The sequence below is a fragment of the Sorex fumeus genome, unplaced genomic scaffold (genome assembly GCF_029834395.1).
Source record: "Sorex fumeus unplaced genomic scaffold, SorFum_2.1 ptg000043l, whole genome shotgun sequence".
Lineage (NCBI taxonomy): Eukaryota > Metazoa > Chordata > Mammalia > Eulipotyphla > Soricidae > Sorex > Sorex fumeus.
The window spans coordinates 29,787,103-29,857,738 of NW_026606100.1; the positions used below are offsets into that span (position 1 = coordinate 29,787,103).

At 49.7% G+C, this 70,636-nt stretch overlaps 2 protein-coding genes across 2 annotated transcripts; one reads left to right on the top strand and one right to left on the bottom strand.

The window, feature by feature from the left end:
* Positions 1-7,189: 7,189 nt before the first annotated feature.
* Positions 7,190-13,088, bottom strand: NDUFB8 (NADH:ubiquinone oxidoreductase subunit B8). The gene is made up of 5 exons (XM_056120668.1): positions 12,930-13,088; positions 12,563-12,689; positions 10,859-10,958; positions 10,288-10,443; positions 7,190-7,375 (listed from the first exon to the last, which is right to left on the bottom strand). Exons 1-5 carry the CDS (start codon positions 13,012-13,014, stop codon positions 7,283-7,285), a joined length of 561 nt encoding a protein of 186 aa, XP_055976643.1. The 5' UTR covers positions 13,015-13,088; the 3' UTR covers positions 7,190-7,282.
* Positions 13,089-17,363: 4,275 nt separating this feature from the next.
* Positions 17,364-29,632, top strand: HIF1AN (hypoxia inducible factor 1 subunit alpha inhibitor). Its single transcript, XM_056120616.1, has 8 exons — positions 17,364-17,566; positions 17,781-18,031; positions 23,036-23,184; positions 26,506-26,651; positions 27,580-27,686; positions 28,110-28,173; positions 28,407-28,517; positions 29,308-29,632. The coding sequence occupies exons 1-8, from the start codon at positions 17,390-17,392 to the stop codon at positions 29,350-29,352; spliced, it is 1,050 nt and encodes a 349-aa protein (XP_055976591.1). The 5' UTR covers positions 17,364-17,389; the 3' UTR covers positions 29,353-29,632.
* The last annotated feature ends 41,004 nt before the right edge of the window (positions 29,633-70,636 follow it).

Sequence of the window (70,636 nt, forward strand, 5' to 3'; positions counted from 1 at the left end):
GATCTTCATTTGCTCTTTTCCAACTCTGGCCCACAGCACTCTATTTGAGGACAGCCCCATCTCTCACCTGAATTTACGGCAATGAGCTTCCAACTGGTTTCTCTCCTTGTACTCACACCACTACCCAAGTCATTACATAACAGCAGGAGCTCTAAAACAAGAAAAGGATCATGGCCATTTTATTTGCTTAAAATATTTTAGTAGGGTTGGGGGGAAGAGCTCATGGAAGAGCGCACATCCCAGCACTTGTGAGGCCTTTACTTCTGTGCTGCAGCCAGCCACCGGGTGTGGCCTCTATACAAAAGTATTCCGTGTCTTCTGCATCCTCAGGATAAAATTCAAATTCATTGTTATGGCCTTGTTAAAAGGCGGCAGCCAACCACTTTAATTAATCTCTTGCTCCTTTCCCCCTATTCACTCTATTCCAGCTGACGTCAGTCCTTGCTCATTACCCATTTTCTCTCACATTTATTTATTTATTTATTTATTAGTGAAACACCATGAGGTTATAGACTTACAAATTTTTGTGTTTGGGTTTCAGTTATACAATGATCAAGTACCCATCCCTCCACCAGTGCCCATCTCTCACTTTCTTTTACAAATGGTTTTCTATTCTTACTTCCACTCTCAGCAGAAGGGACTTCTTCTCACCTCCTTAGAGGTGAGCCATCCCACCCAAGGTCTGTTTTCTTCTCAGGACTGCATAATTCTATGTATTTACATTTCATCTTTGGTCTCTTCCACTGACATGCAAATTCTACAAGAACTAGAAACCATGTCTGGTTTGGTCATCTACTACTAATGGCAGAAAAACTACTGGTACACAGTAAGTGATCATTAATATCTGTTGAATGCACACAGAAATTATTTTAAGTATTTATTTCTTGCATAGGGGTTGGTGGTGCTGCTCAGGAGACCAGGCAGTGTAGAGATGGGGATCAAACATGGTTCCAGGAGCCTGAAAGATAGTACAGCATGTAGGACATTTACCTGACATGCAATGAACACAGATTTGATTCCCAGAATTCTATGTGGTCCCCCAAGAACACCAGGAGTAATCCCTGAGGGCAGAGCTGGGAGTAAGCCCTGAGCACTGCTCCAAGACAAAAAACAAACAATGCTCTAGTCCTTTAAGCTCTCTACCCTGCCTGCAGTTGTTCTAATTGTATCCCACCCAATTCTAACATCTACTGAAGGGCCTGTTACAACAGGTCAGCAAAAAAGTCGTTGGAGGGTCTGAGAGATGGTACAAGGGTTAAAGGGCTTGCCTTGCATGCACCCCACCCAGGAGTGACCCCGAGCACAGAGCCAAGGGTTGCCTCTGGGTCCCCATAGGTGCAGTCCAAAAGCCAACAAGGAAAGAGAAAAAAAGCCCTAGACTGGTGGGAGGAAGCCTGGGACCCACTTGGGTCCTGTGGAGCAAGTCCCAGTCAGGTCAGCCTCATCCAACAAAAATGGGAGATGCCGCTATTCCTTCATCCTGAAGGTACTTTGCAGCGGGCAGAGCTTGTAAGCTTGCCGATACCGCCAAGAACTCCGCGGGCCCCCACCCCGCCCCCTTCACCCACCACCCCTAGGAGACCAGCTACAGAGATCGCTCTGGGCAAGCGGCTGTCACACGCTGCGGTTACCAGTGCCACCTGCTGGCCAAGGTCGCCCTCACGTTTCTTGGGGGGAAAAAAATAAAAACTCCAAAAACCCTTCAATCACAAAAAAGTAAGGGATGAGCCGCGCGCGCGCCGGGCGCTGGGCAGCGTGCGGACGCGCTTCTGTCCCGCTGTCCCCGGGCTGCTGAACGACAACCCAGTGCGACTCTCCCCGCTGTCTTCTTGGCATGAAAAGTGACCGAGCCGAGACCCGAGCCCGGGAAGTGCACCAAGGGTTTCTCCATCCCCGACAGTGTGCCAACTGGCGGGTGGGGGGCGGCTCCGACACGGCCGGTGGCGCGTGGGGTGCGACGGGGCCGCGCCTTGTCCCCTTACCCGAAGCGCCGCGCGGGGGGCCTCCTCGGCCCGCAGCACGCGGCTCCTCGGGGCGGCTCCCGGGCCCGGGAGGGAGGTCGCCGGGAGAGGGAGGGAGGTCGCGGGGCCGTGGAGCGCGCAGCACCGCTGAGTCCTCGCACGGGCGGAGAGTAGGGGGAGTGATCCCCTTCGAGGGTGGGCGTCGTGGGGGCGTCCGAGAGAAACACGGGTCCCTGGAGCGGGCCACCAGTGGGGTGGGGAGAGCAGCGGCACCCTGAGAGCCCGGCGCCGGCTCAGGGGTCCCGGGCTGCAGCCGGGGCGCAGCGGCCGGCCTGCGCGGGGCCCAGGTCAAGCGGGGTCAGACGCCTCCAAGGGCTTGCGGGCTCCCGGGAGCGCCTGTGGACGGCGGCCGCGGAGGGTCAAAAGTAGCCGCGCCGGACCCCGCGACCCACCGCCGCCGACCTCCCTCCCAGCCCCGGACGTCTCTAACCCGCGGGCCGCCGCGGGTCGAGAAAATACGAATTCGTTATGGACTTAACCAAGCGGAGACGTCCTGGTCCGAGCTCCAGGGGCTCTCGGTGGAATCCACTCATTTGAAGAGGTTAAATAATAACAACAACAACAAAACCCATTGCTGCAGAGCTGTGAGCGGTGACTCCGCAGCGCACCTCCGATTGCGGGTTGAGCTAATCAAGGGCTGTCCAGTGTGACGAGGGCAGCGCTCCTTTAGACCCGGGCTGCCTGCGAGGGTCCCGAGACCGTGACGTTTCAGTCCTGGGAGCTGCAATAAAAATACGGGACCCCCATCTCCTAGTTTCGTAGCACCCACCAGGAGATGAATGGGAGGCTGCACAAAATCCGGATTCAACTCGGCAAGCGGTTATAGGGAAGGAGGCAGTGTCAATTGTGGGCAGGGAAGCTGGAAGACTGCATTTTGATCTGTTTGCTTTGGCTTGCTCTTTGGGTCACACCGGCCATGCTCAAGGGTTACTCCTGGCTTTAGTACTCAGGAATCACTCCGGGCAGTGCTCAGGGGAACCACAGACGATGCCGGAGACAGAAGCCAGGTGGCTGCTTACAAGGCAAATGCCCTACCTGCTGGATTATGGCTCAGACCCAAGACTGCATTTTGAGGCGAACAGTATAAATCCTTTTGGAGAGGACAGAACTGCAGGCAGGAGTTACAATGAAGAGTTCCTAGAACCACCCAAGCACCACATTATTAGAATTTAGATTAATATCGTGGCAATGACCATAAGGGGAGCCTGGCAGACCCCCGTGACTCATAAAGGAGTTAAAGATTGCTATGGCTTTAGAGCTTGTGAGACTAGGAATGCAATAAATGCTATTAGCAGATCCAGGAAACTGGAGGAACTGGGGGATAGAGGTGAAAGGCCTTTATTGGGATGGGAGTGGTAGTACTCTAGTAGGTAGAGTGCTTCCCTTACATACAAAAAAACCCTGGTTCACTCCATATGGTCCCCTGAGTCTGCCAGGAGTGATCTCTGAGCACAGAGCCAAGAAAAAGCCCTGAGCAATGCAGGATGTGGCCCCAAAACAACAAACAAATTTTTTTTTAAATATTTGCTCTTTGGATCACATTCGGTAATGCACAGGGGTTACTCCTGGCTCTGCACTCAGGAATTACTCCTGGCAGTGCTCAGGGGACCGTATGGGATGCTGGGAATCAAACCCCGGTCGGCAACCTGCAAGGCAAATGCCCTACCCGCTGTGCTATCACTCCAGCCCCTCCCCCATTTTTTTTTTTAAGGATACACACACACTAGCAGAATTATGGCACTTATAAATAAATAAAAATGTTCTTTAGGTGGCCCAAGTTCTTAGACCTAAGTTGAGTCCAAACTTTGATCTAGCAGGAATTCTACTGTCTCCCTGATTGATATGGGAGATGCTGTGACTCCCCGCCCTATGTTCAGGTTTTCTTACCACCAGAAAGGTCGATGAGGGGGCGGGGAGAGACAGAGAGTGCTCAGGCCCAGGGATGTAGTTCAGCAGTTGAGCACTTGCCTTAAGGGTGGGGGGCCCTGAGTTTGCACCCCAACCCAGTGGGAGATGGGAGGATTAGGCTTGCAAACAAATCTTAGGCTATTCCCCGGATTAGGGAATGAGGCTGAAGGGTCACTACTGTGTGCTTTGAAATGTCCACCAAAGGCACAGTCAGTTTCAGACACTCTTCTCTCAACTCACACAGCTCAGAAATTCTTTTCACCTTGTTTTGTGACTGCCAGTGTCGTCCTCTTCTAGGTAACTACTTGAAGGCAATTATTTTGTCTTGCTCAACTTTATATCCTCAGGGCCTATCAGTGTCTGATATATATTAGGCACACAGATGTTTGTTAAATGATTATCAAGAGCTGCGCTTCTCAACCGGGGCCATATGGCCCCCTGAAGGCCCCCAGGAACTCCAAGGGGACCACAGGTGAAAATCGTGCAAATGGGGGCCAATGGCTCGAGAGCAGGAGGCCAGCTGATAGGACAGGGGACCACAGAAAAAAAACAAGGTCAGAAGGGGGGCCTCGAGAGATAGTACAGGAGATAGGGTGCTTGCTTGCAGGCAGCTAACCCAAGTCCAATCTGCCGCTCTCCATCTGGGGCCCTCAGCCCCACCAGGAGTGAGCCCTAAGCACAGAGTTAGGAGTAAATCCTGAGCACCACCGAGTGTGGTTCCCAAACCAAAACAATAAAACAAGGTTGGAAGGGGCTCAGGGTAGGACGGTTGAGAAACATTGGTCTAGAAGACAGAGGATGGAGGCAGATAAAGACCTAGCTGGGAGGGTGCTGGATAGTATAGTGGTAGGGTATTTGCCTTGCATGCAGCTGACCTGGGTTCTATCCCTGGCATCCCATATGGTCCCCATGGTCCCCATGAGAAGTGATATCTGACTGCAGAGCCAGGAGAAGGTCCTGAGCATCACTGCATGCCCCCCCCCCCCCACAAAACAACAACAACAACAACAAAAAAACAAATCTGGGAAATCAGAGAGCTCAATGAGCTGAGCACAAGCCCACAGGAGGTGCAGGGTTGCCATTCCTGGCACTGCAGTCCTTGGTTACTCCTTGGTTACTTGCACATGTAGCCCCAAAATAAAGCGTGTGGTGACCCCCAAAGTAGGTATTGTCATAGAAACACCCACTCTCTGGTCTAATTGTCTAGACACCTGGTAAGAGTCCATGTCTAACTCAAATGGGCTTACTTTTTTACTTCTCTCATGAACTTTTTTTAAATGCTGAACATGTTTCTATGTATTTTTTTTTCCTTTATGGAACACCAGGGATAGAACCTATGTTTTATGAGACAAGTTTTCAGGCAATGTGATTATCATTTAAGAAATTGTCCGCAGATGATGTGTGAGACAGAGGTTGGGTAAGAGTTACTTAAGGATGCTAGGGTCAAGAAATAAAAGAGCAGGTAAGATCCTCCAGAGGCCACTGGACAGTCAGGTTTGGGCCCTCAATGACGAGACACGTGGGGCCTCACGGGATGGGGATGGAGCTGGCCCTTTCCTCCCCATCCCAACAAGACCCCAAGTTGCTGCCTATGAATGGCCTTTCTGGCTTCTGATCAAGCTGCTTAACAGCCACGATCCCTGAGACTCAGGAACAAATCTCGGAACCCAGCCAAGTTTTGGCAGAAATCCCTCCAGATTTGTTAAAATATCAGAATTTCAAAATCGCGTGGCCACTACTGCAGCCATGCAACAGCATGTTATTCTTAACCAGCAATAGAAAACAAATTGTCTACTGTTGTCTTTTCAGTAGATCTGAGTGTTGGGGTAAAATTCCAAATAATAATGGTGGATCTGATGTCAAAATATTGAATGTGATCAAAGTAGAGAGTAATGTAGAAATCATCTAACCCACAGATAGGGGGAGGGTATGGGGTGGGGGTATACTGGGGTTGTTGGGGGTGGAGAATGGGCACTGGTGAAGGTATGGGTGTTTCATTATATGACCGAGACTTAAACCTGAAAGTTCTGTAATTGCTCTCATGGTAATTCAATAAATAAAATTATAAAAAATGAAAAAAAAAAAGGTGGAGTTCCTGCCCAATTCAATCAGCTAATCAGTGGCTGAATAAATAGCAGTACTCCTACATTAAAAAAAAAAAAAAGGCAGGTAAGGCAAGTGTCTTACATGTGGTAACCTGGTTTGGTCCTTTCCACCCTCAATCACGTATATGTCCCCTGAGCACTGCCAGGGATCACTCTGGTTCCCAGCTAGATGTTTTGCATTCAGAATAGCCTCTGAATACTGCAGGGTTGGGCCACACCCCGTGGTGGTCTGGCGTTACTCCTAGCTCTGTGCTCAGATATCATTCCTGGCAGTGCAGGGGATTGAATCTGACTCACATGCAAGGCAAGCACCCTACAACTGTTATTGCTCCACTCCCCCACCCCCAATTTTTTATTGTTTTGGGCCACACTCAGCTGTACTCAGGGCTTACTCCTAGCTCTGCACTCAGGAATCACTCCTGGTGGTGCTCAGGGGACCACACGGGGTGCTGAAATCCAACCAGACTGAATCACATGCAAAGCAAAAGCCTTACCCACTATACTATCACTCTGGCCCAAAGCAGTCTTATAAAACATAAAAGATATATTAAGGGGCTGAAGAAATAGTTTAGCAGTTTGGAGCACATGATGCAGGAAGCCCAGGTTTGATCCCTGGCACATGGCCGCCAAACAAGATGATGACACATTGAGAGACCCTCAAAAATAGGATTTTCCTTTTTATAAAGCTATTACAGGAATTTGGACGAGCCATTAAGGTAGCAAAAGCTATACATTGGTTCAGTAACTCCTTGAACTGCCCTGATTTCTAAACACAGTTGCTGTCATCTAAGATCTAAGCACTGAGACTCACAGGCTGCCTTGGATTAAGCAGGGCTGTCACAGGGAACTTCTCTTTCCTCTTGCATCACATAAGAGGACAACTGGTTTGTAAACCCAAAAAGATTTCTGTGAGAAATACGTTGTGTTACGACTTGCAACATCAGGAACCTCTCCTCATTCTTTCATCCGCCCCACCAAAAGGAAAAAGCCCCCCTCCGTGGGCTGCACACACGGTGGACTTGACCCCCACCAATCCCAGCAGTCCAGCAGTCTCCAGTGGGAAGTGTGTGTGTGGGGGAGCCCAGGAAACAGGAGCAAAGGCGTAAGATGGGGTTCTTCAGCGCAGCGGCTGCTGCTGGGGAAATGAGGCAAAGAGACCGTAACACTAGGTTTTATTAGGGTTTTCAGTGAGATGGAACCTTGAGGAATGAGGAGTGAGGGCGGGGCCGTGGAGCCCCTGAAGCCGCCTCAAATCTCATAATGAACCACCGGCTCGGGCGTTTTAGTGGGATCGCCGCCTCGTTCCAGGTACAGGTTATTGTAAGGATACTGCTTCGGCCCCTAAGGGACAAAATAAAGAGAGAGAGAGAGTCAGCAAGAACCACTGCTTCACAGCTAACAATCACCCTCTGCTCGGTTAACTAACGGTCACATATGGCAGCCTCTGGTCAGACCCACCCAGGCTAGAGCAGAAGGAAAAGCACTTGTCTTCCTGGCTCAGTGCAGGGCAGAGAGAAAAACCTAGATTGTTAAGAGAATTGTGACAGAGCGGGGGGCAGAGAGCGAGAAAGAAAGGAAGAGAGAGCGCGAGCAAGAGCAACCCTCCCCCCCCCCCATGAGAGGGGAGGGGAAGAGAAGTGGAGGAAGGGACAGAGAAAGGAAGGAAGGAGGAGGGGAGAGGGGCAAGAGCGATCGCACAAGCTTTCTAAATGAGACGATGCATCCATCCATCCTACTCTCTCTCGGGGTCGAGACAGACTCAATCTCCTTTAAGTCACTCAGCCTCTAATGGTTCCACCACTAAAGTGGCCTAGCAAATGAGGCGTGCAGGAGCAGCAGTGGGGGAAAGCACAGAGGAGACACGGCTGGGACGTGCTCTAGGAGCTGCTGGCTTTACCAACAAACAGCTGTCAGAGAACACCGCTCAAGGGGAGGAGAGAAGGGTGATGTGCTTACAGAACTGAAAAATGGAAGAGCCACACTGTGTTTCTTGCTCTCCTGAAGTGAAGTTAGTGCTCACACCAGCCGACGTGCACGCCACAGCCTGGGGCCCCTGGGGCTTGGCAGGAGGCTTGTCGGCAGCTCGTGCCAGTGCACACAGACAGCCCGGCTACCATCAGGACACTGATTAGCTCTGCAGAGGTAGCACTGGGCAGCTAACTGCAACCAGCAGCCTCCCTGCATCCCCGGCCTTTCCTTACTGCAGGTGAGGCCCCTCCTCCCCAGAAAAACATGTGGATTCCAGGGCTGGAGCACAGGCTTTGCAGGTAGGAGCCCCAGGTTCTACCCCCAGGACACGGTCACCTGAGAACCCCTGGACGTGAACCCTGAGCACTCAGCCAGGAGTAGACCCCTCCCTCCCTTCCTCAGCAAAACAAATAGAAACACAACCAAAAAAACCCTCTAATTGCTCCCAGAACCTCACCATGGAGCTGAATTAGCAGTACCAGGAGTGGAGCCCACCAGGAATCTGAATTCTTGGCAGCTCTCCAGGCAACCAATGCACTAGGATCCAGGAACTTTGTGTTTTGGGGGTTTTGAGCCATACCTGGCAATGCTCAGGGGGTACTCCTAGACACAGATTTTCCTGGACAGGGGTTGGCAAGGTAGTACAGCAGGTAGGGCTCTTGCCTTGGACGCGGTCAACCCGGGCTTGATCCCTGGCATCCCATATGGTCCCCTGAGTACCACCAGAAGTAATTCCTGAGCACAGAGCCAGGTGTAACCCCCGAGAATCACCAGGTGTGGCCCCAAACAAAAATAAATAAATATAAATAAATAATTTCTCTTCATAGGGCTTGGCAGTGCTCTGGGACCCTGGATTGGCCACATGCAAGGCAAATGCCTTAAACCCTGCATTACCTTTCTGACCCTTGTTTATTTTTTGTTTGTTTGCTTTCTTGCTTTTTGGGGGTCACACCTGGCGACGACAGGGGATACTCCTGGCTCTGCACTCAGAAATTACCCCTGGCAGTGCTCAGGGGATGATATGGGATGCTGGGAATCGAACCCGGGTCAGCCGCGTGCCAGGCAAACGCCCTACCTGCTGTGCTATTGCTCCAGCCCCCTTGTTTATTTTTTGGCTCATGAGCCACGCTGGGTAGTGCTCAGGAATCAAATCTAAGGGCTCTCTTGCATGTACTCCAATCCTCTGAGCTAGCTCCCTGCCTCAGAGAACGAATTCATATGCCCATCACTTCAACAAATTCTCTCTCCTTTTCCTTTAGTCTTTTCTCTTGTCCTAAATGTACTCTCCAAGTTTCCCCCACCATTCTATGTATTTTTAGCATCTAGTATAACCTGTCTCCTTAATAACGTGTCTCACCCTTTACACGTTTGCTACACATGTATTTTCACAAAAACTGTGCCAAGCTCCAACATATCTGCTCAAATGTGGCTCAGTGTGCCTGGCAGGCCCAAGGCCCTCCATTTGATCCCTGGTACATCACGTCCCTGACACCTTGTAGGGCCCCTAGAAAAAATTTAAAATAATCATACAGGAGGCCTTGATTGGACCTCTGCCATCATGTTTTCTCCTGAATACCACCAGGAATAAGCATAGAGCCAGGAACAGCCTTGGAGCACCACCAAGTGTGGCCTCAAGAGATTAAACCAAAAACATAAAAACAATCCCCCCAAAATCATTTTTTTTGAAAGGGGCACACCTAACGGTGCTCAGGGATCACCTCTGGAAACTCAGGGGACCAACCACATGGCGTGCTGTGTTTCCATACCAGGTCTGCAGCATACAAGGCAAGAGCTGTACTATGCTCCAGTCCCAGGTCAAAAAGTTTTTAATTAAATGGGGCAAAAGAGATAGGATAACAGGGAGGGCTCTTGCTTTACATGCGGCAGACCCAAGTTCAATTTCTGGCACCCTATATGATCCCCTGAGTCCTGCCAGGAATAATCCCTGATCACTGTTGGGTAGAGCCCCCAAACCAAAAATAAATAATAAAACTTTTTTTAAAAAAACATCACTTGCCAAAACACACTAACATCCAAACGGAATTGAAAACTGAGCTGCCTTCCACATTTTTATTCCTCAACTGGTCCTGAACTGTTTCTTTTCATTCAGGCTGATGGAAGGTGCAAGCACGGTGCAATGCTCTGCTACTTGTGCCACACCAGTGAGGTCTTACCAGGGAGCCAAGCTTGGAACGGGCTGGCCGGCTTCCTAACCCGGGGACTTCATTCCCTCAAGAAACGGGGTACAGCAAAGGTACAGAGGAGAGCATTTCTCAGATACTCACCACAGGCTGGTAGGTGGGGTAGACTTCGCCCACCCAGAACATGAACACCATGAAAGCCACGAAGCCGAAGAGATGCTTACACATGACATCCCAAGAAAGAACCGTGGGGGACGTGTCCACACGGTTCCTGAGATACATGTCTACGTCCCAGTGGATCTGAGGCAGAAAAGCAGACAATGGTCACACATCAGCGAAAGGCAGGCAGTCCAGAGTGTCTGACAAGGTGTGACAAAGGCCTTCTGCTGGCGTGGGCAATACTCTGAGAGTGTGAGATACTGGGGCCCACAGGGTTTTCTCAGTTCTGCTGCTCTGATGGAACGCCCAACCATGGACGCTCACAACTTTCCTAACAGGGGCTCAATGAATCCCAGTCCCAGCCCAGGTACTAGGGATGGGATCATTGATCCCAGATGACGATGGGATCATTGATCCCAGATGACCATGGGATCAACCGGTCTTGTTTCCATGTGCAAAAAAATTAGAATACTCAGAGAGGTGCCACTGGAGACAGAATCTCCAGGAAGATGGAAGGAAGAAGGAATGAAGATCAAGTAAGACGTGGTTCTCTCACCGGTTCTCCCCAGTTCATCCTCAGGTCTGTGTGGTCCCATTCATACCACGGATCCCTCTCGTGCAGCGAGCGGTCAGGAAGCTTCGGGTAGTCCCCATACCTGAGACAGCAAGGATTTCTGGGAAGGGGCTCCGAGCAGCCTCAAAACAATTTACACGCCTTATCCTAGATGAGAACCGAGTGAAAGCTAACTGCCTCACTGCACGGCAAAGGGAAGGACTTTCCAATCAAGATCTCAGGTTCTGATCACTAGGCACTGAACTACTGAAACCCAAATTCTAATTAAAAGTCCATGTCAAAAACTTTAAAACATTTTATTAATTCTTACCTTCAAGATTCACACCAATGCTATATTGTTGGACCTAGAGGGAAATTTAGTATCTGATCTGATTCCCTCAAAAGAAAAAAGCAACAACAAACTTTTCTGTCTGAACCCCAAGTCCCCCAGCTAACTGGAATAGACCCAAAAAGGGTACTGATTAGAGGCTAAAGTAATAGTATAAACAGGGAGGGTGCTTGTCTTGCACACAGTCCGACCGGGTTCGGTCCCTGGCATCCCATATGGTCCCCTGTGTGGGTGATCCCTGAGGGCAGAGCCAGGAGGAAGCCCTCCACGGGGGTGGCCTAAAACCCAAAATCCAAACCAAAAAAGGAAACAGATGAGAGACGGATTCCCTTCTCAGCAGCTGCGCTCCTCCAGCAAACCACTGGAGCACCACCTGGGACAGTCCTTACTAACCTGTGTCGTTCGCCCCCCCCAACCCCACATTCAACTGACACAGACTGCTGCCATGCCTGCGCCTGTCCAACGCCAAATAACAGACACGAGAAAATGAGGACAAGCAGGCATACATCAGAGAAAATGACTAGAAAAGAAGAATAGGAGCTGCTGCAACCGCAATTGAAAGAGTGATGTTAAGGCACGGAATGAGGGGGACTGCTGATGACCCTGGGCCATTAAATCCGGTGATGCAGGCTGGAGCAATAGCACAACCAGTAGGGCGTTTGCCTTGCACGCGGCCAACCCGGGTTCGATTCCCAGCATCTCACCTGGTCCCCCGAGCACCGCCAGGAGTAATTCCTGAGTGCATGAGCCAGGAGTAACCCCTGTGCATCGCCGGGTGTGATCCCCCCCCCCAACAAAGCAAAACAAACAAATAAATCCGGGGACACTGTGTGTCTATGGGGAGGGGGAAAGAGAGTAACAGCCACTATAGAGGAGTCGTTGAATCTGCACACGCGTTGCTCTGATCTCCCCGGCCCCCACTAGCAAAGTTTTCTGGTTTTGCTTTGCACGGACGTAAGCGCACGCAGGGAGGGCGCTCCATCTCCCGCAGGCTTCTCCTGACAGGAGTCCAGCTTCCAGCGCGGTCACGTGCCGGGACGACAGCACCTGCGCCCGGCAGATGCTCCATCTAAATGAAACCCCGCGCTCAGGATGGAGCCAAGGAAGGATCCTGCCATTCGGGGGTCCTCCGGGGAGCGATTAAAACCTCGGCTTTCTCATTCGAGGAAAACAGCCCGAGCCAAGGAGAAAATTGAAGTCCGCTCGGCTGCAGCTGCTGCTCGCGCCCCCTCCTCCGAGAAAAGCTCCCGCCCGGCCCCCCCCCACCCCCGGGGTCAAGACAAAGTTCAGGGCCCGGCCAAGGTACGCAAGCCAGGCGTCACCCATCACCACCTGGGCAAAAGCCGCTCCCCGCTCACCCCATGCCGTCGTCCGGGTACGGCTCGTAGTCTTCCACCCGCATATTGTACTTCTTGGCAGCGGCGGCCCGTTCCTCGGGGGTCCTGGGGTAGGGCCCCGGGAGCATGTCCTTAGTCATGTGGAAGGCTGCAGCGGGGAAGGGGGCAGGGGGTCAGACGCGAGTCCTGCCGCCCCCCTCGGTGTCGAGCTGCAACGACCACGGAGGCTCGGGTGGGAGACCCGGCGAGACCCCCCCACCCCCCGCGGTGACTACACTAACCCCACCTCCGCAGGGCCGCCGCGGTGCGCACCATCCCCACCCACTCCCGGCACGCCGAGCTCCGGACAACCCCTGCCCACACTCAGGCCGCGCCCGCCCTCGCCGACCTGTCCGTGCCCCCGCCGGCACCACGCTCCGGACTGCCCTTTGCAGCCATCGGACTCCCAGGGCCCCGGCCATGGCCGCCGCCATCTTCACCTTCGCTCCGGTTCCCCCTGCACATGCGCAGAGGGCCCGTTACGGCGGCTGAGCAGGGCCAAACGCGCCGGGTGGGGTTGGGGGTGGCGGGGAATTGAAGGGAAAAATGAAAGCCCTAAGGGCTCAGCAAAGGCCGAGTTTGAGTGGTGTTGGGAGGCTGAAGAGCGAGGGAGTGGACTGGGAGGGGGCCAAACAGAAAGGGGGAAGGAAACCCGAGAGGGCATTGATTTGGTGTTTCAGAGTGTTCCTTTTTCTCTCTGAACTCAGACGCATCTCAGGCTAATGGGGACTCAGAACCCGAGTATCTCAAGTGGACAGCTCCCCACCTCCCCCAGGAACAGAACAAATAAAATGAAATGTCAGTCTCTTTAACTGGCCTTTGCCTTTTTACCACTCCTTCACCGACTTTTTCTCCTGGCACCCTCCCCACCCTCACTCCCCACGCCTGGCAATGACGGTTCTTCAAATCCAGCTGTTGGCTTTGCTCTCTTGTTCTTCAAGTTGGTTAACTTCTTTCTCTTAGTTCACTTACTAGTGCAAACGTACGAATCGGCTCCAAATTGGCTTCTCATGTCAATCCATGTTTCCACTTAAGTCACTCAACCCAACAGTTTTCAAACCAATCCCACCATCAGTGGCAGCTCTCTGGAGGCATCCTAAGAAGCCTCCGGTTTGCTAGGATTGGGGTAAATAGATTGTAAGTGGAATCAACCGTAATTAATAAACACTAGATTAACAGAAAAACAGAGAGCATTATTAAGCTTATATATAAATTAAGCTTGCACTTTATTTATACACCTGGATGTGCACATTCCTATACGCTGATTTCCTAAAGCTTTTGGAGTGTTCGCTGTTTTGAAGCAGAGTGTACTATTAAAAACAGTCTCATTTATATATCTCAAAGCAGTAAAAATGAAATTCTATATATTATATAATTTTTTGGGAGGACTACTTCATAGCAACTTGCCCTCATATAACAATTTTTTGGCATGAGCTTTTGAAAGATTTAATACCTTTATTTTATTTTATTTTATTTTGGGGTTTGGGGACACACCTAGCAATGTTCAAGTCTTACTTCTGGCTCTGCACTCAGGGAGCACTCCTGGTGGGCTCAGGGGACATATACAGTGCAGGGATGTAACCCAAGTTGACTTTGTGCAAGGCAAGCACCTTACCCAATGTGTTATTGCTCCAGGCCTGTATTTAATACCTTTTATTTATTTATTTAAATTTTTATTTATTTTTTGCTTTTTGAGTCACACCTGGCAATGCATAGGGATTACTCCTGGCTCTGCGCTCAGGAATCACCTCTGGCAGTGCTCACGGGACCATATGGGATGCTGGGAATCGAACCCGGGTTGGCTGCGTGCAAGGCAAATGCCCTACCCGCTGTGCTATCGCTCCAACCCCTGTATTTAATACCTTTTAAAAATGTACTTAGGGGCTGGAGCGATAGCACAGCGGTAAGGGTGTTTGCCTTGCACGCAGCCAAGATGGCCAATACAGGTTCGATTCCCAGCATCCCATATGGTCCCCTGAGTGCCGCCAGGAGTGATTCCTGAGTGCATGAGCCAGGAGTAACCCCTAAGCATCGCCGGGTGTGACCCAAAAAGCAAAAAAAAAGTACTTGGCAGGCTTCATCAGTGGCTTCTTTGATCCTGGAAATTTATGTGTGGAATGGTTTTTATTCCTAATCAACTCTACTTGCTACAGACTTTGAGGGGAGTGTGCTGGGAATCAAACCAGGGCTCCTATGTGCAAGACATGTGCTCTACCACTGAACTACATGTCCTGTACGTCACTGTCCTCCCATTTTTCATCGATTTGCTCGAGCGGGCACCAGTAACATCTCCACTGTGAGACTTGTTGTTACTGTTTTTAGCATATCAAATACGCCAATGGGAGCTTGCCAGGCTCTGCCGTGCCAGTGGGATACTCTTGGGAGCTTGCCAGGCTCTCCGAGAGGGACGGAGGAATCAAACCCGGGTTGGCCACCCTGGCAAACACCCTACCCACTGTGCTGGACCAAATTTAAATTTTAAATTCATTCTTATGTCAGTTATTGTAATTTGTGCTTTTCAATAAATTTTTCTTTTTTAATCTAAGTCATCTAATTTGGAGGAATACAGTTATTCATAGTATCCCTTTATCTTCTTCCTTTTTTATTTTTTGGGTCACTCCCGGCCATGCACAGGGGCTACTACTGGCTCATGCACTCAGGAATTAATCCTGGCAGTGCTCGGGGGAACATATGGGAATCTGGGAATCGAACCTGGGTTGGCTGCATGCAAGACAAACAACCTACCTGCTGTGCTCCAGACCTTATCTTCATTATTTTTGAAAGTCCTAATTCATGTTCTTAATTCTTGAGCTTGGTAATTGAAATATTAATTTATTTTTAATTCCAAAAATATAGACCAGTATATTCTTGTTTTTTATTTTTTTTTATTGAATCACTGTGAGATACACAGTTATAAAGTTGTTCATGATTGGGTTTCAGTCATACAATGTTCTAATACCCTTTCCTTCACCAGTGTACATTTTCCACCATCAATGTCCCCAGTTTCCCTCCGGCCACCGCCCCCCCTCTCCAATTTGCCTTTACAGTTTACAGCAGGCACTTTCTCTCTCTCTCTCTCTCACTCACTTTCTCTCTCTTTCTCTCCTTACTTTTGGGCATTATGGTTTGCAATCCAGTACTAAGAGGTTATCAGGTATATCCCTTTACCTACTTTTAGCACTTAGCTCTTGTCCGAAGTGACCATTTCCGAATATTGTTGTCATAGTGGTCCCTTTTCTAACTTAATTGCCTCCCCCAACACACATCTGTGGCAAGCTTCCAATCGACAACTGTATTCTTGTAAAAATTCAAACACTGCAGATAAATCTGACTCCTTGATTGCCACCCTAATTTACCTTGATTACCTTGATTGCTCAGAAGTAACCTAACTATCATTTCGGTGCAGCATACTCTGTAGCATAACATGTAACCCACATAGTTAAATACAGCATCAATTAATTGCTTCATATTTCTCACAACTCAGGAGACCAGGCACAAGTTATCAGGGCTTCAGCTCACTGTCACAGGTTGAAATCAAGGTTGCTACTGTGAGTTTATATGAGGTTGTTGTGCATGTTTATATAACCCAGTATTTATTGTAGAATTCAGTTCTTTGTTGTTACTGTTGTTTTTGTAGGATTTTTGGACCATGTCAGCTGTGCTCAGGGGTAACTCCTGTGTGTGTGGGTGGGTGGGTGGAGGGGAGATTGTCAGAAGAGCATATAGTAGTGGTGCTGGGGATTGAACCCAGATTGGATGTGTGCAAGACAAGCACCTTACCCACCATATGATTTCTCTGGCCAGGATCTAGACTTAAAGCAAATCTTTAGAATGGTTAGATTAGGCCCACCCGAGATAAAATTTTCCCTTTTGATTAACGGATTGGGCCAGAGAAATAGTACAGGGGTTAAGACACTTGCCTAACACGAAGTCAACTGAAGTTCAGTCCTTGGCATTGTATAAGCTCCTCTGAGCACTGCCAGGGGTGACTCCTGAGCACAGAACCAGGAGTAAGCCCTGAGCACCTCCAGGTGTGGCTCCAAGCCAAACCGAAAGAAAACGTAAGATGATCAGGAACAGCCCAAATATAATATTAGTGCTATTAGTCCTATGGCAAAAAAAATCAAATAGAAGAGATGATGATACAGGCAGAAAAATAAAATGATGCTTTAAAAAAGGGGATGGGCTGAGAGTAGAGAGAGATTAAGATGCTCATGTAGTGTGAGGTGAGCCTGACTGCAACCCCTGCACTTGTCCCCAGAGCTGGGAGTTACCACCAGCACCATTAGGTAGTGGGACCCTTCTGGAGAAAAAGGCAAAGAAAACAGTGTTAATTTGAAAAGAATACTGTCTTTTGCTTCCAGGGCAATCTTTACTCAGCTTGCGCCCTTGGGATAATAGGTTTTCCTTGTGGCTTCACTTCCCTCCTTCTGCATGAAGGTAAAGCTTAGCGTCCCCCGCAACTTGCCTTCTCTGTCTCTTATATAGGCCCAAGCACAGTTCTTCTATTTTGTGAGTGAGTTAACCAGGGGCGATGATCAGGGGACGCATCAGCCAGGTAAAGATGCTCCTCCCTGGAAGAACTTCCAGCCCCAGGTCTTCAGAGGCGGAACGTAGGGTGTAGAACCGTAGGCCACCTTTAGGAGGCGCTCCCACAAGCCCGGCCTCCGCGTCGCTGGAATTCTCTTTCTCTCGAAGCTCATCTCTATGGTTTCCGTTGTCTGTGTGGCTTTCTTTTTCTTTTTTTTTTTCCTTAACCCGGAACAGGCGGCGCTTCCGGTTCCGGCGGGGCCGTCCCTGGAGGCGGAGATGGCGGCGACAGCGGCTGAGGCGGAGGCCTCGGGCTCCGGAGAATCGCGGGAAGAGGCGGACGCCCCCAGCCCCGCTTGGGATGAGTCTCAGCTGCGCAGTTACAGCTTCCCGACCCGGCCTATCCCGCGGCTGAGCCAGGGCGACCCCCGGGCGGAGGAGCTGATCGAGAATGAGGTAGGGGGCGGGGCCGGGGAGGGGGAGGGGACCTGGCCCGGGGGGTGGGGGAGAGGTCAAAGGTGGCGAGAGGGTGGCGCCGGGGCGGAGCGGGGGTGGGGGGTGGGTGTGTCTGGCGGGGGCTCGGGGGCGCGGGCGCGGTGGGGGGCGCCTCCTCGGGGCCGCCGTGGCCGTGGCCCGCGCTCACCCGCTGCTCGTGTTTTGCGCGCGGCAGGAACCCGTGGTGCTGACCGACACGAACCTGGTGTACCCCGCGCTCAAGTGGGACCTCGACTACCTGCAGGAGAACATCGGGAACGGAGACTTCTCCGTGTACAGCGCCAGCACGCACAAGTTCCTGTACTACGACGAGAAGAAGATGGCCAACTTCCAGAACTTCAAGCCCCGCTCCAACCGGGAGGAGATGAAGTTCCACGAGTTCGTGGAGAAGCTGCAGGAGATCCAGCGGCGAGGCGGGGAGGAGAGGTAGGGGCCCCCTCCCTCCCGCCGTGGGTGGTCTCTTGGTGGGCGGCCCGGCTCCCGTTGGCCCCGTGGTGGGTGGCGAAGGGGGATGGGGGCGCTTTCTCGAGTGGCGGGAGGAGGGGCCGTGGGGCCGCGCGTGGAGGGGCGCCGGGGTCCCGCGCGCACGTGTGTGTTTGTGGTCCCCGGGGATGCGAGGGGGCCTTCGTTTCACCGAAACGGATCGGTGAAAGCTGAGGAAGCTGGAGGGATATGGGGAGCCTGTTGGGAATGGAAAGTCGGGACTCTTTTAACAGCAGCGCCTTCATTTCGGAGCGCGGGCTGCCAGGGGTTCTGTTTTTTGTTTTGTTTTTTAAAGAGTCGGCCATAAAAGTTTTTATGAATAGCAAGTTGCACCCTGGGGTGCTCAGGAGACCATGCAGTTCTAGGCCCTCCTTTGTGCGAAGCATGTGCTCCTCTCGTTTAAAACCCTCTGGCCCAGATATCAGGGCTTCTACTTCATATTTTTTGACTTTTTATTTTGGGCACGATATATATATATATGTATATATATTTTTTTCGTTTTTCTTAAATGCTAGAGGGGGTCAAACATAACTGTCTTTGGAATTAACCTTGAGATTGCGGGAAAACATTAAACAGGCTAGAGACAGTTCAGTGCTAACTTGTCTATTTGTTGTGATTTGGGGGAAAGGACAGGAGTTTTAAAGGAAGGTCAGAGTAGATGGGGGGAGGGTGCTACACAGGTGATAGTGAACAGGGCTTGAAAAAGATTCCTCCTCTGCTGTTTTATTTGTTTTGGTCTCACTGGCTGTGCTCAGGGCCTCCTCCTGGCTCTGCACTCAGGGATCACTCCTGGTGGGGCTCTGGGACCATATGGCGGGGAGGGGGTGGTGGTGTTGGGATTGAACGCCTGTGGGCCCTGTGCAAAGCAGACGCCCTGCCCTTTCTACCCTTCCTCTCTGCCTTTGTCCCTGTTTATAAGAAGAGCCTCTTAATAGATCCAGTATAGCACTGAGTCCTGCACCCTCGTATCACCTCTGGGAGTTGCTTTCTTCAACTCAAATTTGGTGCCCTGCTTGAGGAAACTTCTAGTCTCCTGTCTCTCTTTCTGACTCCTTAGGGCAGTGTATGATTGAACGAAAGAACTTGATATTTGTCTCTTTCTTTTTTTCATTTTGTTTTATTTTGGGGCCACTCCCAGCAGTGCCCAGGGCTTACTCCTGACTCAGCACTCAGAGATCAATACTGGTGGTGCTCAGGGGACTATATGTGATGCCAGGGATCAAATTGGGGGTGGCCATGAACAAAGCAAGCTCCTTAACTCCCTTGTACTTTTTTTTCCTGACAGCAGTACTTACCATGATAGTACTTGGACCAAAAGATTTGAATTGGATTCATCCGTTTTGTTTGTGCTTTGGACAGACTCAGCAGTGCTCAGGGCTACTCCCACCGTAGAGCTTGAAAAATTGCTCCTGGTGGTGCTTGAGCCACCAGGTGTTGCTGGGGAATCAAACCTGAGCCTCCCACATGCAAAATAGACTTACCAGGCCTTTTAACCTTCTCCACAGCCACACTAAATTTCTTGCCTCCTTTCAAAAGCATTTTACTTCATCGAGTATGACCTCTGGGTGATTTCAAGGAAAGCTTTTTCCTGTTTGCAGGTTTTGCCGTGCCAGCTGACTTTAGCACCAACCAGCTGTGCAAGTTGTGGTGATTCTGAGGTAGGATGTATTGGGATCCTTTTTGAGCTCTTCGAGCCTTTACTTGAAACAGGAAATGTTTCAGGAATTCAGTTATAATGGGACTTGTTTATACTCATGCTTGAAATGTAGTCTTGACTCAGAGTTACTTGCAAATTTTTTACATGATTATGTGTCTTTTCTCTGAGAGACCACACATTATATTGCAACTTGTAAGGGTTGCCGGTCTTCCCAAAACAGGAGCCACTGTTTCCTGCTCAAGATTCTAATTCATGTTGTCTAAGTATTATCATTGAGCCTTTTGTTCTTTTTGTGTTGTTGTTCTTTTTTGTGTCACACCGGCACCGTTCAAGGGTTATTCCTGGCTCTGCACTCAGGATTTAAATTACTCCTGGGGATGCTCGGGGGACCATATGGGATACCAGGGATCGAACCCCGGTCAACTGTGTGTGAGGCAAGCGCCTCCCCGCTGTACTATCGCTCTGCCCCCTTGATTTTATGTTGTTAGGATGGTTGCTTATGTGTTTTACCTGTATGATGGCCCCCTTATAATTCATTTGTGGGATCAGATCAGATACGTTGTGCTTTTATGCTCCATAATTCCTTCTGACCTCAGATGAGTTAGCAGCTCTGGATCTATGAAAAGCCTGCTAAGGTACTATCCTTCAGATGTTCCCTCAGGCTGTAAAAGAGAGGCCCACAGTGTGATGCTTGAAACAGCAAAGATGTTTCTCACTCACCTTACTTGACTATCATAGGTCAGCTGGAAACTCTGCTCTTAAAAATTCTTTCAACTTTTGGGCTGGAGTGATAGCACAACAGGTAGGGCATTTGCTTTGCACGTGGCTGACCTGGGTTTGATTCCCAGCATCCCATATGGTCCCGTGAACACTACCAGGAGTAATACCTGAGTGCATAAACCAGGAGTAACCCCTGTGCATCACCGGGTGTGACCCAAAAAGCAAAAAAAAAAAAAAAAATATTTCCACTTTTGGGACCCAGATTGGCCCTGCAACTGTTTTCAGGGACTTTGTAAAGAGAGTAGTTGTCTTGGTAGTGCATCCTCTGTTTTGTTTTGGGGCCAAGGCAGTTTAAGCAAGGCTAATTTCTAGGGTGCTCAGAAAAACAAGAGTGTGGGAAGTAGCTCTTGGTGAACAGTGACAGCTGTTTACCCAAGTACCATAGGGGATATTTTCAGTTCTTAGAATTTGGAGCAAGGCTAATTTATCTTTCTAGGGTCTGTGGGTAGGTGTTTAGGGATGTTTGAGATTGAATTGTTCTATGTGTATGTGTCCTTTTATGGGGGCACTTTGTGTTCTTAAAGGATTCATATAGTGAGCCAGAAATCATCTCTTCAAAATATTCACACACCATACATCAGCTAAAGGGTCACTAATATGTAAACACTTTTAAAAAAAACTTAACTTAAAAAAAAATAGCCCTGTCAAAAAATGGGAGTGACCAGAGCAATAGTACAGCAGGTAAAGCACTTTTTTTGCACATGATTGACCCTGATTTGATCCCCAGTAACCTGTATGGTCCCTGGAGTCCACCAGGAGTGATCTCAGTACAGAGCCAGAAGTAAACCCAGAGCATCACCGGTTGTGACCCAAAAATAAAACAAACAAAAAAAAATGGGAGAAGAGTTGAATAAACACTACCAAAGAAGTCATATATGGCCAATAGGTAACTGAAAAAAATGCTGAAAAAAAAATGCTCATTGTCACTTCTGATCAGGGAAATGGTGAGTTAGAATGACAGTAAAGGTACCACTTCAAGACTATGAGGATAATCAAAACAAACCAAAAACAAGCACTGGCAGAACTGGAGCAAAAGGAACCTTCATTTACTCATGCTTGGAATACAAATCAAACCATCCCCTAGTGAAAACAGTATGGAGAGTTCTCACAAAATTAATAGAGGGACCAGAGAGATTGCTCAGTGGACTGAGTGCATTCTTTACATGTGAGAGGCCCAGGTTCCAGTACTGCATGGTCCCCAGAACACTGCCAGGTGTGGTCTTAAAAAGCCCTATAGCAACTATCTGATTCAGGAAGACCACTCCTAGGTACCTATCCCATGAACACAAAAACATTAATTCGGAGAGATAAATGCATTCTTAACAGTCGTTGTTATTTACGCTAGCCCAAATTTGCAAACAGCCTAAGTGTCCAGCTATAGATCAGTGGATAAAGATGTGGACTCTATAATGGAAAACTGCTCAACTGTTAGAAAAGAGGAGCTCTTGCCTTTGTGACACAAAGGATGAAACTGGGGGCGGGGGTGGATTCATACTAACTGAAGGAAGTCAGAAGGAGAAAGACATACTGGAGAATCTTACACAAGACAAATCTCTTGTGTAAAGAAAGCAAGGAAAGAGTCAGTGTCCAATGAAGGCACGGATGCTAAAGAGGACTGCAAGGGTTGAGTAAATGATGATGGACAAAGAGTGACACTGTGGTGGGCCTGGTATTGGTAGCTTTTTCCTCTAAACGAAGAGTTATAAAATGTAAAAACAGGTATAGGTATATATTACAGAGAAACTATTTTCACTACTATTGGGGTGGGCGACGGTTGGCACTGGGAATTGAACACAGGACTTCACGTTCAAGGCAAATACTTGCCACTGAGCCACATACCTAGCTCCTTTTTCCTTAAATGAAAGTCTGACTGTAACTCAGGGGCTACTACTGGTAGTGCTCAGAGGATATTGTGCCTGGGATCATGCCCTGGACTCCAGAGGCACCGCCTATACTCCAGCCCTTTGAGCTGTCTCCCTAGCCCCAGAGTCTCCTCTACAATAAAAGGGGGCCTGAGGAGATAGTTCAGTGGCAGGCCACTTGCCTGAATTATATCCCTGGTGCAGGATGTTCCTACTCCTTCAAACTTACTGCTCCCATCAGCGCTAGATACTGCCCTGGTTGCCTCCAAGCACAATATTCTTGGACCTGAGCTTTGCTGAAGGTGACGCCTATAAAAAGGCATTTTATTTTTTTGGGTCACACGCAGCAGTGCTCAAGGATCACTTTTGCTGGGGCTCAAGGGACTAACTGGGGTGCCAGGGCAGGGATCGAACTCAAGTCAGTTGCATGCAAGGCAAGCAAGCACGCTACTCAAAGTACTCTTACTTAAGTATTTTTATTTTTAAAGGTTGGTATTGAGCAGAGTGCAGAGAAAAAAACATAAGGAGAATCGATGTTGACTAAGGTTTGCACGGCTGCACCTTTCCTCTGTGATACTGATGTGGGTCTGGATTTCCAGGCATGGGGCGAGACATGCACTAATGAGATTTTCTTCTTGGGGAACATAGGTTGTATCTGCAGCAAACACTCAATGACACTGTGGGCAGGAAGATTGTCATGGACTTCTTGGGTTTTAACTGGAACTGGATTAATAAACAACAGGGAAAGCGTGGCTGGGGGCAACTGACCTCCAACCTGCTGCTCATTGGCATGGAAGGTAAGAAATCTTTCAGAAAGCAGCATGCCTTGGAGTCATAAAACCACCATTCATTAGCTCCTTGAGTTTGAACAAGTCACTGAATTTTCTTTTTTTGGGGTGTGTGTGTGTGGGGGGTATAGGGTTGGTGGAGTGAAAGTCTCTCAAGCAGTGCTCAAGAGTCTCAGAGACCACCCTTTAGCATAGTGGCCAACTGAACTGGACAATTCAGTGCATGGGCCCAGCACTGTGTTGCCAAGTTGGGTCCAGTGTACTGGGGGGCAGTTAGAGCCTCACCTCGTGGTGCTTGGGCATCGTGTGGTACAAGGGATCAAATTGCACTGCACTGGTCTTGCACCCTGACTCCGAGCTATCTCCCTAGCGCCTTGCTAAATTTGCTTAAATTTTAGCCTTTGGCTTTGTGAAAGGGACACAGAATCTTATAAATAGCTGTGAATAGTAAGTTGGATAGTATTTGTTAAGACTTTAATCTAGTTTCATGCACTTTAAAATAAAGGAAGTCGTTCTCTTTTTTTGTTCAGTAGCATGTGAGTGCATATATTCACATGTAAGGGGTATCTTTCTGAAATACTGCTGTTGTCTATTGGATTCAGAAAGTTTTCATTCCAATAGTAAGAGAGATACTTTCCAAGGATAAATGTTATTGTCTTTCAATAATGCATTCATAGCATTAAAAATCAAAAGGCATACGGCCGGAGCGGTAGTATAGCAGGCAGGGTGCATGCATGCAGCCAACCTAGGTTTGGTCCCTGGCACTCCCTCCATAAGGGATCCCTGAGCACAGAGCCAGGAGTAAGCCATGAACACTGCCAGGTGTGGCCCCCAAATTAAGAGGACTAGAGCACATGTTTCGCGTGTTGGTGCTCTGGATTTGATCACCAGCGCTAGATGGTCCCCAAGGTAAGCACTGAAGAGTGGCCCTTAGAATCGTGCTTGAGAGTAGAGAACCATGTTGGGAGTGGCGCCTGGCCCCTCACCCCCACCATGACTAACCTATCCCCGTCCTGCTAGTTGTGCCTTAAAGGAAAAGGATATAAATGGTACTTCGTGATAAATGTCCTTTCTATTCCGTTCTTCAAAACTCCTCTGTTTTTTCCTTCGAGTCATGCATGCATGTTTTTAGTTGCTTGTAAGTCCTAGAGGATTTTACACATAAGCACACATGAGTTTTTTTTTCTTTAAGTATGGTGGTTTATATTTTGGGGGAGCTTGGAGGGCCATGTCCAGTGATGCTTGGGGGCTACTCCCATCTGTGCTCTGGGAACCAAGCAGTCAGGGAGCAAACTGGGTCAGCTGCATGCAAGGTAAGTGCCTTAACCTCTGTACGATCTGGCCCTGTTTTTTGTGGGGGGGTCGGGAGGTGGGGTTGGGCCACTCCTGGCTGTATAACACTGCATAGTCAGGTCCTGCCATTGACCTGATTGGTTGAGTACAGTGGGAAGTTGCTCTTACCCCGTGACCCTTATCCTATATCTTAATGGGATTATTACTGATTTGGCAGTATCAGACTCAAAGGACTCAAACCCCAGGCCTCTTACATGCAAGGCAAGTGCTCTCTCTGACCCCAGCCTCAAACTGTATATTTTGAAGCCATTTCTTGGTTAACCAGAACTAGCCAAGAGTTCTGGCTTTCTGCTTTATTATGCTCTGGTAGAATTCAGGGAAGCAGAGCCCTCAGGAAGACATGAGAGAGCAAATCTTTGAGGATGCCATGGACTGGCAGCATCAAGAAGCCAGAGAGACAGTACAGTGGGTAATGCATTTGCCTGGCACACAACCAACCCAGGTTCAATCCCTGGCACTCCACCTGCCGCCAGGTGTGGCCCTAAAAGGAAACTAAAAGGGAAGCCATCTGGCCTACCCCAGAAGACCTGGGGGGTGTTGCCTAAACTCCTATCTTGCAGAGAGCTCTTCAGCTGTCAAGGATCATCCAAGGATAAATAACAGATGTGGCCCCAGCTAAATAGAGGAGATGGAGAATGCATACACATGGGCAGAAGTAATTCACGATGATAATTAAGTTTTATTCAAATCATACAGCGCGCCAGAATCAGATTTGCTTTCCCTGAGAAAATCAAAAGCCCTGTTGTTATTCTAAGAAGTGTTGCGTCCCACAAATGTATTGAAGTTGGACTGAAGGTTGAGACTCTCTGAGCCCCAGACGAGCTATCCTTAGCATGTTCGTACAGCTTCGAACAACTGGTTAACTCCAGCAAGGAAAATGATGCATGCTTCATCAACACCAGTCACTTCAGTGGTTTCTGACTCTAGTTTTGCTGCCTTTGTATTCTTGCCCTCATTAAGAAAGTGGATAAGCATGCCTGATACATTACTTGGTCTTGTGATGTGCCATTGCTTCCAGTAAGGGCAGCAATGATAGTATTAAAAGGCAACGTTGTAGGAGGTCAGAGAGCAGGTAGGGCGTTTGCCTTGCACGCAGCCAACACATTTCAGTCCCCAGCATCCCATATGGTCCCCCGAGTCCCACCAGGAGTAATTCCTGAATGCAGAGCCAGGTATGCCCCCCCCCAAAAAAAAATTCTACTTTGTATTTAAAGCAAACTCTTAGATTATAAGAACAAAATGGTGCTTACCAGAGGGGAGGAGGATGTGGTGAATGGAACTTAAAACTTCCTGCAGTGATCATATGTGTAAATAAATATTAAATTATTATGATTCTAATGCTATATTTCTGAAACTTATACAATGTTATGAATATGTTATCTCAATAAAGTGTTTTAAGAAAAGAAGAAAGTCTACTCTGATAATTGATGGTGAATCCTTAGCCGGTGATGCTTGCTAGATTTACTCCCCATTTGCATGTGTAACACTTGGCACCAGAAAGAAAGAGAGAGCGAGAGAGAGAACTCAGTAGGCTGAGCACATGTTTTGCACACGAAATCTGGGTTCTGTCCCTGGCACCCTCTGGTTCCCTACATACTGTGAGGAGTAGCCCCTGACTGCCAGGTGTAGACCCCAAATCATTAAACTATAACCCCTGTGCCAGGGAGATAACTTGAAGGGCTGGAGTGCACTGCTTTATATGCATGCTGAGCTCCAGCTTCGTCTTCGGCTCTGCATGGTGCCCGGAACATAGCTGGCACTGTCTTCCCTCTCCATCCTCAGCTCTACTAGTTATGTCTCCCCCTCCCCACCTCGAAAGAAGCAACCAAAATATAACCTCTAATTTCAGTCTCCCCGTTTCTGCCTTTGATTTGGAGCCCTCTGCTGAGAGGACAGACTGGATTGCTCTCTAGCACCGGGCCCTGAGTTTCAGCAGTATGCCCTCTGCTCTGGATGAGAAACTGTCTCTCCCCACAGGAAATGTGACGCCTGCTCACTATGATGAGCAACAGAACTTCTTTGCTCAAATAAAAGGCCACAAGCGGTGCATCTTATTTCCCCCGGATCAGTTTGAGTGCCTCTACCCGTATCCTGTTCATCACCCTTGTGACAGACAGAGCCAGGTGAGCTGTGGGAGAGGTGGAACTGTTTCAGGACCCAAGGTTGGCATGTTTTTCCCTTTGTGCTTGTAAGCCCGGTTTGGTCCGAGTGATTTCATGGTGTGTCTCACATAGTCCAGTGCTGACTCTCATGTTGTTGGACATGGGTTACCTTGTTTGATTAACTTACATGTACCTGGAATATGTTGTAAATGAACCAAATGGGTATGTGCTGTTGAATTTAATCGTTGTTATATTTTGATGTGGATGTTATTTCTTTTTGATGATGGGTGGCTAGAATTGAGATTAGTCACTCAATGTCTTTCCTGGAAATAAGTGATGTATGGTGCTTCGTAGCCAGAGAGGTCTACTTCGTTTTTGAGAAAATTGCCTAGCCACCCACAGAATACTGTTTGTTGAGTAGAGTACATTTGGGAGAAAGTTCTGGAAGGTTTGGGTGAAAGATGGGTCTCGGTTCCTCATATCTGCAGCATAGGAATTGACCCTCTTGACTTGTAAGCTGCATTGATTGACTTCTGACCTGTGGAGCACTGAGGCCTAGGATTCTTTATCGCTTTATACTTAGCATGCTTGTTTTCCTTCCTTCTGTGAGAGATATGGGACTGGGGTGAGGTAGTTGTAATCAGTTATTTGGGACAGCCTGGGAGGTTGACTGTCTCAGGATAGCAGTTCCAAGTTCATGGGTAGATGAAGAGGCATGGGATTGGACTGACTTCAACAAAGAGGTTGGGTGGTCCTAGGAAAAAGTACGCGCGCGTGTGTGTGTGTGTGTGTGTGTGTGTGTGTGTGTATGTACACTAAATACAGTGGTGGTGTTTCCACTGCTGAATTATGTTCTCAGGCCCTTTTTTTAAACTACAAATAGTTGTTAGTGATAGGTAATGGTGATTGACTAATTTTTTTTTCCCCTTCTTTCTCTTGAACCTCTCAGGTGGACTTTGACAATCCTGACTACGAGAGGTTCCCCAATTTTCAGAACGTTGTTGGTTACGAAACAGTGGTTGGCCCTGGTGATGTTCTCTACATCCCAATGTACTGGTGAGGAGGAGGGACTGGGACTGGGAACTCCCCTGCCAAGATTTATCTGGGTGTGCCCCCCCCCCCAAGTTGTGGCTAGGTTGGTCTTACATAGTCTACAGAAAGATTGTCATATCCAGATACAAGCACACTGAATATGGGGGAAGACACAGCCCTGTCTCCAGGACGAGACGACAATTCCTGAAGTCCAGAGTGGTCCCACAGGAGGCTTGAGGCAGGCATACTTGCTCTTCACTCGTTGGCATTTGGAGACTGATCAGTACTTACTGCCTTCTGCCTTTTGGGTGGGTTTGATCAAGTGAGGGTAAAGTATTATATATTCATTTTCCCCTCTTAGCTGGACTCTGCCTAGTGTTCCATGTTTCCTTTTGGGAAGTATTGATGGCAAACAGGAACCTGTTTTTTTTTTTTTTTTTCTTGCAGGTGGCATCATATAGAGTCATTACTAAATGGGGGGATTACCATCACTGTGAACTTCTGGTATAAGGTAAATATGGGCTGGTTTTGTTCTTGTTTTTGTTTTTCATAGATGGGACTGGGTGAGGTAGGTAACAGCAATGGGTTATTTGGGATAGAGTGGGGAACTTAGCTATCTCTGGATGTGATTTCTAGGTCATTGGGGAGTTGGAGAGGGTTGGGAATGAGCCAGTTTCTTAGGAGGGTGGATGGTGCTGGGAACAGTGGGTGATGCTAAAGCTTGAGCTGCTGCTTCCTTTGCAGGGGGCCCCCACCCCTAAGAGAATTGAATATCCTCTCAAAGCCCATCAGAAGGTCGCCATAATGAGAAACATTGAGAAGATGCTTGGAGAGGCCTTGGGGAATCCACAAGAGGTATGTGGCTGTCCCGAGGTGGCAGTCCTATAGGTTCACCGGCAGAGTGACCAGGGAAAAGGCAAGATTGGGTCATATTCGCCGGAGCTCACCTGTTTCCGCGTTGAGTGTTCTCCCTGTTCATAGAGGTTATTGGAATTTTCAGAAAATCCTTGTTTTCTGGTGAGAGCTGGGCTTGACTGGCGGATCAATTGTAATCTGTTCCGTGCTGGTGGTAATGTTCCCCATGGGGCATTTGTACCAGCTGGGGACCCCTGAAGGGATTCTTCTGGAAAGAGAAGCGAGCAGTAAAGCAGCTCTTCACTCTTTCCCAGCTTTGCCGCGGCAGCTATAGGTAATGTTGAGACCTATTTCACACTCAGGTGTGGAATGTGCCAGCGGCCCATTGGGTAAATGGGGGACATTTGTGTTAGGAACGCTCCCAACTCCTTCAGAGGCCCTATGAGGTTGGGAGATGCCACCAGACCTAATTACAGGTGACCTGTTTAGGTAGTGAGGGACCTGACCTTCTTATGGCACCCTTATAAGGCACATGCTGACACTTTCTCTTCTGTGCTCCCCTAATTTCTGTCCATCAGTTTGCTGCAGGCTTCCAGGCAAAGGGGGTGGTCACACAGGTTGGACTCAGAGAGCAGGACCATGCCCCTGAATCCTGGGTGGGTCTCCGGGAAGAGATTATTGGAGGGTCTATTTGACTGAATGAAAGCCATGTCCCTGTCCTTGGTGGGACGTGACTCTGTCCCGGGCCCAGAGCAGGCCCTTCTGACTGGTTCCTCCTCTCTCTTCACAGGTGGGGCCCTTGTTGAACACAATGATCAAGGGTCGCTACAACTAGCCTGCTGGGAGTTGAAGCCTCCTGCCAGGCGACCGCTCGCTCGTCCACACTGCTTCATTGATGAGGACAGGAGACTCCCAAGCGCTAGGATTGCACGCTGCACTTCATGGACTGGACTCTTGCCATGGTCCTGAGGCAGGTGTCCGGGCGAGGCAGGGTGGCTGGCGCTCTACTCCACTCGGAGAGACTTCTTACCCTGGCCTCTCTGCCCCCGCACCTCCTCTCTGCCCCCCGAAAGTCCTCTATTTAGTGTGTGGAGTTCCAGCTTCTGGTCGTCCTCCTGTCTGTTTGTCGGTCTGTCACTCGGGATGTGTATGTGTGTGCGTGTGGCCTGCACACACACGTGTGTATCTGTTCCTTGCTCCCCCCTGTTGGGTCAGGATCCCACTCGTGGCTCTCAGCCCATTCTCCTGCAACCTCAGTGCCTCAGCCTGAGAGAGGAGATGCTCCTGGCTGCCCCCAATATCCGATCTGCAGGGCCACAGCTGTCCTGGCCCTTGGGGCAGTCGGCCTCTTTGCAGCGTTCACAGAGCCAGGCTCTGGCCTCAGGGAATGGCTCCTGGGACTCCAGTGGGGACAGCAGGATGGAGCCTAGCCTGGAAGAGCCTCGTGGGCCTGCCCTTGAGAATCAGATGGGGTTCGAGCCAAGTCCTTCAAGCTCAAGCCATATATAGAAAAAGAGCCTTGGGACACAAGAAGGAAGCATTGGGCTAAATTCCAAATTATAGACACATGGCTTTTCTCTTTCTGCTCCAGCTCTTGCTCCCTCTGCTGGGTGCTAGGGGAGTTCTAGCAGTGGCTTCTCTAGGTTCTAAGGCTGCAAGTCTGTGAACGTGTGCGTGCATATGTGTGTGTTCACACACTGGCCTGCCTCTCTGCTTAGGTTTCTCCACTGCTTGGCTGTGTCCAGTGGTACAGAGCGCGGGAGCCCCAAACAACGGCTGCCTGGCCTTGCCTGAAGCTTTGAAAGTCCCTTGTAGCCGTGTGTCTAGGTCAGGTTTTCCTGCAGACTGCACAGGTTGCCGGGCAGAGCCTCCAGCTCTTCACCGTCCCCGCCTGGGTCATAGCCTCGATTCCTGCAGAGCTTCCTGGCGGAGTAGTTGAAAAGGGTTCCGGCTTAGGCAAGTAATACATCACCTGCTGCCCACTTTGGAGCAAGGACAGAAATGTAGTCTTGCCCCTTCAAGACAGCGCCTCTGCCAGTCCCGCAGCAGTGTGCCACAAATCCCCTCCCAAGTCAGGGTAGGTGGCGGGCAGAGGGGTGGGCTGTCCTTTTCTGTTCATAGCTCTTCACGGGCACCCCTCTCAGGACTGCAGCTTCCAGCTGAGCAGCTGGGCGCTGTACAACTTAAATGGCCATTTCATCACCCAGGGGGACCCGGCAACCGGATGGTGTGGGAGTGTCTGTCTGCTCACTGCCTCCTCGTCTCCATGCCCATTCTCTCTGGAAGAAATGAAGAATTGGAAGTTTCTGGGCTTTTCGTGGGGTTTTGCTTTTTTTTTTTTTTTTTTTTTTTTTTTTTTTTGCCAAAGGTTTATTTCCACTCTCAGCTCTGGCTTTTATTCCCCTGGAACTCAGTTTACAGTTACAGTGCACTGATGGACTGAGTGTACGTGTGTGTGTGTGTGTGTATGTGTACGTGTGTGTACATGTGTGTGTGTGTGTACGTGTATGTGTGTACGTGTACGTGTGTGTGTGTGTACGCGCGTGCGCTTGTGTGCCTGTGTGGATTTGGGGAAGGCTGTTGATTTTAGAACCCCCTGGGGTTTTCTGATGCAGTGTGTGTGTTTGCAAACATGGTACCTTCTCACGTGTAGTGCTTTCAAGTATGTTAGTATTGGCAAATTGGAATTGCTCTGATCCTCCTCCCTCCCATCAAAGAGGCACACAGAGGAGTCCTGGGGAGCGGATGGTCCTCCTCAACTTGCCGCTGTCAGCCTCAGCTCTTAGAGCTGTGGGCTGTGCACCGGGTGGCGTGTGCCTCTCGGCTGCCCCAGCTCTCAGTGACTGCAGCAGAGGTGGGCGGGGGGCCTTCCTGGGTAATAGAGTTGTGCCTCCGTGTAACAGATGCCCAGTGCTCTTGTCTTTTTTTCTCACAGCCCTGGGATGCAGGAAGGGACTGAGAGAATTGATGTAATGAGGGCAAGTGGGATTGCAACCTTGTGCTATTTGGCTGCAGCTGTGTTCTCCCCTCTCCACTGGATTCTGCTCTTGCTCCTGCCCTGTCTCCTCCTGGCCACCGTAGACCATCCTCATTGCTCACTGTCCTGGACCAACTCTGGTCAGCTGAGATCATACCAAGAGGCTGCAGGAGACACAGTCCCGGGCTGCAGCTCTTTGGGCTTTCGTGGAGGGCAGTTTGGGAAAGCATTTTGAATCGGGTGCTGGGAGGAGCTCCCACGGAACGAAGTTTACTCTCCTGTTGCCTTGTGTTTCCTCGAGTGTGCTCCTGCAGCTGTAGAATCGAAGGTCTGAGTCTGAGAAACCTTGATTCATGTTCCGCTCCTTTTCCCGCCAAGGAGGAGGCGGAGCCTCTGCACTGAGTGCGGTTCGGGCTGTTTGGGCTCTCCTCCATCACTGGAAGAAGCAGTTCCGCTCTGTTGCTCTCCCCTTGTTCTGGTCCGCACACACCAAGGGCCTGTATGGAGGTTAACCATGTTGCAACCCCCCCCCCCCTTTTTTTTTAAACACTATCAGGTACAGAGGAGATAACTGTTCAGTGAAGTCAAATATTTGTTGGGGGGCCGGGGTTTGGGAGATGGAGGAGGGGCTGTTGTGGTTATCAGTTGAGCAGATGCCCAGGATGCCTGGGGGAGACCAGCTTCCCCTACAAATCAGAGCTCTAAATTACAAGGTTTTTACCAACGCGAACAGTTGGGGGAAGTCGTCTGCTCTCATTTGCGTAATGGTTTCTGTCACTGGTGATTAGACACAGGATGAAGGAAAAGAAATTTGACAATTAGGAATGAGCGATCATTAATCTGAATCTGTTAAGAGACAGAGAGGGGATGGCTCCTTATCAATGGGCCAGCCCAGTGTGGAGAGACCCTCCCTCCATCAGTGTGCCCACAGGCAGGCTGAGACTGGGACGCCTAAAGGCTCTTTGAGCAGACCCAGTCCTCAGCCTGAAGGTGATACAGGAATAGGCACCTACCACCAGCGCCAGCAGGAGAGAGCTCGGGGTCAGATGGCGACCTACGGGGCAAAAGGTGAAATAGAAATGTTTGGGCATGTGCTTGCTGTGTGTGGGAAATAATTTTGTGATACTCCAGGTATAGCCCACCTGTGACCAGTATTTGTTGCCTTTCAACCCTGCAGGGAGTGGGTAAAGCCTGCTCTTTATCCTCCAGAAGCTTCCACGTAGGTGGAGAGGGAACCACGTGAAACAGTTCGCGTTGATGAGGCCAAAAGGTGGTACGCTCTTGAGTCCAGGGTTAGAGATGCTGAGGAGGCAGCGCTCTCCTGCTCGGATCCTCTGAGGCTCCCAGGGAGGAGCTCTCCATCCCTGCCTCTGGGCAGCCGCGACCCCCAACCTTGTCATTGCGTCTCGTGTGGTGAACACTGAGCTTCCCGTCCCGATGGGAGTCTTTCGATACAGAGCTGAACGCTGGATTGTGCCACCACTCCAAGTGACCTCATCTCCTCTTTTTCTTGAGACATAAAGAATAGTTTTCAGAATCAGTGGGCCCAGTTGGTATTTTCTCTGGTGGGTTTCTTGAATCGATTCCCTGTAGTGGGGCTGAGAGTGACAGTGCTTTGTCTCCATGGAACATGATTCACCTACTCAGGGGATTTTATCTTTTTGGACCCCACTGGTAACAGCCCTTCCTCTGAGTCTTTGAACCGTCAAACTCGAGTGCAGAATTCAGAGGGCTGTAGGGGTCAGGTCTTCCCCAAAGAAGAGGAAAGCTGGGCTGCACCTGCAGGTGGCTGGCGGGTTCTAGAGGTCTGACCTTTCAGCCCATGTCCTTTCTCCCTGGGACTTCGAGTAGCTTGTCCACTGGTCGCCACTTGCTCTTCTGATGGCTTTTGCCAGAGCTGGCCCAGTTTCTCAGCTGGCCCTCCCCGTTGTCTTCAGTAGCCCGCCTGACCGGTCACAGAGATCCCCACACCCTCACGGTACCCTTTGTTCTGAATAGTTTCCTGGCTGCTGGTGTTGGGATAGGCTTATCTCCCAGCCCCTCTTCCTGTGCATCTCCGAGCCATCTTTCTACTCTTCAAGCTCTGTTGATTGAGCTAATGTTTGTCCCTGTGTCTGCTCTAACTTCTTGCCATTCCTCTGTCAGTTCTGTACACCCTGGGGACTCTGTTTAGTGCTTTCCTGGGAACAAAGCTTCAGACAGTGACAAGTCAGAGAGGCCCAGAGGCCTGCAGTCACCACGCCCTCCAGAGATGGCTGAGGAGAGGGTCCTAGACACTGGTGGACAGTGGAGAAAGACGCCCCTGTCTTTTTCCACCGGGGCCGCGCCTGGCAGCACAGGTGCAGGCTTGGTTCCCATCCAAGTGTGGCTTGGTGCCTTGGGATCATGCACTTCCGGAGGAGTATTTTCGTGAGTGTCTCCTTATTTCCCTCAGGTGACAGGTGATGTGCCCAGCATTGGGCTGACCTTTATATTTTAGTGGTTGCTAGAAGGAAAACAGCAGATGGCGAGTCAGAGGATCAGGGGTGGAGGTGATAGATGAGAAGGGCCCTGCAGACTAGGGGAGCAGGAGAGCTGTCCCAGGGGTCAGCCTGGACCGTTTCCACATCTGCAGTATGATAGCCGACTAAATAAGTTAGAAGAACTGGATCTTGACACCTTCACCTAAAATCAGGCCCTTGGGTAATATTTTGGCAAGGACTGTGTCCCCTTTCACGTCAGTGTGACAAAACAGTCTAGCATAGTGTTTAAAAGCGTGGATTTTGGAGTCATGAATTTAGTTCAGGATTCTAGCTGTGCTACTTACCAGCTGGTTGTGACCTTGGTTGATTTCCTTGACCTCTCTGAGCCTCTGTTTCCTCAACTGATATGTGTTTGGGGAAAGGGAGGTGTTGAAAATAACTACCTCAGGGTTGTTGGATATACCGAAATGTTGTAAAGCTTTAGCACAGTGCTTGGCAAGCACTTAATAAACGGCTGTGGTGGTGGTGGTGGTGGTGTTTATTCATAACTCACTCAGAAACTTGATTCCATTGGCTTCCAAGAAGATTTCCAGTGATACCTGTCTTCAAGAAAACCCTTGGGAAGAATAAGGACACGCGGACTGGAGAAATGCATGCTGCTATGTGGGCAGACAGAAGAGCCTTGATGCTTGAACCTGTCCTGGAGGAAGGGAAACAGGGATGCCCTCGTGCCCACTCTTGCCTCTGCAGCCTCTCCCGGGGCTCCGGCAGAAAGCAGTCATGTATGAGATCGGCTTGTGTGAGGGGTGAGGGCCACATCGGACCTACAGAAGCTGTAGCCACTTCATGCTGAGATGGTGTGGCAATCCCATCGGTCCCCTTGGTTCACTTTTACTGTCCTTTTCCATGTATTTCTACATGTCATGATTGTTCTAGAATGGATGGGTTTACAGAGGTGAGTTTAGAAAATTACAAAATGGGCTGAAGGGTGGGGGGGATTGGTGGAGGAAGGCAGCTATAATTTAGTGGCAGAGTATTTGCCTTGCACGTGTGCGGCCCTGGGTTTAGTCCCTGGTGCCACCAAAAAAGGGGGGGAGAAAACACATACACACACACATATGGAGAGAAAGAGGGGCCGAGCATGTAGCTCAGTGGTAGAGCACTTGCATGTATGAGCCCGGGGTTCAAACTCGAGCACCTCAAAAAAAGTTATGTCTAAAAAATCTTTGGTGCTGGGGTTCAAAGGCTTTGCACCTGCCAGGCATGAGCCCTACCACTGAGCCTCAGCCCCCAGCAAGATTGACCTTGTTTTTGTTTTGGGGCACACCTGGCTGTGCTTGGTTTACTCCTGACTCCTCTCAGGGGTCACTCCCGGTGGACTCCGGACATTAAGGGGTGCAGGGGATTGAACCCAGGTCGACTGTGCAAGGCAAGTGCCTTCCATGCTGTACTAGTGCTCCGGCCCCAGATGTTCATAGCTACTATTTGTGGCCCTCCCTGGACATTTCTGCTCCAGAATTTGTTTCCATCCCTGCCCTATTCTGCCCGTGGCTTCCCTGAGGGAGGTGAGCACGCAGGGAGGAGCCCGGGGCCAGCCTGTGCTCCTTGTGGGCACCCTACTAGAAGCGAGGGCCTAGGCCGTCCTCTCCCAATCCTAAAACACTGCTCCTTTGTGCTTAAGGATTTTGCCCATTCCTAGGAAACCCTGATGATAGAATAAAAATGTTTGTTGGCCACAGAAATAGTCACTTTTGGACCTGACATTGGTTCAGGTGGCAGAACACACAACCTTCCATTGCAGGAGATCCCAGCTTCAAACTCACGCAGTGCGGCACCAAAACTCCAGCAACATAAAAGTACATTTTAGTTCCTGGCACAGATTCTCCCAAGAGGCAGATAGTTCTTATCTGTAACCCCGTGTCTTCCGCAGAAGGCGTCACCTATGTTTTCTGGACCCCCTGCCACCGTCCTCAGAAGAGTTGCCCCGTCCAGTTCTCAGCCCTCTGCATGTAGGGGTCCTGTTGATCCACCCTCAGCCATCTTTTACCCCCCCCCCCCCCCATAGCTACTCCACTCACTGCCTCTGACCTCTTGCTCTGGTGTCCAGTAATGGAAGGAACTCGAGTTTGTGGCAGCTGTTCGTGGCCACCTGAATTCACCTCTTTGCCTCAGATTGCCCTGGCTCTGGGCCTTGGAAGCATTCTCTTTGGTCCCAGAAAACTTTGCTGATTTGCTGAGTTTGGTGAAAACCATTCACTTACTGAGGTCCATCTTGCCGTCAGGAAGGGTGTCCTTCTACTTAACCCCAAATCTAAGCTGCATCCATGCTATGTTTCTCTCAGCTCGTGACTGTGGTGTCTGGGCTGTACACTTGTGATTGAGAATGAGGGCTGTAGACATCCAGCTTTCAATCCTCAAGTCCTCAAGCTGCATCTGCAGATGTGGACTGCCCCAAAGCTTTTGCAGGGGAGAACACTTCCTGTCTCAGTTCAGGTAAAGCACGGACAGAAAGACTCAGCAGACTGAAAGGTCCTTAACAAGATCCTGGTTTTCACTGGCTTCCCATTGTCCCTGTCCTCTCCTTCCCAAGCTTTAGTCTCTCCCCCTTTGTATTCAGATCGAAACAGCTTTGAGTCTGGGGCAAGTTTTATTGTGGGGCTAAGAGCCCAACAGCACAGCAGCATCACTCACCTCTCCAATAGCCCAAGTCACAAGAACGGTCACTTGGCCCTGACTGGGGAATGACTGCACCAAGTTCCTCAACTATTAAAATGCCTGAGCCACAGGGTCAGTGAAAAGCAGACACCAGCCTTGCTGCTGCCCTGGAGAGTCAGCGCAGATGTGTGCAAGCTGGATGGGATAGTGTAGGGGAGACCCGAGAGCCCCCACCCCAGAAATGGGCTGGAGGAGTTGCTGGTTGGTTTTTGGTGCTCCAGTGAAATCTTGCCCATCCAATCACTGTTCTCACAAGGGTTCCTGTGATGTTTCACAGGAATGGGAGCAGGGTGGGGTGGGTTGGGTTGCTGATATCCTGACTTAGAATTCCTGTCACTTGCTAATTCCATAGCCTTGAGAGAATGAAAGTTTTTGGGTTGGCCACTAGAGGAACCTTAGGTTTGTGAGGACATTTCAAGACCCGGCTCAGCAGGGCCATGCGGAACATGAGTGTCTGAGTGTCGTCTCATCCTGCTCTGACTTTCCACATGGGACTCCCGATGGCGAATCACAGTGGATGCCCTGGGAAGGAAAATGGAAATGAGGAGGCTGTAGAAGCTTGCAAGGCAGGGTAGGGGACAAGGTTTTGTTAGGGTGGGAGTCCTGAGGAACAGAATCCAAGATAGACTCAAGGATATGGGCCAGGGCTAGAAACTGGTGTGACCCATAGAAAGAACAGGTTCAGCTTAAGACTGTTTGATGCTTTAGATGAGCTTTTCACCAGCTGGTGACTGGGCCTTTTTTTGTCTGTTCTTCAGCCTTCTCATATTTAACATTGTTTAATCATATCCACTTCCCTAAAGGGTTGAGGGGATAATTGTGTATATTGAGCACTGTGTTGAGATCGGGCAGCCTTTATCAGAGTGGTGTGTCAACAAAATCAGGGGAGCTCACAGATGAGAACTTTCCACAATTCCAGCAAATATAAAGCTTCTCCCACCAACACACCATTCTTTGACCCTGCCAGCAGTGTCCATTTGTAAAGGAAGATGTGTATGAAGATGGGAGAAAGAACCTGTGTCTGGGTTAAGAGGTTTGGACCCTGGTTTCATCTTTTCCAATACTGATTTCAGATCATGTACTCTCTGCCTCGTGTCCTTAGGTAACTTGGGAATGAATGAGATGCAAATAGAACAGTGCAGTGCTTAGAAAGTACCCAGCAAATGATATTTCACTTTCTTTCATGCCTCCCTTTCTTCCTCAAAAACATCTAGGGAGCACGAGAGACTCATTTGTCTCTGAATGTGAACAAACAGCTTCCGCTTTCCAAGAGGAGATGAGTGGGACGGAATCATAGAGAAGAGGCAAGACTACCCGAATCACTGGAGAGGAAATAGGAATTTGTTGGTCATCAAGTAGACATGTGGGTAGAGGAAAGAAGGTGACAACATGGGGCCGGAGCAATAGTACAGTGGGTAGGTGTTTGCCTTGTGCGTGACTGACCCAGGTTAGATTCCTGGCATCCCATGTGGTCCCTGAGCACCGCTAGGAATAATTCCTGAGTGCAGAGCCAGGAGTAACCGCTGAGCACGGCTGCGTCTGACTCCCCCAACCTCCCCCATAAGGTGAGGCCATTGAGAGGTGAGTGAAGGTGGCTGCCGAGCATACAGGGAAGGCCAGTGGAGGAGTGGAAGCAAGGGCAAGGAGGCCAGCTATGCCAAGAGAACATCAAGCACGGTGCCTGCAAACCCAGCTGTAAGAGGAGCACACAGCCAGCCATAACACCTGTAAGAGTAGCCCATGGGCCTTCCAGAAAGACTGAAAAGAATGCAGCAGTCACAAGAAGGAAAGAGTTTTAATGGATTTTTTTTTATTTTGGGACAACACCACACTGTGTGCTGGGATCATATCTGGTGCTGCAGCTGAACTGGACAAGGCAAGCACCTTGTACTATGTACTATCTGACCTTTAAGTGGCTTTGAAGCCCAAACGTACACCAGAGAAAGGTATATGGTCGCCCAGGTAGGGTTCCAGACTTAGGAGAAAATGTTAGAAGGGCATCAGACTCAGCCTGGGTGAAGTGACCACCTCTTTAATAGAGACCCATGGTTGGGCTTTCAGATGCCCATATAGGACTTTTTAGATCCTTCTGTGGATCTTGTCAGTAGTTCAATCGTTTTTGTGTGTGTGATTTTACAACCTGAAGGCAGCCTGCGAAATATATGAGGCAACACCCATTGCTCCTTGGTAGATAAGCATCTTTCACCCAGATGACTTAGGGTGAAGGACTAGTAGATTAAAGCAGTAGTTTTCAGGATTTGGACTCCTGTGGATCAGCACCAGGCTTCTGACCAACCTAGTTGAAAACTACTGTGTTAACATCAAACCCACGACATTCCCATGTTGGCTTTATGGAATCTGCAATTTGTATATTAAGTCCTTGATTTGTGAAAGAGAATTTACCTTTTTTCTTAATAAGTTGACATCATGATAGCAACTGAAGAGTGTTGAGTAGTTTGTTTAGACTTCTAAGTTGAAATGTTGCTAAGTATAGTTTTTGTTTGGTGGGGGGGGGGGGGCGGGGGCACATCTCGTGTGCTCAAGGGCTGCTCCCAGCTCTGCACTTAAGAGTAACTCTTAGCAGCTGTTGGGAGATCATGCAGTGCTGAGGGCAAACTCAGGCCTCCTATGTGCAAAGCATGCTCTCCAGCTCATGTGTTTAGCTCTCTTTCTGAACCCACTTTCTATATAGTTTTAGGACATTTAAGCTACACAAGATTTGCTATCTTATTGGGCCAGAGTGATAGTACAGTGGTTAAGGTGTTTGCCTTGCACACAGCTGACCCAGGTTGATTCCTGGCATCCCAAATGGTTGGTCCTCTGAGCACTGCCAGGAATAATTAATTTCTGAGTGCAAAGTCAAGAATAACCCCTGAGCATCGTCAGATGGGTATGGGCTCTTCCCTAAAAAATAAAAAAGATTTGCTGTATTTACAGTGAGGGTTAAATAAGACAAGCTGCAGAACTTTGTTTAATTTTTAAGAGATACAGTAGTAATAGGGCTGGAGCAATAGCACAGCAGGCAGGGCGTTTGTCTTGGACACGGCCGACCTGGGTTCGATTTCTCCATCTCTCTCGGAGAGCCCGACAAGCTACCGAGAGTATCCCTCCTGCACGGCAGAGCCTGACAAGCTCCCCGTGGCATATTCGATATGCCAAAAATAGTAACAAGTCTCACAATGGAGATGTTACTGGTGCCCACTTGAGCAAACTGATGAACAAAGGGAGAGCAGTGCTACAGTACTAATAGTAATGAATGTGTAAGGTGTATTTTAGCCAAATAAATGAAAAACTGAAGAACATATTTTAAAAAATCAAACTTCCTTGTTTTATAGACCAAAAAGAAAGAATAAAAACAAAACCCAAAACCAAAACTTTGAAGTTGAACTGAAAAACAGAAAAGAATTAGACTTTTCACTTGGTAACTTTGAAAATTAAAAATTACTTATTTTAGGGTTGGGGGTGGATGGGTCACACCCTGCGGTGCTCGGGGCCCACTTCTGGCTCTGCACTTGGGGATCATTCCTGGCTTGCCTATGTGAACTATTTCGCTGACAAGAGACTTGAATGACCTTGAACTGGAACTCAGGGGTGCCAGGGATCAAACCTGGGTCTGTCGTGAACAAGGCAATTCCCTACCCACTGTATTATCGCTCTGGCTCCTGAATATAACTTTTAAAACTAATTTCTGAATAATGCTATGCAAAAAAAAAACAACTCCCATGGATATAAAAAGAAAATGAGCAGAGTTTTATTTTTATTTAAAAATTAACTTTTACTTTATTTATTTATTTATTTATTTTTGCTTTTAGGGTCACACCTGGCGATACTCAGGGGTTACTCCTGGCTCTGCACTCAGGAATCACTCCTGGCGATGCCATATGGGATGCCGGGGACCAAACCCGGTTCGGCCGTGTAAAAGGCAAATGCCCTCCCTGCTATACTATCACTCTGGTCCCAGCAGGGAAAGTTTTAAATGTATTAATACAGACCCTGTCATTCTGCTTCTCCAAGAACCACACAACTAGAGGGCCATCACAGGCCAGACCAGTGTTGTGAACTTTTTTTTTCCCCCTACAACTTGTTGGCAACATTTCAGGTAAATTTCCAGTGCTAGGCATGTGCCTCAGTAATAAAGCACTTGCCTTGCATGTGTGAGACCCTAGATTCGATCCCTAAAATCCCATTTAAAAGGCCAGGATTTGGGCATTTGGGGAAACCAAATAAAGATCTGGTAACAATAAGATGCGTTCCTAATGACACCAGTCAAAGAGCTGAATAGCTCTTGGACTTCTTACTTCCAGCTTGCCTGGCTTGTCTATGCAACCTGTTTGGCTGGCAAGAGAATAGCGTGACCTTGAACTGAAGTTCCTAACTGCTTGATTTACAGCCTTGTGGTACAGCTCAGAAGAAGTGCAAGCCCCACACTTCTTTCTCCAACCAGCATCATCCCTGTTCTATCAGGACTGGTTCCTGCCCTGTAGGAAATACATAAGAAGTTCTCCAGATGTGGGACTTGTCCACATCTGCTGCCCTGCCTGTGGCCAGCCCTGGTCCAGATCCTCCTTTGAATTTGCCTGCAAACTTCCTGATCACCTTCATAGTTTGACCAGAGCCTCACTTTGGGATGGGAGCATTCAGGCTCTCTGCTGTCTGAAGCTCTCAGACCTCACTATCCCTGAGCTCTCAGCCAGGGCTCTAAAGTTTCTGACTCAGACTTCTAAACCCTGACCCCACCTCCGTCATCACTGTTCACTCTATGGGCAGTTGCGGCTGGTCAGCTGAGGACTGGAAGCCAGGTTATGGAAAGTTCCAGAGACGTGGGAGTTGAGATGGGAAGTTTTTGGCCTTTTGAGAAAGGACCGGCAGAAGCCCAGTCACAACTGACGGCGGCAGCGAGTGGAAGGGGGGCCACTCTGCACATATTTGGAGGCAGGAGAAAGTGACAGGAGAGATCTCTGAGGAGGCAGAGGTTGATGCAGAAGGAAATAGCAATAATTGGCTACTCCCAGGGAGATCTTTAAACTCAGACACATCTTAACAATTTACAAGATACAGGAGAGGCATCCTGTCAAGTCTACAGTCCCCCCAGTTATAGTTAAATAGAGCCAGCGATGGGGCTGGAGCAGTAGTACAGGGGAAGGGCACTTGTTTTGCACTCAGCCGACTCTGGCTCGATCCTGGGCATCCCATATGGTTCCCCAAGCACTGCCAGGAATGATTTCTGAATGCAGAGCCAGGAGTAACCCCTAAGCATCACCGGGTGTGGTCCAAAATCAAACAAACAAACAAAAATCACGCTAGAGATTTGGAGAATGGACATGATGTTGGGGACACATCTGTGTCAGGAGAAATTCCCAGCAACTGCAGTATCTGTCCACATAGTAGGATCATCTGAACCAAACGGTCGTGAATTTGGTGAAGAGCCAGACCCAGTGAGGGTTGATTAATGAGTCCGCGTCAACCTAGACTGGAGGGAAGTCTCCATCAGTGTGCCCCAGGGCTCTGTTTGTGCCTGCAGCCAGTCTGCCGTGTTTATCGACGACTGACTGGAGAGCGGGCACATCAAGTTTGCAGATGATGGAGCGAGGAGGGGCAGCTAATACTTTGCATGAAAGAGTCAGGATTCAAAACGATTTCAACAGGCTGGAACACTGGGCTGGAACCAACAAGATTAAATTTAACAGGGATAAATGTAGAGTCCTGCACTTAGGTTAAAACAAAATCAATGACATAAGTACCGGGTGGGGGGCGGGCCTGGCTTGACAGCAGTTCATGAAGAAAAGACCTGGGGGGTTTAGTTGACTGCAAGCTCAATATGAGTCAGCCGTGTGATGTGACTGCTAAAACCTCTAATACAATCACAAATTGCATCAGCCAGGTCAAGGGAGGCACTTTTACCCTGCTGCTTTCTGAAACTGTTTGACTGCCTCTGGAATTCTGGGTCAGAATCCGAGGTTCTTTCTTTATTGTGAGGAGGTCAGAATCAAATGAGAATGTTTTGGGCAAGCAGCCTATAGAGCAGTGGGCTTGAGTTCTGCCAGGAATTCTGCAGCGCTGAGTTTCTGCAGAATTTCCACAGAATGAAAGGCACGGCGTATAATCTGACTCCAGACAGCTGTACCTGAAACGTTTCCTAGGATTTGAAGGAAGATACTGGAGGCTGCATTACCTCAGCTCCTGTGGATACTTAAAATGCAATGCGTTGGAAAATCCCACCCTAGGAATTCCTAAAGGATGGGCGGCGGTGTGTGTGTGTGTGTGTGTGTGTGTGTGTGTGTGTGTGTGTGTGTGTGTGTGTAAGGGTTACTTAGAGGCGTAGGATGGGCATCGTCATATAGGAATGGGTAGAAAGGACAGTGATTTGGGAAGGATTATGGAAATGTGTACCTCCAGTACTACCCTTCAGATGCTCCGTCCCCCCACCCACCTCCGTCCCCCCACCCCCCATCTCCAAAAATAGGGACTCCCTAAAACAGAACGTTAGTTCCCTCTTCTGCCACAGTGTGGCGCCCTCGCTCCACGTGGGCAGCCGGCAACAGAGGCGGGTGCGGAGTGGCACCGGCCGGCAGCTGCTGTTCTCATCCTCCCCACCATGGGGAGCCCCCTTGTCACAGGCCTGCCCTGTTGGGGAGTCGGGGTGGAGGTGGGGGGCTCCGTGTGGTAAGAGGATGACCGCGGCGTGGAGAAGCTCACCCGAGGCCCAGGCAGGTGGAATCCAGATGCGGCTCATGTCCGGGTCAGCTTTCAGCAGCCTGGCCTGCTGCTTTGTGACTGGCCTCCTGTTTGCCCTGGCACGCAGCCCACGGGGCAGAAAGAGCTGCTTTTCTGCAAAGTGCTGCCCTCCCCGCCCCTGACCCCGCCACTGAGTGGCTCTGTCAGTTTCCCTCATCTCTGACTAAGTTGGATTCTGGAGTCCAAAAATACTGGGATGGAATGAATCAGGCGTCCAGGGAACAGGTCTGCACTGCCACCAAAACCTCGAGAAGGGCTCGTTGAAAATGCATATTCCCCCCACCCCACCCCACCCCAGGCAGTAGTTTTGTTTTATTTTTTTTTAAATAAGAAATGCATTTTCAGGGGTCAGAGTGATAATACAGTGTGTAGGGCACTGGCCTTGCATGCAGTCATCCTGGGTTTGGTCTCCAACACCCCATATGGTCCCCTGAACCTTGCCAGGAGCAATCCCCCAGAGTAGAGCCAGCAGCAAGCCCTGAGTACCGCCAGGTAAAATCACTGTCACTGTCATCCCGTTGTTCATTGATTTTCTCAAGCGGGCCCAGTAACGTCTCCATTGTGACACTTGGTTGTTACTGTGTTTGGTATATCAAATACGTCATGGGTAGCTTGCCAGGCTTTGCCGTGCGGGCGAGATACTCTCGGTAGCTTGCCGGACTCTCCAAGAGGGGTAGAGGAATCGAACTCGGGTCGGCCATGTTGGCTGCGTACAAGGCAAACGCCCTACTCGGTGTGCTCCAGCCCACCTCACTCCAGCCCACCAAGTGTCACAATGGAGACGTTACTGGGCCCGCTTGAGAATGAACAACGGGATGACAGTGACAGTGATTTTACCTGGTGGTACTCAGGGCTTGCTGCTACAAAAACAAAAATAAAGCAGAAAAATTCCTAGAGCTTCATTTAATAATAATATCAAGTATCAAGTCACGGTCCTCCTGTTGTTCATTGATTTGCTCGAGTGGGCCCAGTAAATGTCTCCTTCGTGAGACTTGTTGTTCTGTGTTTGCCAAGTTGAATACATCAAGGGCTGGAGCGATAGCACAGCGGTAGGGCATTTGCCTTACAAGTCGGCCAACATGGCCGACTGGAGTTCGATTCCTCTGCCCCTCTCGGAGAGTCCGGCAAGCTACTGAGAGAGTATCTCGCTGGCAAGCTACCCGTGACGTATTCAATATGCCAAACACAGTAACAACAAGTCTCACGATGGAGACATTACTGGGCCTGCTCGAACAAATTGATGAACAACAGGAGGACGTGACTGACTGGATTAAGTATCAAAACATTTTCATTGTCTTCATAAGTTTTGCACTAATAATTGATATAAGTAATGTTTCAACATTTAGATTTGGGGGTGGGTGGGTTTGGCTACACCTGGTGATGCTCAGGACTTACTCCTGGCTCTGTGCAAGGTTCAGGGGAACACATGCGGTGCTAGAGATTGAACTGGGTTGGCTGCATGCAAGGCAAGTGTTATTATTTGTATTATCACTGTAGCCCAACATTTAGAATTATATAGTCACAGGAAATAAATGTTTGATTAAAGGAATGTTTTGGTCATTTAGGTAGTATGGTTCTAATAGTATTTTTTTTTTAACGTAGGAGTACTGCTATTTATTCAGGCATCGATTAAACTGATTGAATTGGGCAAGTATTCCTGTTTTTGACATACAAAGTTACTGTACCTCTCCACCACCACCAGACAGTTGGTGGTTCTGGACAGAGCCCAGGACTCTTTAACCATCTCTCCAGGAGATGATTGCTATTTATGGTTCTCTGACCACTTCTGGAGAAGTTGACCTAGAACATTCCAGGTTACTTAGAACAGTGCCCACTAGTTCTCTTAGGTCACTGTGACAACTCATGGGGCCCAATTGACAAGCAGACACAGACTTGCTTTTCAGGTGACTGTAGTCCCAGTGGTAGGAAGAAGGTGACTTGCAGATGGGGACACTATTAGTTAAGCTCAGAATGGATGTGTGAGCCGGGGGGATTCAGATGAACTGAGGGCCACACGGGAATTAGGCTGCTGATTCCATGGATGGGGCACTCAGTGACAAGGGGTTGGGGGAGAAGGACTTTGGAATGTTGAGTTTAATGTGTAATGAAGGGAATGGGGCAAAATGACGGGGTAGAGTAATATTGGTGTTCCTGGGGGTGGGGGCTGGATATTTGTATCTCCAGGGGGGTTTATATCCAGATGGGGCCAAAGAGGGGGTGATGAAGATTGCGATGCTCAACAGAGCCCCATGGGGGCAGCCATGCTTTGTGATTTGTGGTATGGCATTGAGTCCAGGCATCTGACTTCTCTTAGGAAGGAAAAGTAGATGGTGGGGGACGGCATCCATAAGAGCTTCTGGGGGTCTCTCTGCCCCCAGGTGGTCTGAGTGAATGTCTACCCAGCTTTCAAGGTTTTCTAAAGTCCTGGAATTCCTGACTTGCAGAGAGGACTTGGCTCCCGGACACCCTCTTGGCCCTTACCCCTCATCCAATATTGCTGGATCCTACTCTGGGGGCCAGGGACCCAAAAGGCATATCAACTGGGAGCTCACGAGCATGTGGGTATCTGCTAACTGAGCTGCCAGAAACAGGGAAGACCTTCCCGGAAGAAGGTCTAGAGCGAATCTAGGAAGAATCCTCAAATTCCACATCCTTGAGCACTGTAGCAGGAAGAGAACTTAGAGAGCATCAGATGCAGTTTCCTTCAGCCCAATCCCCGGAAACAGATGCTGTGTGTGGACATTCCAGCATTCTAAGCCTTCGAGAACCTTGGAGCCTAGTGTGAGCACAAGATCCACGTGTTCTGAAAACGCCAGAAGAGGAAGACAGTAGAAGCAGAGAGTGGCTTAGAAAAGATGAAGTCATGAACTTTACATGCAAGTGGTACAATATGGAAAGTATCATGCTAAGCGAAATGAGTCAGAAAGAGAGGGATAGACATAGAAAGATTGCATTCATCTGGGGGATATAAAGTAACAAAGTATGAGATTAATACCCAAGAATAGCTGAGATCAGCACCAGGAGAATTACTCCATAACTTAGAGACCAGCCGGGTATTCTAGGGGAAAGGACAATTCAGATAGAAAGGGGAACACCAAGTGGAGGGTGTTTGGAGGATCCTCCCAGGAGGGGAGATGCAAGTTGAAAGTAGATTGGACTGAACATGTTCGCCACTCAATGCCTCTTTTGCTGATCACAACACCCAAAAGGAGAGAGAGAACAAAAGGGAATGCCCTGCCACAGTGGCAGGGGGGGATGGGGGGATGGGGGGAGGGATATTATCCTGGTGGTGGAAAATGGGCACTGGTGGAGGGATGGGTATTTGATCGTGGTATGACCGAGATCCAAGCACAAAAATTTGTAAATCTACAACTGTACCTCATGGTGTTTCACTAAAAAAAAAAAAAAAAAAAAAAAAAGCAGAGAGTGTGTTGTGAGAAGCCCCTATGAGATCAGGGCTGGATGAGCACCTAGAAGCTTCCTTGAAGCAAGGAAGCTGGAGCCATACTTTAAAATGCGTGGGACTGATTTCCCAGGTGGTTTCTTTGATTTCATAAGGAAAAAAAATGACCAAAAGAGACTGGGGTGAGTGAGTGGGCATATGGTCTGTCGTTAGGGAAACAAAGTGACAGAGTTAGGGGAGATAGGAGATGAACAGGCCGGGAGCCCTGAAGTAGCTGCAGGACTGGGGAGGCTGGCATCTGGAGGCCAGGAATTCCAAATTGAGTCCATGTTGGCAGGGACAGTGAGGAAGGAGGTGTCCAAGGCAATAGGAGAGAAGGGGTCAAGGGTGAATGTGACCCTTGAAGCAGGACTTGAACCTAGAGAGCAGGGGTCTCTGAGATGGAAGGGGGCTACCCAGGAGAGGCGTTCACTGGCTCCAGCTCTGAAGAGTTATTTGGTATTTGGGGCCATCTCTGGCGGTGATCAGGGCTTACTCCCAACTCTGGGCTCAGGGATCACTCTGGCAGGGCTTGGGGAATTGACCTGGATTAGTCGCCTGCCAGGCAAGTGCGCTATCTACTGTGCTATCTCTCTGGCCCCCAACACTCAAGAGTAGCTATAGGAGGTGGGGGTGACCCCAGAAGGCCATTGGAGTTGGTTGATAGACGAGGCATGAATGGGATGGTAGGGTTAAAGATCCAGTGGGTGGAAGGGAGTCGGGCGAGAGGGCAGAGGGACAATAGCTTGTATGAGGCCCTGAGAGTTGTGCAGAGGCTGGATTCTGCACAAGAATCCAGGAGGAGAGGGACCACCAGAGAGCAAGAGAGCAAAACAAGAAGAGAGAGATATCTAGACAGGAAAGGACAGACAGCCAGGTCTGGATGAGGTCAGAGCAGCAGGGAGAAAGCACACAGGAGTGGAAAGGCTTGGATCTCCTGAAAGCCGGAGTCAAATCAAAGCCAGGCTAATGGCGGCCAGGGAGGTAGGTGGAAGAGGGGAGCAGCCACACCAGACATCATTCAGTGGTGGCAGGAGTGCAGGGCGCTTGGGGCCAGCTCTCACCCTGCCTGGAAGCAGCACAGAGCAGGCCAGCTGCGGTGGAGCAGAGCTCAGAGGCCAGTGAGAGGAGAGAGAGAGAGGGAGGTCCCAGAGCCCTGCTTGACACTTCTGCATGGGGAGTCCTCATGAGGAGGGGCCGAGGGGGAGCCCCGCTCTGTGCTCGCCAGTCCAGTGCGGAGAAAGGGCCACTTTGGTGCCTCCGCTTCTGTGTTTGGGTTCTCGCAATTGCCCACAGCCTCCCCCAAAGCCAAGACTTTGCGGACTTGAGCAGAAAGTCTTGGGCATGTTGGCAATGTAGAAGGATCAGGCGGTGGGGCAAACTCAGGACAGTATCCAACGAAAAATGCTCACCCAGGGTCCTCTCACCACAGCCTGGAGGGGCTACTGGGTCTGGGTGGGCCGGAGCTGGGAGCATCAGCGATGACCTGTCATGTCCCAGTGGGGAATGTGTAGGAGAGAAAACTCACCTCGAAGGAAAGTCTTAGCTCTTCCCTCCTGACACAGAAGAGGCACTTCCAGAAACGGGAGCAGCTGGGGCAAGCGGCCATGTGTTTGGAGGGATTTTGGGGCCTGGGGGAAGCTTGTAAGGACCAGGTTTCCTGCAAAGGGAAAGTGGGGGCAAGCCCAGAAGGCCAGGTGGGGGGCTCGGGGACCCCGTGGGCAAGGAAGATGAGGAGCTGTGGAGTTCTGGTTGCAGGGCATGACTTATGAAGGAGGATGCACTCATCAGCCAGGGAAGAGATCACAGGCAGGAGAAGAATCTTGGGGACCCCTTTGGGGACTAAGGTCATGCCCTGGCAGTGAAGACTTAAGAGCTGTGCTGGGTTTGGGGTTGGAGCATGCAGATAATTGGTAACACTGAGGAACTTTTAACATTTTATGTGATTGCTTATTTATTTGGTTTCTGGGCTGCACCCGGTAGTGTGTGATCCTCAGAAATAACTTCTGGCTCTGCACTCAGGAATCACTCCGGGAAGGGCTTGGGGACCATATGGGATGCCAGAGATCGAACCCCGCTCAGCTTCATGTGAAGCAAAACAGCCCCTGTTTTGTTGTTATTGTGTTGTTTCTCGGTGCTGGGGTGAAGGCGGTCTGCTCCTGGCAGTGCCCAGTGACCATGCGTTGCTGGAGATGGATCCCCACAAAGCCTGTGCTTCTGTTTATTGAGCTTGGCCTCTGTCAGGAACATTTGAAGGAAACCCCCCCCCCCCCGCCCCGATGGTGATGCATGAATGGAGATGGGATGGGGCTGCATGTAGCTGACACATGGGGGAGTGGAGGATACCAGGGGTGGGGGCAGATTCTGAGACAGCTGTCTTGGGACTCAGAGTGATCCCAGAGGATTTCAAGGGATGCTGGAGAGTGTGGAAGGAGGTTCAGGTGAGGGGCTGGAAGCAGGATGGAAGGGCCTGTTTGGGAGCCATTTAACCACATCTGCTGAGCCTCCACAGTGCTCAATGAGCAGAGGAAAGAGGGTCAACAGGGTCTCTGAGGGGGTTGCTGGTAGAGTGTGGAGTCCGGGTTGTGGATAGAGCGTGGAGGGGAAGCAGCGGAGAGTGCTGGAACACTGCTGCCTGAACCAGGGCAAAAGGGAAGCCAGAGAGTATGGGAGGATGAGGAGAGGATGAAGGGCTTCTAGAAGAGTCTCACCAGCACCTGGGGGCAGTGATGAGGGAGGGACCGGGAGGGAGGGAGGGCTGCAGAGTAGAGGCTGGGAGGGCCAGAGACTTGCCAGCAAGGAACAGGTGAAGAGAGCTCGGTGGTCTGGAGGTGCATGGGTGAGCAGGGAAGATAAAGAGGGGAAACTGAGGCTGGGGAGGGAAGGAGCAGGAAAGGAAGTTTCTGAGGAGCCATGCACACCCTGGTTGCTGAGGTGGATTTCTCTAGCCTCTCTTCTCTGCCTCTCCCCAGTCCACCAGTTTAGGCCAGTGCTTCTGCCCTGGTCTCGAGGGCCCCAGAGGAAATCTGCCCTGTAAGTATTCTGATTTGGGCGGAGACACAGTTCAGTGGTTATGGCACTTGCCTTGCACACTGCTGATGCCAGTTCAGTCTCCAGTCCTGCATATGGTCTCTGAGCCCAGCCGGGGTCCCTCCCGAGGACAGAGTCAGAAACAGTCCCTGAGCACCACCTGATGTGGCTGAAACCCACTCCATCTACCGAATACCACCCCCCAACACAAACTAACCAACCTACTTATCTTCTACCTCCCCCCTGGCCCTCAGTATCCCCCTTCCCAGCATCAAGTAGTTCCTGCAAGGAGACCTGGTGGGTTTGTCCTGTTGGCTGTGCTCGGTGCTCTGGGCTTTGCGGGGAGCTTGTGGACCACCCTGCGTCCTTCCCCCCACCCCCACCCCTTGCCCTCTGCTCCTCCAATTCAGGCCCCACTTGTCTTGTTTGGGCACTGGCTTTGATCACGGCCCCTTCTGGGAAGTGGAGCTCTGATCCCTCTCCCGGCCACTCCCCCGCTCTCTGTGAGTCTGTCACCAGAGTTAGGAATCAGCAGAGGATGATGAAAACTCCTCTCCTCTCCGAATCTTCCTCCAATTGGGCTCATTCAATTCTTATTGCTCCTTTCCTCAGTCGGCTCCGCAAACGGAGGCAAGGGCCCAATTAGATAACTTTGCAGATAAGAAGCAGCACATGCTCTGTGCTCTGACTGGTTCAGAACCAGACTGCCGCCGTGGGGTAGAGAAACCCTGGAAGGAAACTGGAGATCACCTAGTCTAGGATGCCAGAGACCGTTTTGAACTTTAGGAGCTTCTTTTTCAAATCTAACACACACACACACACACACACACACACACACACACACACACACACGGTCAGGGCTGTGGCTGAAGCTTGCGCACTCCAGCGCTGGCCCACAGCAGCCCCGGGTGCTCCTGATGCATCCTCCATATACAGAGCATGTTCTGAACGTTCTGTGCCTTTCTTTGAGGATGAGAAGACAGAGATGAAGGGACTTGCCCATGTTCCTCCGGCAAGAATAGAAACCCAGGATTTGCCCAGAGTCTGGAGACTCCTGACATCCTAGGATTCCTAACTTTTCATTTTATTCATTTACTTTGGTCACTCTCAGTGAGGCCCAAGGGACCATATGCCATGCTGGGGATTGAACCTGCATCCGTTGCATACAAGGCAAGCGCCCTACCTGCTGCACCATCTCTCCAGCCCTTGGGACTTACTGACTTCTAACTGAGCTCTCTCTCCAGTGTTTTTTTTTTTGTGTGTGTGTGTGTGTGTGTGTGTATGAGTGTGTATTTTGTTTGTCATTCATTCACTTCATAGCTCTTTGTTGAGCACCTACACAACCTTTAGGGACAGCTCAGTGCAATGCTGAGAGTTGGTGGAAACAAAAGCAGACACTCTTTGCCCTTGTGGTGCTTACAGATCTCGTGGGGAACCCACCCTGTGAGGGGTGCCTTTGACGGAGAGCTCCAGGTGGGCCGGGGAGGGCAGAGCTGCAAGAGAGTGGCCGACCCGCATTTCTCACAGTTCTGGAAGCTGAGAAGGCCAAGGCCAAGGTGCTGGATGATTTGGTGATGGGTGGGTCTCTGCTTCTGGTTCCAGTCTTCTCTCTCCACCCTGAGCTTGCCAGAGAAGACTCCCTTTCACAGGGGCATTTCTCACCTCCCCAAGGCCTCTGCCCCAGATCCAGCCTACTGGGGTCTGGGTTTCAATATAAGCATTTGGGAGGAGTGGAGCAGGGAGCGGTGTCTTCAGTCTGTAATGTGGGGATTTAACACAGTGGGGAAGGACCTGGGGCCAAGAGCTAAGGGTAGAGAAGAACGAGGAGCATTCTGTGAGCAGGAGAGGGGTGGGGATGAGAGAGCCAGTAGCCGGGCAGCATGGGTGGAGAGGGGGTGCCTGGCAGTCCTCTGAGGATTAGTGTGTGTGTGTGTGTGTGTGTGTTGTTGTTGTTGTTGTTGTTTTTGTTGCTGTTCTGGTTTTGTGTTTGGGTGCCATACCCCATAGAGCCCAGGACTTCCTCCTGCCTCCATGGTTAGGGATCACTTCTGGCCATCTGTGATGCCAGGGATGAAACTGGGATCAGCTGTGTGTAAGGCAAGTGCCCTGCCCACTGGGCTGCCTCTCCCCAAGCCTGTGTTGCTGGGGAATTACAATTTCCGTTGCTGAAGGTATGTGTCCTTTCCCCAGCCCTGACCCAGCTCGATTCCTTTCATCTCGTCGCCTTGATCTGGCTGCGTTTTCTTGTTTCCTTTTTTGACTGCAACAGCTTGAGGCATTCCACACGTGTGTGTACCTCTGGGGTGCAGAGACATCTTGGCTCAGAGTTCAGGTGTACATAACGTGTGAATGTAGGGCGCTGCATGACACGCATCACCTCTCAGCCACTGTCATTCCATGCCCCTAGGACCCAGGGGCGGCCGTCATTACCTTTATGGGCACCTATTCCCGCGGGTGAGCCTGGGTGCACCGTCACCGTGGGTGGATGCTTGCGTAGGTGTGACGGCCTCTGTGACGGTCTTCTCTGCATGTCCTGACATGTGTGGGAGTCTCACTCCACATACCAGCGGGTGCGGCCAAGGTGAGTCAAGTACACGGACATGCCAGGGGATGAGAGGGCAGTCGGCATGCGTGCGGGGCATGTGTGACCTGACACGGGTGGGCCGAGTGAGAGGGACAGGTTTGTGGCAGAGCCGGGCGCCCCATGTCCTGCCGTCAAGCCAGTGGGGACGGAGCTCTCTGGGGGCTGTGGAGGTGCTCACCGTGGCGCCCCGATGATTGATGCTGGCGGGGGTGCCCCGGCCCGGGGAGGCCCTGGGATAGAGGGACCCAGAGCCTCCCCCATGGCTGATGGCGCTAGAAGGGAAGGGGAGATAGGGGGCAGCCGACTGGGCGGGTCCAGGCAGGGCCAGCCAGACGGGGCCAGATTAATAAAGAGGGACCCGAGGGAGGGAAGGCCAGGGCTGGCGTCTGGGGCGGCTGAGATGAAAGTGGCCTGCGGGCGGCCGGCAGGTGGCCTCTCCCCAGCGCTGTCAGCACTTTTTAATGTGCCCCTGGTTAGTGTGTGGGAGGGGGTGGAAAAGGCAGCTCACCTTTCCCAGGCCCAGCGGTGGCGGGAGGAATGTGCTCTCGGGTGCAACTGAGAGACTCTGCCCACAACTGCGCCCCATTCACGCCCCCCCTGTGGGGCTCTGTCTGTCTGTCTGTCCCAGGGAGAGGGGCAGGGGCGTGGGCTGCAGGCTGACCCCCGTGTGTGCACGGTGATGTCGCATGCAGGGTCCCGCGCACCAGCAGAAGTGAACTGAATTCTTGGACGCGGGCACAGAGTCCAGCGCGGAGCATGGGGGCAGTTCCACACCCCACATGGGGATTGGGCATCCTGGCTGAGCTGTCCCTGCCGCTGTGGGGACACTTGGGCCAGGTCCCGCTGCATCCCTGAGCTGCTCAGCTCCACCTCAAAAGCAGGGCCGAGGAGAGTTTGGGGGCAGGGTCGGGGGGTGGGGGTGGGTGCTTAGACGGAATCAGCCTCCAACCATAAACCTCTGCGCGTGGTCACTGTTAGTAATCGCTCAGGCCGGGGGCGTATTGGGTGGCCTTGGGCAACTGCGTGGGTGTGTCTGGGGGCCCAACAGTCTCAGTAACCGTGAGAACAGGTGTGTGTGTATGTATGTGTATGCGCGCGCACGCACGTGTGTGTGTGTGTGTGTGTGTGTGTGTTGGGGCAGGGGATGTGAGCCAGTCGGAACTCCGTGTGCCACAAGCTGGCAGGCAGGTGTGGGCCACAAGCGGGTTGGATGCTGGTGGTTCTCCAGGAAGCACCCGAGCCCCTGGCTGTGGATTCCTGAGGGCCGAGTGGGCGTCTGCGTGGGGTCAGGGGCGTGTGGGTGCAGTGAGCGAGGCCTCCGAGGCGGTTGTGGGTCCCGGGGCATTTGCGGGTCCCCCAGCCCTTCGAGACTGGCTGTGTGAGCCCCAGCCAGAGTGTGGCTGAATGTGCCTTTGTCTGGGCGGCGTGAGTGTGCCGGCGGTGCCGTGGTGTGGCTGTGTGTGACAGTGTGTGCGCGCGCGAGTGTGTATTTGGTGAGCGGCTCTGCTGCCTTAAGCACCTTTCGAATACATTGGCCACAGCTCATTGAATCCTTTAACAATCTGACTCTGCTCTTCCTTCCCCGTTTTTTCTAATTCAGTTCCTCTTATTACAAAAATAAAAAATAAAGCGCTGCCCCTTTCCAGTGGCTGGCCCCGCGGAGCCCCCGCCTCGGGACCAGCCTCGTTTCACTCCATTTCGGAGAAAACGGGAAGTCGGTAATTTTAAAAAATATTTTCTACTTTATTTGGGATTTAATGTTCTTACAGAATCCTGCTGCCTCCCTCGTTCCCCCCAACCCCCTCCACCCCCAGCCCCGCATGCAGGAGGCGTAATGGCCCGTTCAGCATATTAGGGGAGACAGGCGCGTGCCCGTGTAGATGTATGTGCGCGTGCACCAGACACACATGCGTGTGCGCGCGCCCACACACACGCACGCACGCACACACACTTGGATAAACACACACAGGGACCTACAGCACGCACATGTCGGAACACACAGTAGCTCAGATGGAAACTCAGGCATGTTCTCTCCCCAAAACACCAAGCACACACAAAGCCAGTCCTCGTGGCGTCACACTGCAATGGGATCAGGGAGGGCACGGGTACCGCTGGGGAGACCTCTGCAGCCAGGAGAGGAGCAGGGAGGCAGGAGAGAGTCGTGTCCCCTGCAAGGGACAGAAGGATGCAGTTGCCCCCCATGAAGGCATGTAAGCAGACTAGTTGTAGGTAATGCCAGGGAGTTTGATGAACCCCACGCTGGACAGTGCCCCTTTGGTACAGGGTGGATATTGATGCTGTGTGGTGGAGAAATGATTGCTGGGAGTTCAGACCAGCTGTGGGAACAGACATAAGTGAGAACCCTGAGCTCTGCTGACCGGGGCCCGGGCAGTTAAAAGAACCCGTCTGTGTGTGGAAGATGCCCTTTGGAGTCACAAGAACACAGGGTCACATGCGTATTAAGTGCCATCCACCGGGGCTGGAGTGATAGTACAGTGGGTAGGGCATTTGCTTTGCATGTGGCTGACCCAAGTTCGATTCCCAGCATTCCATATGGTACCTTGAACACCGCCAGAAGTGATTCCTGAGTGCAGAGTCAGGAGTAACCCCTGAGCATCACCGCGTATGACCCCAAAGGGAAAAAAATGTGCCATCCATAATGTCTGTGGAGTTGGTAGAACTTCCGTGGCTGTTTGAGAACCTTGGTGTGCACTCACTGGGAAGGTGTCTGCATGGCGCATAAACCCGGGAGAGTGTGGCATGTAGTAGGTCCTCTGAGTGACTGTCCATACATGAAGGAATGAATGGAATCACTCCAGGGGTTCAGATCGCTCTGGGAATGCCTGGCAGAGACCAGGGCAGCCTCTGGTCAGGACCTGGGGAGGGGGGAAGAGGAGCAGTCTGGTGTGTCTGGTGAGAATGCTGCTTATTTTGGGGGTGGGGTGGGGTGGGATTGGACCATCCCCAGCAGTGCTCAGGACTTAGTCCTGACTTTGTGCTCAGGGACCACTCCTGGCAGGGCTTGGGAGACCCTATGTGGGTGCCAGATATGGAGCCCAGGTCAGCCATGGGCAAAGCAAACGCTCTACCTGCCGTACCGTCGCTCTGGCCCTGAGAACCCCACTCATCTTTCCCTGACGCCATCACTCTCGCTGGGCGATGTGGGCCCTGTGGTCTGTGCTCTGTCGAGGGCGATGCATTTCAGACTCTTCTGGGGGTGGGGATAAATGAGTGAGAGCATTTGTTAAACACAGGACAGGTGAGGGAGAGAGGGCAGGAGTGAACAGAACTCAAGATGGATGAGTAGACCAAGACAGTGAGATATACTGGCTAAACACATTCTCTGATGAATAGATTTATTTATAGACAGATCAAAAGACAAATAGAGACCCCGATAAATAGACAAAGAGCTCGTCACACAGACTGACATGAGTAGGCAGTGCAGACAGTCTCCAGGAGCATCTGACAGACCAACAGACAGACAGACCAGTCGATAGAGAGATGGATGGACAGCTGACTGCACAGGGACGATGGATGTGGACAGCGCGGTAGACAGAGTGGGCCGACCCGACAGCCCTGTCCCTCATCCCCGTCCGTCCCTGCTAATGGAATCACTCTCTTGGTTAGTGTTTGGAGACTCAGTGCGCTGGGGAGAGTTAAAGCCATCCCTTGCCCCAGGGGTGACTCTTTGCTGGTCTAGGAAAATTGGACCTTGTCCTTCTGCGCTGCTCTGCACAGAGCTGGGACTTCCCCCAGGCTTGCAGCAACTCCCCACTGAGATTCCTGGTTCCACTCTCAATGCAGCCCCTAGACATCCTTTGAGTTGTGGCCCTTGACTTGGTCCTTCAGTCTTTCTTCTTGCCAGTCACCCAGTGCCCCTTCCTTTCTCCTCGCCACCCTCTTCCCTCTCTATTCTCGAGAGCTTCCTGGGTGCAGACTGCCCCTCCCTCACTCAGAGCCACACAGATGCTAACGGCCAGCCGCGGCCAGTTCCGATCCCGGGCCCAGCTCCTCTTCCTCGCTCTGTGAGCACAGACACATCACTGAGCTTGTCTGCATCACATTTCCTCATCTGCGAAATGAGATTAATAATGGCACCTACCTCCCAGGATCACCCAGATATGGAGAGGCTCTGTCGGAGAGTTCCTGGCACGTAGGATTATCAACATGAGAGCTGATATTCTATTATGTGTCTGGCCCTAGGGAGGCAGGAGGGTTGAGCTTAGAGAAGGTACTATCAAGCCTGCAAAGCAATCCATGTTCTAAGTATCTTACAGGGGCTTGCTTGCTTGCTTGCTTTCTCCTTTCTTTCTTTTTGTTTTGTTTTGTTTTGTTCTTTTTGTTGTTGTTTTTGGGTCACACCTGATGATGCTCAGGGGTTACTCCTGGCTCTGCACTCAGGAATTACTCCTGGAAGTGCTCAGGTGACTATATGGGATGCCGGGTATCGAACCAAGGTTAGTCACATGCAAGGCAGATGCCCTACTTGCTATACTATTGCTCTGTATAGTATGTATATATATATATATATATATATGTATATATATGTGTGTGTATGTATGGATAGATAGATAGATAGATAGATAGATAGATAGGGTAACTTTTTATTGGTTTGTTTTGAGGGCCACCATAGTGGTGTTATATAGAGTGTCTTAAAATTAAAAATAATAAAGGAAACAGGTAAGAAATAATCACATTGCATCGGTTCTTCAGAAGAGGAAAGAGATTTGAGGGAGCAGAGGCGACTTAGCCCAGTCCATGGGGGGAGATTTGGGAGTCAACATCAGATTTGCTTGTGTCTGAGGGAAAGAGAAGGCTCTGCCCATTCCAGGATCCCATGCTGTTTGTTTGATTTGAGGACCAGGAGGTTAAGGGTTTGGAGTTGGCCATTAAAGGATGTGAGACTGAAGGGGCTGGAGGGTTAGTACAGCGGGTAGGAGGTTTCCTTCTATGTGGCTGACCGGGGTTCCATCCCCAGCACCCCATGCAGTTCCCTGAGCCCTGCAAGGTATGATCCTTGAGCACAGAGCCAGGGGGAAAACCCTGAGCACTGCCTGCTGTGGTACAAAAACCAACGAAACAAACAAAACAGAAGTGAGGACAAGGCGCTGTTGCTCTGGGGGCCATGTTGTACGGCTGGGGCCGAGTGTGTGTGCGTTCCTTGTTTCTAGACAGTTCACATCACAGTGTGTGACAGGGGACCGCAGGTCTGCGGCCGTGCACCACCCCCCTTCCCCCCTCTGAGACCAAGGCTTGGGGTCACAGTGGGCGGTGGAGATTTAGGGGCGGAGTCCTGAGGACAGACAGCAAAAGTCACCAAATTAATGACCCACCCGGGGTCAGGAAGCCCAGGCCACCTGGAGATGAATTATCTGGTTAAGAAGCCATGACCAGGTGGATCAATGGCGACGGAGGGTTTGTCACTAATAAGAAACACTTAGTGAGCTCCTGGGACAGGGGTGCTTCTGCTGTTTCTTCCCAGTAGAGGCCCAGCCCTGGCCCCGTGCCCAGAGTCCAGCTGTGGATATCTGAGTGCCAGGCACTTCCGCGACACCTCCAGGACGCTCGAGCTCAAGGCTGGGTGGGTTAGGGAGAAAGGCCAGGGCGGGGCATGCTGTCCCTTAGAAAGACCCCCCAACTCTTCCCATGGGGGTGCTGAGGGCTTAGCTTTCACACCCTCCACATATATGGCAGCCCTGCTCATCACATTGGGCCTCATATCCCGTCTGTGCTGTGCTTGCTGCGAGACCAGACAGTGGAGGAGAGTCTGCTTACCCCAGCGGCTGCAGCCAGCCCTCATCAGAAAGAACCATGCAGCACATTGTGGGGTCAGAGTGGGGAGTGCGGGCACCTGAAGTTTTCATATTTGAGATCATTCCTATGTGTTAAGATGATTGTGTGGGGCTGGAGCCATAGCACAGCAGGTAGGGCATTTGCCTTGCACACGGCCGAGCCGGGTTCGATTTCCAGCATCCCATATGGTCCCCTGAGCACCACCAGGGGTAATTCCTGAGTGCAGAGCCAGGAGTAACCCCTGTGCATCACCCGGTGTGACCCCCCCAAATAAGATGAGGTGTGTGTGGGGGGGAGGTATGTTGTCTAAAGGCCCAAACACTAAAACCAACAATAGCAATGACAAAACAGGACATGGGGTGTGGAGTATGGAGGGGAAAAGAGAGTTGGGAGAGAGCACAGCACAGCTAGCCTGGGACAGGGTGGTAGGCTCAGGTATGAAGGTCTGACTCTCGGTGCTCACGGTGCCAACCTGCGCTCCTGGTAAGGGGATGGAGGCCCTGAGGATTTAGGATTGTGTGAAGCATAATTTAAGATCTGCATTTTAGAGTAATTGTGGCACTGTCATCTGTGAGCTGTTCTGGACACGTGACTTACCCTCTCTGTGCTTCCGTTTCCTGCCCGGTCACAGGGGAGACTCCGGCTCCTGCCTTGGAAGGGTTGTGAGGATGGAACGTGGTAGTGGGCGTGAGTGAGGCTCGCATGTGCCCTCTGTGCCAAATGGCTGATTCTGCTGGCAATGAGAGGCTGGACGTGGTGGGAGGAGACCAGAGGAAGGTATGATGAAACGGCCACGGTCAGCATTCAGGAGAAATGAGCAGGGCAGAGCCAAGACAGGATGCAGAGGTGGAAGGAGAGGGGCCAGTTTAAAGGATTTTATATTGGGGGTGGGGTGGGTCACTCCCACAAAGCTTGGGAGGTCACTCGACGTCAGGGATCATACCTGGGGCTCCCATAAGCATAGCATGCGCTCCAGACCTTTGAGCCATCTCCCTAGACCTACAAGGCATTTTTGTTTGTTTTGTTTTGAGGCCACATCTGGTGTTTCTCAGGGCTTATTCCTGAGCTCTGCACTTAAGAATTATTCCTGGCGGGGCGTGGAGGACCATATGGGATTCCGGGGATCGAACCCGGGTTGGCTACATGCTAGGCAAATTCCCCACCTGCTCTACTATTGCTTTCTCTCCCTCCCTCCCCAGTTTATAAGCTTTTTAATGTGGAGAGGCATATCTGACAGTCCTCAGGGATCACTCCTGACTCTGTGCTCAGGGTTTACTCCTGGCTCAGTGCTCAGAGATCACTCTTGGCTCTATACTTGGAGCTCTCTCCTGGTGGTGCTCAGGGATGCATAAGTAGTGCCAGGGGTTGAACCAAGCCTTTTACCTCTGGGTTATCTCTCCGGCCCCCTGTTTACTGGCTTTTGTGGGTTAAGAGTGACTCAGGGTTGTCTGGACAGAACAGGTGATGGGAAGAACAGTCAGGGGCTACTCAGGGCTCTGGAAAGGGTGACAGGTTCTGGGGACATGCACATGAACAGGGTCCAGGGAAAGGTGCTGAGTTCACTCTGAAAGTGAGATTCTTGAGTCCAGCTAGAGAGGTCGGGCTGCTGTTCAGAGCTGAGCTCGGGAAGGATGAGTGGGAGAAGCACTGGGTGGATGCCAAGCAGTGATTGTGAGAGTTGGTATGCAGGTGACCAATGGATGCAGCCACACAGTGAGGAGGAGGAATGGCAGGACTGGGGCCAGGGGACTGTAGTGAACAACTTCATTAGAGTGAGTGTGGGGAGCCAGGAAGGCGGCTCAGATGCCACCATCATGCCTGGCATCTGCAGGACTCCAGCGTCTGTTCCTGGTTCCACATGACACCCTCTCCCCCTACACCACTACACCAGGTATGGCCCTGGTGCCCCCAAGTAGAACCAGACCCAAGTATTGGCCAGGGGCAGTCTCTGCCCCCAACCCTGCTGCTGGGCGGCAGATCTGAATAAACCAACACCCACTTCTATTCTTAACTGAAAGGAGCTTGAGGGGAAGTAGACGAAAGCCCAGAGAAGCAGGACGGCCCAGAGTGATGGCTGGAGCGAAAGAGAGGAGAGGCAGGAGAGCATACGAGCCCCCCCCCCCCCCGCCCAGCTCAGTGCCCCACAGCCGGCAGCTAAGCGAAATGTGGCAGAGTGTGACGAAGGGGCCAAGAGCTTTACACAGAGATGGCTCCGCCAAGCACTGGGTGGATGCCAAGCAGTGATTGTCAAAAGGACAGAGAGGAAGCTGAGTGCTGCCTGTCCCTGAGTGGACAGGCAGACAGACACAGCTCCCCCAGGGTCAGTGCAGGGCCCATCTTTATGGGGGGCTCCCCCCAGATTCCCCATCTTCAGTTTCTTGGGTCTCTCACCATTTCCTCTGTCCTGGCTAAGCTCTTTCATGAGGTGGGATCCTCATTTAGGTTGGGGGTCCTTTCTTGTATCAGTTAAGGGTCGACTGGAACTGCAGGGGGTCGGCAGCTGGCATGAACGAATGATCCTCAGCAAGACTGTGAATCAAGTTTCCTGATTTGCCAATGGGTCAGTCCCTAGAGAAGTAATGATAGGATATTCTGGAAGATGTGTGAGGTGGAGATGGATGGCGGAGACTGCAGGTAGATGTGAACCAAGGCACGTAAGGGAAAGGAAATGCAATTGTCCTTGAAGAAGAGTTCTTGGTATTTTGTTTGCTTTTGGGCCACTCCCAACAATTATCAAGGGTTACTCCTGGCTCTACATTCAGGGATCACTCCTGGTGGGGCTCAGGGGACCATATGGGATGCCGGGGACTGAACTCAGGTCTGTTCCCTGAAAGGCAAGCACACTGCCCATTGTACTATCTCTCTGGTCCCTAGAGTTTTTATTTTGTTTGAGGGGGGTTGTTTTTTCCACCTTCCCAGTGGACTGGGGAGCACCAGGGCTATCCCCAGCAGTGCTGGTGGTGACCAGGTGGTGACCAGGGGCCCTGGCATACCTGGTAGGCAGTCTAGCCCTTCGAGTTCTTGCCCTGGCCTGAGTGGAAGTCTTAAGCTCTTGGATTCTGCACTCCTTAGAGATTCCCATCTCTAAACCACGGGCTCCTACTTCCAGGAAAACACACACCACATTTTCCTCTCCAGGTGCCAGCGAGCATGATTCTGAGTCATGGGGTTTCATAGGCTTGTCCATGACCTACCTATCTGTAAGCCAAGGCTTTCAAACAATCCTGTCCTCTGGGGTACATCACTTACCCATCCTGGCCTTCCCATTCTGTATCTATAAGGTGAGGGTTTACAAGGCAGAGATGGAGAACATGAAGAAATGACTTTGTGAGTCTTTGAGTTCAGGTGTTCTATAAACCACAAAAACTGACCTGTGGTAGAGTTTGAAAGTAGGGGAACCTTGACTGATGTTAAGAGAGCTGACCAAATGTCACTTCCATGTAAGTAAAGGGACTCACTGGGTCCTGCCCAGGCATGATCCCCAGGGGTCCTGAGCTCCTCCTGGGAGGCTGTGCTGGTGCCCGTCAGCCCACCCAGAAAGGTGAGGGCACTAAGGCACATGAAGACATGTGGGGACAGGAAGGCAGCGGTGAGGTGCCACACTGGGGTCATCATTGTTGACCATACATGTCTTAGAACTCCTTCCCTGGCATGTTTTGTTCCTTCCCATCACCTCAGTCTCTGTGTCCTTCTTTCCAGCATCTGCTCTTCCTTTGCCCTCCTTTCTCCTGAGGGTAGGTCTCTACTCTCTCTTTTCCTTTCTGTTCTTTACTCTTTCTCAGTCCTAAAGCTCTAGTTACAACCTCCAAGCAGTAATTCAAATGAGCCTTCCTTCCAGAGGCATATTTCAGCCACCTCTGGGAATTCCTCACCTAAATCAACCGTTTCAGACTTCACCAAATTCCTGGTGATTCCACAGTCCCCAGCCCATTTGCTAAGATACATCTTGTTGGGTTATACTGCCATAGCTGCTGGCCCAGTAACCCTGGCCGAGACCAAAAAACTTTCTTGACAACATTATAAAAGACAAAGCTGATATACACTGAAGTTCGCATAGTAAAAGCAAACAATTTGGTAAGTTTTGACCTGAACACACTCATGAAACCAACACCACTGTCAAGACCATACCCACAAAGTTTCCCCTCTCACCCCCCCCCCCCCCCAACCTGCACCCTATCCCCAGGCAACCATTAAGCTGTTTGTGTCTCTGTAGCTTAGTTTACATTTTCTGGACTTTTATAGAATGGGTCATAAAATATTCACCCTTTATAGTTTCTGCCTATTTCACTCAGCATAATTATTTCAGTTTTTATCCATGTTGTTGCATTGATCAATATAGCTCATTCCTTTTTATTACTGAGTAATAGTCCATTGTCCGAATATACAACAGCTTGTTTCTCCATTCATTGAACTGATGGACATTTGGGTGGTTTCCAGTTTGGGGCTATTACACAAATGCTGCCAAGAACATTTGTCTAAAAATCTTGTGTTTTTATTTCTTTTGGAAATGGAATAACTGGGTCATATGGTAAGTTTGTATTTAACTTTTTAAGGAACTGCCAAACTGCTTTCCAAATTGGTTGTGCTATTTTTTACAGTCACCACAAGTGTTTAATATTTCCAATTGCTCCACACCTTTGCCAATATCTGGCATTTTCAGAATTCTTCATCTTAGCCATTTCAGTGACTATGTAGTGGTATCTCATTGTGATTTTCAATTGTATTTACTTTACAACTAATAATGTTGGGTCTAGGAAAAAAAAACACTAAAAGATAGCAGAAATAACCCCAAATTTGGCTATCTATCTATACACACACACACACACACACACATATATCTTCAGATCCAAGAAGTTGAGTGGATCCCCAAAAAGATAAACCAAAAGAAAACCACACTAAGTAACATAATCAAAATTTTAAGCACCAAGGACAAAAAAGACTTGAAAGCACTAAGAGCGAAATGATATCATATTTCTAGGGAGAAATAATTTTACATGTAGGGGAAATCTGAGAAGCCATAAAGACCAGAAGAAAATGGTACGACATTTCTCATTGCTGAAAGAAATATCAACCCAGAACACACAGTAAAAGTATCCTTCATAAATGAAGGGAAAATTAACACATTTTCAGATGAAGTAAAGCTAAGAGAATGTGTTGCTAATAAACCTATTTTAAAAGAATGGTTTATGCAACCCGTGTTGGCGCGGATGTGGCGAGAAAGGGACCCTCCTTCACTGTTGGTGGGAATCCCGACTAGTTCAGCCCTTTTGGAAAACAGTAGGGATGATTCTCAAAAAATTAGAAATTGAGCTCCCATTTGACCCAGCAATATCACTCCTGGGAATATATCCCAGAGAGGCAAAAAAGTATAGTCGAAGTGACATCTGCACTTGTTTGTTCATTGCAGCACTGTTTACAATAGCTAGAATCTGGAAAAACCTGAGTGCCCGAGAACAGATGACTGGTTAAAGAAACTTTGGTACGTCTACACAATGGAGTACTATGTAGCTGTTAGAAAGGATGTCACTGTCAATGTCCTCCCATTGTTCATCGATTTGCTCGAGCAGGCCCAGTAACATCTCCATTGTGAGACTTCTTGTTACTGTGTTTGGCATATTGAATACTGATAGCTTGCCAGTCTCTCTCAGAGGGGAGGAGGAATCGAACCTGGCTCGACCAGGCTGGCTGTGCGCAAAGCAAATGCCCTACCGGTGTGCTATCACTTCAGCCCAGAAAGGATGAAGTCATGAAATTTACATAGAAGTGGTACTACATGGAAAGTATCATGCTAAGTGAAATGCATCAGAAAGAGAGGGACAGACATAGAAAGATTACATTCATCTGGGGAACATAAAGTAACAAAATAGGAGACTAACACCCAAGAATAGCTGAAATAAATACCAGGAGGTTTACTCCATGGCTTGGAGGCCAGCCTCACACTCTAGGGGGTAAAGGCAGCTCAGATAGAGAAGGGAACACCAAATAAAGGGTATTGGGAAGTTCCACCCAGGATGGGAGATGCATGCTGAAAGTAGACTATAGACTGAACATGATTGCCACTCAATTCCTCTTTTGCAAACCATAGCACCCAAAAGGAGAGCGAGAACAAAAGGGAGTGCCCTGCCACAGTGGCAGGGTGGAATTGGGGGGGGGGATTGAGGGTGGGAGGGATACTGGGATTAGTGGTGGTGGAGAATGGGCACTAGTGAAGGGACGGGTACTCGATCATTGTATAACTGACACCCAAGCACAAAAATGTGTAAGTCTACAACTGTACCTCGTGGTGTTTCACTAAAAGGTAAAGGTATAGGCCCTCCCGTTGTTCATCGATTTGCTCGAGCGGGCCCAGTAACGTCTCCATTGGAGACTTTGTTGTTACTGTGTTTGGCATATCGAATACGTCACGGGGAGCTTGCCAGGCTCTGCCGTGCAGGTGAGATACTCTCGGTAGCTTGCCGGGCTCTCCGAGAGGGGCGGAGGAATCGAACTCGGGTCAGCAATGTTGGCTGCGTGCAAGGCAAACGCCCTACCGCTGTGCTAAAAATTAAAAAAAAGGAGAGAGAAAAAAGAATGGTTTATGCAAATTCTCTGGAAAGGAAAGAAAAAGAAGGAAATGTGGAATAACAGAAAGAAGAAAAGGATAAACATACATGGGTAAATATTTAGTCTCCTCCTCTTGAGTTTTCTAAATAATATTTATTGAAGCAAAAAAAAAAAAGGCAGAGTCTCCTACCCTGTGCCTGAATATCCTCGCCAGGGCCCAAACAGCTGAAGACCTCCAGGCCGCAGCCAAGGCCATACTGAGGCCACTCTCCACACACTTGGATAAGCCTCAGGCATAACAGAACTGGCAGATGAACCCAGGTGTGTGGGACCCGGGGCTGAGATCTCCAAGCCTGCACGGTTTGGGACTGGACCTGTCAGTAGCTAGACAGTTACACCCTCCAACTGCCGTGTAACCCCAACAACGGCCAGGATCCAGAGATTATCACAACAAGCTCCCGGGAGCGCGCCGCCGCAAATGCGGCCGTGCGACTATTTATTTACTTTTCTCTAAGTTTTCAGGGTACCTTTAAATATCCCACCCGCACGGCAGAGCCTGGCAAGCTATCCGTGGTCTATGCCAAATAGACCAAATTGATATGCCAAATCCAGTAATAAATGGATCTCATTCCCCTAACCCTGAATATGGCAGAGTCGAGAAGGATATGGAAGGAAAGGCTGATAAAATACCAAGGCAGAAATAGGCTGCCAAAACGAAGAAAAACAAAAATGATTGTCTGTACTTTTAATGCTCGTACGCTGGCATCTACTGCATCCATTGAAGACCTTATGGTATAAGCGTGAAAGATCAAGTACGACATCATTGGTCTGACCGAAACGAGAAGACATCAATCACATCATGCCGTTTTCGACACTGGAGAAGAACTTTTCCTTGGAACATGTGATAAAAGAGGCGTCGGTGGTGTCAGTATCCTTGTCAACACAAACTTAACCACGAGCATTGATTCATTCGAATGCCTAACAACCCGAATCGGACAATTACACTTGAATAGATGTGGCTCACTACCAGCAGTTTCTATCTTTGTTGTCTATGCACCAACATCCAGTTATGGTGAAAGAGAAACTGAGAAGTTCTACATGGAGCTGGAGAAGTTCTATAAAGAAGATCACACCTTCTACAAGATCACTGTCGGTGATTTTAATGCCAAGATAGGACCAAGAAGATCAGTCGATGAACTCCACATCGGGACCCATGGCCTAGAATGGAACGAACAGGGTGATAGACTGTCTGAGTTCATCATGTCAACCAAAACCTTCCATGGTAACTCACAGTCCCAAAAGGCTGAATCTAAACGTTGGACATGGGAGTCTCCCGATGGACGATTCCACAATGAAATAGACCACATCATATTCCATCGGCGGTTTTGCCTAACCAATGTTGCTGTTGTCCCAAAATTCCAAACGGGATCAGACCACTGTCTTCTTCGTGCAAAATTCTACCTCACAGAAGGAGGAGAAAAGAATGCAAGATTTAAGAAGAGGACTCCCAGAACGACCACCAAATGGGAGCTCTTTGGCTCTGTTGCAGCAACATGGGAAGATGCCGTCATTGACAACATTGATGAGGAATACGATCGAATGATTCAACACCTCCATGATTGTGCGAGGAATGCCAAGAGAGAGATAACCACAAAAAAACGCCTTTCTTCGAACACTCTTGAACTTATTCGCCAACGTGGTTTGGTACATGCCTCAGGCAACCACAAGAGAACATCCGAACTGGCAAAACAGTGCAGAGAAACCATCAAGGATGACCTCAAAAACAGGAGAGCAGCAGTACTGGTAGATGCGGCAGAAGCTGGGAAAAGCATTCGTAAAGCCCGCCTGTCCTTCACCAGCTACAAAACCAAGATGACTGCCCTCCGACATCATGATGGATCTATCACATCTTCCAGAAGGGCAATGGAGAAGATTATTCATGACTTCTACTCAGATCTCTTTAATAACCACGTCCACTTGCCCACATACCACATACCATATGATGGATATGTCGTTCCCAATGTTCTCCCTTCCGAAATCCAACATGCCATCTCGTCGGTAAAGAAACAAAGAGCACCTGGCCCAGACAAGATCAGACCTGAACACCTAAAGAACTTACCATCAGTACTCATCAATACATTGGCTCGGCTCTTCACACGCTACCTGTCTGAATGCAAGGTTCCATCCCAATGGAAAACCAGCAGGACTATACTACTATACAAGAAGGGAGACATCTACGACATTGGCAACTATCGCCCAATCTGCCTATTGTCTGTCGTCTACAAACTGTTCACTCGAGTCATCCTGAATAGGATTAGCAGAACACTAGATGAAGGACAACCATGTGAACAAGCCGAATTCCGAAAAGGATTCAGTACCATCGACCATATCCACATGATTACTAAGCTCATTGAGGTTTCTCGGGAGTACAAGATGCCGCTCTGTCTAACGTTCATTGATTTAAAGAAGGCCTTTGATTCTGTTGAGATGGAAGCGGTCATGGAAGCCCTAGCCAATCAGGGCGTACAAACTCAATGCATCAGGATCCTTCGTGAGCTCTATTGCGGATTCACTACCAAGATCTCACCATTCTACAAAGAAGTAATCATCCATATCAAGAGAGGGGTTCGGCAGGGTGATACCATTTCACCAAAACTCTTCAGTGCCACCCTCGAGAACATCATGCGACGACTGGAATGGGAAAGCATGGGAGTGAAGATAGATGGTCGGCAACTACACCACCTCCGCTTTGCTGATGACATCGTTCTAATAACACCAAACATCAGCCAAGCGGCACAAATGCTGAACGACTTTAACCGTGAATGTGGAAAGGTCGGACTACAGCTGAATCTTATGAAGACAATGTTTATGAGAAACAGCCTTGTTCCTGATGCTCCATTCGCTCTCAACGAAACCACCATCTCTTAATGCAACAGTTATATATACCTAGGTCGAGAAATCAACATGATGAATGACCTGGCACCTGAGTTGCGCAGGAGGAAGAGAGCGGCTTGGAATGCCTTCAAGAACGTTGAAGAAATAACTAAAAGGACAAAGAACCTCCAGCTACAAGCACATCTCTTTGATTCCACTGTTCTTCCTGCATTAACATATGCCTCAGAGACCTGGACCCTATGAAAACAGGATGAGAACGCTATTCGGGTCTCTCAAAGAGGAATCGAAAGAGCTATGCTTGGAATATCACAATTCACTCAAATGAGAGATAGAATCCGGAGTTCTGATCTTCGTCAACGCTCAAAAATCAGGGACGCTGTCTCATTTGCCAAGACATCAAAAATCAAATGGGCTGGACACATAATGAGGTTTACAGACAACCGCTGGACTAGAGCCATTACTGATTGGATTCCACGGGACATCAAAAGATCACGTGGACGCCCACCTACAAGATGGTCAGACTTCTTCGTCAAGACCCTGAATGATCGGTTTGAGGCTCTGCATGTTCCTAGAACGAACAGATACCATTGGGCTACGCTAGCACGCAACCAGGATGAATGGAGACGTTACTGGCACCCGCTCGAATAAATCGATGAATAACGGGGATTAAGTGATTAAGTGATAAGTGAAGCAAAATTATAATGCTGGTATATAAAGAAAATATTTAAACAATGATAATATAAATGGGGAATATTAAATAAATATAAAATGAGATAAAGCACTTTAACTGTAAAATAATATCACTAGTAGACTACAATAAGTTATGCTTATATAATGTAATATCTAAAGAAGCCACTAAGAAACTGTGAAAAGAAATACCAAAAATGCCATAAAACTTATTCTAAAAGACATGTAACCCACAGAGAAACAGAGAAGAAGAAATAAAAAAGAAGCATAGAGAAAGAAGAAATAAAAATTGAAGGGCAGACTTAGGCTCTATCATATTGATAATGACATTAAATGTAAACAGAACAAATATACAAATGAAAAAGGCATGGAATGGAGCTGGAGCAATATCATAATGGGTAGTGCGTTTGCCTTGCAGATTGCTGGCACTGGTTCAATCCCTGGCATCCCATATTGTCCAAGAGCACTGCCAGGAGTGACCCCCAAACAAACAAACAAACAAAAAGAGGCATGGGGCTGAGGAATGCTCAGAGTCAGAGCACCTGCTTTGCAGGCATGAGGCTATGAGTTTGATCCCAAGCATGATGAGTGCCATCCTGCTGGCACTGTCATCTGTGCTCCCTGGCACCACAGACATGTGTGTGCTAGCACAACAGCTTCAGTGTGCAACCCCCAGTGAACACTGCAGCCACATGTGTGACTCCTGGCAAGGACCACAGCTACACTGTGACCAGGTATTATGAGCACCTCAACCAAGCCTGTGTTTCCTGTTACTACAATAGAGTGATTACAAACAAAGTTGGGGGGGATATGGGCAGAATTATTAAAACTTACGACCCAACTGTAGGCTATCTGTATAAAACTCAATTCAAATGATACAGACTCTTACCTGTATAATAAATAATAATTTATATATATAACCTACTTATATGGGAAAATTAAAAAGGAAAGATGGGAAAAATATTCTGTGAAAGCTTTAATTTAAATCAGGAATTCACATATCAATATTCACATTACTACTAGATTAAGAAGACTTTAGAACAGCATTTTCTTAGGAAAATATTCAATTCTTTAATTAAATTTTTTTATTAGTGAAACACCATGAGGTACAGTTACAGACTTACAAATTTTTGTGCTTGGGTTTCAGTTATACAATGATCAAGTACCCATCCCTCCACCAGTGCCCATTTTCCACCCCCACGGGTCCCAGTATCCTTCCCACCCCCCATTCCCCCCATCCCACCCGGCCTCTGTGGCAGGGCATTCCATTTTGTTCTCTCTCTCTCCTTTTGTGTTCTGTGGTCTGCAAGAGAGGCATTGAGTGGCAATCATGTTTGGTCTATAATCTACTTTCAGCATGCTTCTCCCATCCTGGGAGGATCCTCCCAACACCCTTTACTTGGTGCTCCTTTCCTCTATCTGAGCTTCCCTTTCCCCCAGCATGTGTGGCTGACTTCCAAGTCATGGAGCATAGAATAGCATTCTTGATCACTTGATCACTTGACTTCCCGTTAATTGTCGATTTGCTTGAGCGGGCGCCAGTAACGTCTCCATTTGTCCCTGTTGCATGCTAGTGTAGCCCAATGGTGTCTGTTCGCTCTAGGAACACGAAGAGCCTCAAACCGATCGTTCATGACCGTGATGAAGAAGTCTGACCATCTGGTAGGTGGGCGGCCACGCAGTCTTTTGACATCCTGTGGAATCCAGTCGGTAACAGCTCTAGTCCAGCGGTCGTCTTTAAATCTCATTACGTGACCAGCCCATCTGATTTTTGACACCTTGGCAAACGAGACAGCGTCCCTGATAAGAACAGCATTCTTAAACTTTTTTATACTTGTGGACCAGGAAAATAGAACTATTTTGTACACAAGTTGACATGCAGTGTTCCATGCAACATCCTGGTCATTGCAACAATGTAGTATAGAAATCAGGTAGCCACTGCCTGAGAAAAAATTTTGGTGATCTACTAGGGAATTTCTATAGACCAACACTGGTCCATGGACCATAAAGAACAGGGCTTCAGGGCAAAGAAACGACCAGACAAGGATATGATATAATGATGTAAGGGCCAATCCATTAAGGATAACAAAATGAGAGGAATCTGTTCACATAATTTCAAGTTCTGTTATATAGCTGAAGAAACCAAGACTGTGTGGTACTGGTAGAGCATAGACACACAGATCAATGGAACAGAATAGAGAATCCAGAAACAGAACACACCAAAAACTGGTTTATTGGCAAAAGTGAAGAAACAAC

Coding starts and splice junctions, on each gene's coding strand:
- HIF1AN (XM_056120616.1), top strand. CDS start 17,390: ATGGCGGCGACAGCGGCTGAGGCGGAGGCCTCGGGCTCCGGAGAATCG. Junction 18,032..23,035: donor CGGCGAGGCGGGGAGGAGAG/GTAGGGGCCCCC, acceptor TGGGGAACATAG/GTTGTATCTGCAGCAAACAC. Junction 23,185..26,505: donor GCTGCTCATTGGCATGGAAG/GTAAGAAATCTT, acceptor CTCTCCCCACAG/GAAATGTGACGCCTGCTCAC.
- NDUFB8 (XM_056120668.1), bottom strand. CDS start 13,014: ATGGCGGCGGCCATGGCCGGGGCCCTGGGAGTCCGATGGCTGCAAAGG. Junction 10,959..12,562: donor TACCCGGACGACGGCATGGG/GTGAGCGGGGAG, acceptor TTGCTGTCTCAG/GTATGGGGACTACCCGAAGC. Junction 7,376..10,287: donor ACCCCACCTACCAGCCTGTG/GTGAGTATCTGA, acceptor TTTGTCCCTTAG/GGGCCGAAGCAGTATCCTTA.